Source organism: Cebidichthys violaceus, unplaced genomic scaffold (assembly GCF_023349555.1).
Source record: "Cebidichthys violaceus isolate CVI_PGR_0920_01 unplaced genomic scaffold, fCebVio1.0.p SCAF_20, whole genome shotgun sequence".
NCBI lineage: Eukaryota > Metazoa > Chordata > Actinopteri > Perciformes > Stichaeidae > Cebidichthys > Cebidichthys violaceus.
Window position 1 is genome coordinate 997200 of NW_027176373.1, and position 71695 is coordinate 1068894.

Below are 71695 nucleotides of genomic sequence, written 5' to 3' on the forward strand. Positions count from 1 at the left end.
GAAATGAATTGAAAACAATAGGTACGGTATGTACAGTATTCCCTTGGTGTTTGTTCTTTAATCAAAATGTTAGTTTCCAAAAATACGTAATATAAGAAATATAGAATCTTATAGAAATAAGAAGTTTTATAAATTTTTCTACAGTGATAGCTAGAGAGAGAGAGAGGCTCTGAAATATTAGTCGCCTAACTGAGCTGTGTATCGTAGTGCTGAAGGACCAGACAGATTTGTAATTGCGACTTCTTCTTCGAGTCCCATCCTTCTGTTTGGTTTTAGAAAACAGAACAAGAGGAGTCGTTCATGGGGCAGTTGGCTAGTAGCAGGTGAACAGAACTAACCGGGTTCGGGAGCTGATGTCGGTGCCTGTCGGTTCCCATAGCCAAACTGTCTGCAAGCTAAGCTAACTTGGATCCAGCTAACTGATCAGAACGATGGGTCTTCCCAAATGTTTAATATTCGTCAATCTCTAATGGTAGAGAACCACTGCTATGTACTTGTTGAATGACATGGGGACTAAAAATCCATAGGCTGTACAGAGCTATAATGTGCTTCAGACATTTGCACACCACAGAAGTTACCGGCTCTTGTTCTAGTCAACCGTTGCTGTGGGAAAACTCCAGCCGAGAGGCTTAGACGATGCTTGAACAACATGCCAAAAATGTGTTTTGTTTACTAGCTCTCTTGAGTAATGGAAAAATATGGTTCAACATATTCATCTGTACTTCCATATCATAGCATCTGACATTAATGTCATATCATGACCTATTGATTGAGCGAACTGCATCATATCCATCATTTCAGTGACACGCCAATATCTGATCTTTCAAAATAAAGGTTAACACAAGCCCAGTATAAAATATAGAACGACTTATTTTTTTTTACTACAGCCTGCAGATCTCAGCTGGCTGCATTCTGGGTGTGAACAGTCTGTTTCCTCTCCTCTGCTTTATGGGACCGGCGGGTCGATGGGCACCTCGGCCATTACTCAACAGACAACGGAAAGCACAGCACCACTTAACGGCTCTTCATCTTTACACACTTGCTGCACTCAACTAGGGTTAGAAAAGTAAAAGAGGGAGAAAGAAGGACGCACATGAGCATTTACTCATGTGAAAGACACACAGCGGACACATCCGCTGTGTTATTGAAAACTGATCCGGCCAATGGATGAGAGAGGTTATGTGTCATCTCCACTTAGAAAGAAAATCTGTTACAACGTTAGAGGGTCCACCAGAAAATTCAATGCCACTTGACATCCATTCATGTCCTTTGTTGAAGGGATGACAGCTGCCTATGTAACCCATGTGTATGCTTCTTTATTGTCCGTCACTTATTGGTTATCAGTATTATTACATTACTAATTTATTTACCAGCAACTGAAGATTTGGTTAAACAATTAACAATTAAAAAATAATCTAAAGATGAATTGACTTGTAGCCATGTTTAATAATGGATACATTATCTACCTGAATATTCTGTATATGGACAACCTTGGAATAGACTTCACTTCGAAAAACCATTTCAGAGACGTTTCCACCCACCAAAAGAAAAATGTTGAAAGAAAAAAAATACTCTAAATTTTGGACGTATAATATAAAGACCTTGAGATCTAGCGGGAACAAAGATGCAAATCATTTTCATTGATTTTTATGCCTAGAGTTGACGAATGGATTGACCTGGTGTACAATATTTATGTAATGGGGAGAATGACTTTCAACTTGAGAACCTGAAGGATACATTTTGCTCAGAACTGGACAAAATGGATTTGTGTAAATGTGCATCAGAAACACATTCCAGCGTGCTCCATAATCCCCCACTCTTTATCCATTTCTTTTCCTTTCATGCATGAAAGGTCTTTGTGTTCATATGGTGTCATGTTGTGTTTTCAATAAAGATTTAAAGAATAAAGAACATTTCGAGATACTGATTACTGTAAGAGTGTTAGAAACCCGCTGCAGCGATCGGCCAGCTGCAGCCTTGCTGTGTGAAGTCTTCACACTGTTTTTCCTCTGAGAGCTCCGGTTTCCTCCCACAGTCCAAATTCATGCAGGTGAAGTGGAGAGTTGAGACATTTCTCATAGGCGTGAACACGAGTGTGAATGCCTTTGTCTGTATCCGTTAGCCCTGAGAAGGCTCAGCTGCCCCGTCCTGCTTTAACCATGAACATCAGAGCCACCCTTCAAAAGGTCATGTGTATGCGAATAAATGCCGACCACAGCATAAACACACTATGTTGCATGTTCAAGTGTGGGAAACAAAAGCACACACACTAAACAAACAAAAACACACACTCAAACACACTCAAACACACACACACACACACACACACACACAGAGAGGACACCACAAAGGTCAGTAATTTGCTGACTCTGCAAAGCCGCTTGCTGCAAAAGCAAACTTCTAATCAGAAGCAGAGGCCACTGCAGTGCTCCCTGGAGGCCTCCAGTCTCTACCGGCAGCCCCTCTCACCTTACAAAGACCAGCACTGAAGCACTTCCCGTCTGAGCGCGCACGTCGGCACAACTATGTGGAGCAATGTTTGGATCTCTTGTCTCACCGGAGCCAGAGTTAAGATCTCTAATCACGTTTTTTTTTTCCCCTCCTGTCCGCAACAGCATTGATCGGTGGAGTCTGAGCAGCGGCGGGGGCTCCCTGTGGTGGCCCGCCGTCCAGGGATTGGCTCAGGTGGAAGAGTAATAGAGTATCGATCCCGGCCCGGGCCCTGCAGACACTGAAGTAATGTGAATATTGTGGCTGAGCACAGCCTAATCATTTAGCCAGCTACTGAGAACTCCTCAGCGCCATCCATCAGCCTGTGTGAGGAACCATCAGCCACACAAGCAAACGCACAAGCAGCCACAAGCACAACGCTCATGTTGTGTACAAAGACAACACGGTGACCAGCTCATCAAAATGTTATTTTGAAGATACGATATTGAATACAATGAATATGATGTCGATAAATGTGGTGATTTTGCAAAGATTCTGGTTTGACCATGAAAACATTGCTTTCATCAAATTGCTGAGATCAGTTTCGCCCAAATTATCTATGAAATGATCTGTCCCACTTTATCCATAAGTAAACCTGAAGATGAGAGTAAGTACAGCGGCTCAAAAGGTGAACTAGGAGGTCTGTGCACACTGAAGGATGTTTACAATGGCCTGCTCGGGTAAAAGTTTAGAAGGTTTTCCCATGAAGCTGAACCATCAGAGTCACAAGATCTTCGCAACCGAGGACAATGTCAAAACTGACTGGGCAAAAACATGAGAAATGAGAGTTGTGATAAACTTTTAAATACCTCGACAAATCTGGTCAATAAAACATTACCATAGAGCAGTCCTGAACATATTTACATGTTATAGAAATGCGCTAGGGCAACTTTCCCCCCCTTGTTACCAATTCAAATACCTAAATACAAGGTGTTTACTGAGTAATTATCTAATACCAGTGCTTAGAATCCAAATACCTAACAACGTGGAACTCATGGGATCATTTTTACATTTTATATTAGAAGTAACACGAGGACAGGGATCGCTGCGGTACTAAAAAACAGAGTCAACGGCCCACTGTAAAGTGAATTTAACCGTTAACGAAAATGTTACAATGACAAAAATAACCTGATACATTCAGAAGCATTAAATGGATAGTTCCCATGGCATAAATGGCATAGAATATGTGAACCTTCACCCTCCCGCTGATAACACAACCTCTCTGATCGTCACATTCACATCGCTGGAAAACGTGACCGTTACTGGTGGCGGGTGAATAAGACAAAACAGGAGGGGGGGGGGGGGGGGGGGGGGGAGAGAACTGTCTGGGTTTTATTAAATCAACCGAAAAGAACATTTCAAGAACACTAAAGAACACCAGAGGTCAACTTAACTTCATGAATCAAATTCACATTAATTCAAAATAAAGAGGACCAACCTACAGATTGCTGACAATTGACTTTGTCCATGAGTAAAAGGAAGGAGTCGAGCTGCCGTCTCAGGTTTATTAGCAGCCATCCTGAGACCTCGTAACGTACAGTGATGGACGACAGGTAGTCCATGAAACGAGACCACGGACGTGTGTGCCACGATTTCAGAACCGTCACACCGCTATCCCGTAGTAAACGTTATTAGCAGAAGCTGGAGAGTTGGGATGAAATGGAGAGTTTGGGTGTTTTGACGTTGGGTTGTATGAATTGTCTTGTCCATGGTAAGTGTATTACCTACAGTGGATGGCAGTCAGCCGTTGTTTTGACATCTTAAGAGAACTTTAGATGTCAAAACAAAGTAATTTGTTCTCTATTTTACGTGAGACTGGGAGCTGAAGAAAGAAAAGAAATCACTGCCATGTTTTTTTGCTGGTGGATATTGAAAATTCAGAAGTGGTCTGAGCTGAAAATGTCTCTTAGGGACGCTGAGATCCACGGAAATGATTTATCAGTTTGGATGATTCTGGGTTCTTTTCAGCGTCCACTCACTGCTGCTGACAGGCTTTTAAAGAGGAGAATATTTTCCAGAGTCTTTTGAAGCCGACGCTGAAATTCACGTCTACATTTGGATATTTATAGAGATCTGCATCTAGTCAACACTTAAGCGGAGCTAAAACATAAAACAACTCATAAATATTAAGAGTCCCATCAATCACAGCGTCACTGAAGCCCTTCAGGACAGTCGGTTCCCCACCAGTCCACTTGTTTACAATGTTTACACTCAACAGAACAGGGTTCAACTTTAATTTGTGGAGTGTCACGCACAGCATGTGTCAGGCGTTAGTTTTCTTCACGTCAGCGGCCTCCATTGACTCGTCGCCTGTTGCTGTGTCGCTTGTACAGTGAACACCGCATAAGGATCGCCTACCTATTGGACAATTGTGCAGCGTCAACGTTCAGTGCTAATACAGGAAGTAGAAGAGGAGGTAGTTGTGTTTTCAGCCTCTCAAATATGGAGGTTTCCTGCTTTTCACGGTTTTATATCATTCGTTTAGTCATTAAAATTAATATCTTTGGGTTTTCGGACAGACAAAACAAGACATTTCTAACATTTTACAAACCAAACGATTAATCTAGGAAATAATCGGCAGTTTAACCGACAATGAAAATAATCTTAAATTAGCAGCCTAAAGCAGTACATCTACGTACATGTACTGTTGATTAAAGGTTCCCTGTGTATTTCTAGCAGTACTATAGACCTGTATTTCTTTGAGTATTTGCTCATCTGTTTATATGACATGAGCCTGTTGTTGTCTTCATGTAATCAGTAACAGAAAATGATCAGAGAAAAGGGAGGCTTAATACTCAAATACAATTTCTATATATCCATATTTTCTCTAGAATAACATAACTGTTTGATTGAACCCTTTGATGCGTCTGATCACATCGATGTGATCATGCTAGTAAAATGATCTGAACATATGGAATTTAATAGGGCTTTCATTTTTTAATTCGTCATGAGATTGTCCTGATATTGTCTGAGTGACACTCTGAAGGGGTCTGCTAACCATTTCAACTCTTTGCATACCTTTATCTTCTCACATGCTACTGGATATAAGAAGAAAGCAAGTTTCATTTTGCCGTTTTTTGGAATTCACTACAGATAAGTAGCTTTAGAATTTGATCCAAGTCAACAACAACAACAACAACTTTACCGTGCAGTAAGTGTGTTTCAATAAAACGCTTTCACAACATGCCCGTTCAGGGCTCCTATTCCTAACCTCCTGACATAAGCCACCGTCAGTGAAGACACAAATCCTGTCCTGACGAAAAATGAAAGGGAAGCTCCTCCTGCTTTTTTTTTTCCTCCCCTCGACTTCTTCCCGTTTTCAGTCTGCATGACTGACATCAGCACAGACCAAAACATATAATCTGTGTGACCCAGTTTCCATGGCAATGCACGCTGGCTGTTGCTGCAGCGGCACACAGGCAGAAGGAGGTTACTCCATCCAGAGCCACAGCCTGCTGTGTGAGGGGGGGGGGGGGGTAACACTGGCTCAGTAAATCCTGAGAGCCCTGCCTCTGATATCATCTGCTACTGAAATATACATACAGGGGGGGGGGGCAATCTTTACTAACGCCCCAGACAGACACGATGCTCCTGCTGGGGACTGAAGTAGCATTAAGTAAACTATTCTCATCATAAAAACTATTTCAAAGACCTTTTGTATTACACTGTATGAACAGCAAACACCTATGCTATAAATATAGGCTATTGTACAATAGGAGGAGTTTCACTTAAATTAGTTCCACCTTGACTTCATGCAAATTAACGCAAATTACTTCTTTAATTATTTTATCCCGTTCTGCTTTTGAGTCCAAAAGGATGCTTAAAAACAGCAGGAATGAGGAGGTGGGTTTGTTTTTTATTAGTCCTGGTGATCGGTACATCTGGGTGATGGCGTCCTCATCTTATTCACAGCTCTCTCTCTCTCTCTCTCTCTCTCTCTCTCTCTCTCTCTCTCTCTCTCTCTCTCTCTTTCTCAGAACTTGTGCTTTCAGGGGAGCACAGGTCAAGTTCCAGTGTACTGCTTGCTTACCACCTGATGATTAAAGTGAAGGGGTGTTAGCCCGCGAAGTTAGCGACAACGGCAGTAGTTGGACGTTAAAGTAAGCTGACCTTTAATGGTGGATCAGCTATTCTCATTTTAGGGACAAGCTGCTCCTCCCAAGATTTGCTCAGCTTTATTGGGGGTTTTATGTTCTAATATATATTTCTAGCTATTTAACTGATAGCATTAAATCTGTCAGTCTGTTCTTGTTGTTTCACGGTTAAACAGTTATGAAGTGACATAAAGTATGTTTGTGCTAAAGCAACCATCAGTTGTTGTCCTTCTATAAATACAATGCTTTGCTATTCTTGGACCATTTTCTAGTTATTCTGCTGAGGCACTTTATTCATCAGATATGATGAACATATATGTATAAAGTCTTTGGCAGATCAGGACCTATTAATCAACAATGCATTACATCTGAAATATAGAAATAAATAAGCACCCATTGTAATTTTGTCCCAAACACTTGGGAATCCATCAGATAAACATCACTACGCTTTTGTTGTGTGGTGACCTACCCTCCATACTGAACTACATCATTTGAAGATTTTGGGCTCTGATGATGGTCAGAAAGATCCATCAGCAGCCTCAAACCATGAATCAGATTTTTTTTTTTTTTTTTTTTTTTTGGAGCTGAACAAACCGACTCACCCGAGGCCTCTTCCAAACCACGCGTCCGATCCTGTTGCCCTGGTGAAACAGCGAGTCGTCGATGGCGGGGAAGCGGGGGTCTTCAAAGAGCAGGCCGCTCTGCAAGCACTGCCTCTTCAGGGTGGAGTACTGCTGCCCGTCGAAGGCCTTCACTGAAGTGAACATACTGCAGCCCTGAAATGACAAGGAGGGGCTTATGTATCGCATATTTACACGCGTAGCTCCGCATCATAGCATTACACTTTTATTAAACGATGTATTTCATCACAGGACACTGGTTTCTTCTCAACAAGTAGCTGACTTCCCCTGGCATTTTTTTGGAAACCAATTTCCCTCCCTACACTTGTGCTCTTCAACTCACTCACACACACACACACACACACACACACACACACACACACACACACACACACACACACACACACACACACACACACAGCTGACTGACAGCGGAATCCAGCGGACTTTTAAACCCTTAACGGTGGAAGCTCTGTCGAAATAGGGAGTCGATGTGTGCTGCTGCTGCCTCGAGCACAGCCTGGATTCACTGGGTCAAAATGATTTATCCGTCAATTCACTGAAATCCTCCGGGGCCTAATTATCACTGCTATGCATTAAAAGGAGCCATGTACACATTGATCAGCTCCGTACCAGCAGGGCATTGGGTGGGACTGGTGAGTCGGCGTGAGGATGAGATGGAGCTATTGAAGGGATAATCAATACAGAAACATTGGATAATCCCAAACGTCATCTACCGTTTAACCTATATCTCATTTTATTACTGTAGTGCCTCTGCAGCAATGTCATCTATCAATATCAATGCGATATGTTTTGCAATAGAATTGATGTCCATATGGTAACACCAATATTAATGTTATCAACATTTTTAAATGTTTGGTTCTTTGTCAAAAAAAAGAATATTGGCCCATAAATAGTTCAATTATTGCAATATTGGTATCAGCCTCAAAACTGTAAGTAACAGTCAGGCTGTAGATGAAAATATGAATAAGTGGAACTTTAGAGACTTCTACCTACCGACTAAAGACGTTATTTAGAGTTTTGGGAACTCGAGACAGGTCATTTTAGTCTTAATTTATAAATAATTACAGACCTACATGGCTAATTAATCATTTAATGGATCCAATTGATAATGAATAAAATGCTCATTAGCTGCACCCTTAGAGAGAGAGAGAGAACGGCGCTTTCACACTTCGAGCACCATAATCAACGAGTCCTGGACAGTCGATGTGTTTTTCAGATGAGGAAAAAAATGATTCATGGCTGATTATTTCATGGTCATTAATTTGCGCTACTTCCTCATCTACCCGTGTCGTTTTGTTTCATGATCAATACTTTTGGCCAGCCAGAACTATTGACAATAGACATGAGCTTTAATACAGACAATTCAAAGCCTCTCAGGTCATTGAACGCCTCAACAACAATGTTTCCAGCAAGGTTGGACTCTAATATATTATTTAGTGGCGTGATAGACTCTTAATGTAAAGCAGTGTCAACTTAAAGCACCTCCTCTAATCGCAGTTGTCAGAGGTTAGAAAGTTGAAACTTCAACTTAATTATCACAGGCTTTCTGCATTTACGGCCTAAAATGCTGGACTGTGTATCGGCGAGTACGTGAATCTATACGCACCGATCCAATATTGTGTTCATCGTATCATTTATCACTACGACGACACACGCTTGCTACACGATCCATCCATCCTGCCCGAGTGAAAACTAGCCCTACACGCCTGTGGTTAAACACTCCCTGGTGAAGCTACATTGTGAACAACAAATCCATGTTGATATATCGACAGGAGGAGAGCTTAGTTAACGTTAGCCGTTAGCAGCCGGAGGGCCGCGCGGTGCTGCTTGGTTGAAATAACGGAGCATTAGAGCTCTACTGAGTAAAGATTTGTATTAAGTGGAGGTAAATTATAACGCTGTATGTAACTTGAATAAATATAGCTGTTTGAAATGCTTTTGAATATCGTGTTTAAAGTTCTTTGACAGGGTTCCTCTTAATCACAGTTGGACCGTATTTGAACCCAACGGTGTGCAGATCTGACATTAACATGAACTGACTGTATAACAGGTCGGGTGGGTATCTGGGTTGATTTAAGTCTATTTTAAATTGCTCGGGATGAGGTTTTCCTAATTTGAATGTATAATTTGATGGGGATTCTGGAGGCCACCTTTGTAATTCTTCAGCAGTGGTAGAAGTCACATCTACATGCAGATCAATAGAGGTGTGCTGTCTTCTGGTCATCTAGCTCATTGCTAATTTGTCAATAGATAAATGACAATACATTGAAGAAAGGAAATTTCAGTTTTTATTTTTTTATTTTTGAAATAAGAAATTCAAGGGAACCAAAAATGTAATTATGATTTATGTTATGGGTTGTGTAAAGAAAAATTATATGATTATCTGATTTTTTTTAAACTCTCAAATATCGATATTGGCTTCTAAAATACTTTCTTCTGTGTGATAGTAAACTAAATATATTTTCAACTGTGCAGACAAAATAAGGAACAAAAAGGGAACTTATTTTATGGACCAAACAATGAATCAATTAATAAGTAATCCGCAGGTTAATTGATAATGACATTGGTTGCAGATACCGCAGTCTAGGTCTCTGGAGCTCTGGTCTCAGCAGCTAGTCCCAGAAACAAATGATTCAACATGCAACATTATAAAACGGAAGGAATAACAATATGTGCATGTTACGCATAATATTACTGTATAATCTAAAACTCATCATCCATTCCAGACGGCACACTGCAGCAAAGTAATAAAAGCCGAATCCAGATGAAGCCTCTTAATGCCACATTACTACCAAGCAGCGCTATCACATGAAGTATTCTTTAATTGGGCTGAGTCGACCTGCTCACCTCCCAGCGGTGCTCAATGTCATCTAATATCTCGGGAAAATGAAGTGAGCAGCGAAAGGAGGGACGGCGAATCAAGAGTGCAACAGGAGCAACTTAGAATTGAGAGACGGAACCTTTCAAATAGCATTAACTTGAAAGCATTAAGAAATAACTTTTCCTATTATTCAAGGAGATACGGTTCTGTCTGTGGACTCGTGTTGAATGCAAGCAGGCTGTGAAGTCGGCAGCCGGCTTGGAGCAGCGCTATACAACTGAAACCGTCACTCAATACAGCTAGATTACAATATCCACTTAAATATATAACAATTATACACATTTAACCGCTTTAAAGGATGCATTTACCTCTATGGTCAAATATGGATAAAAGGAGTCTTCCCTGTTAAAAGATCCCTTTAAAACACCCAAACAAAGTAAAATAACACCTGCTCTGTGTTTTATTAAGCATTGACTAAAGCCTTGACTCTACAGTCTTTGACCGTTATTAAAGGGAATATGCAGTAACTTCAATACAGGAGCATTAACAAGCTGGCCGACTCTTGACTGAGTGATAAGTAAATTCCCAGGGGGAATGAGGAGGTCGCAGTTGGAAGCTAAATCTGACAGATGGCCTGGTGTCTTGGCACGTGACCGCGATGGGGGAAAAAAAACATGCTGTCATTTGGCCCCGGTGGACGGCCAACAGCATTACCTGCAGAGAGACGATCCTGAGAAAGCTGCTGCACTGGATGCCTTCACTACGGTGTGCGAGCAGCAGCAACAACAACAAGCGCCACTCTGAATTACAGCTGAACAAACGTTGTATGTATGAACACATTTAACGAGGAATTCTAATGAACCCAATCCTCCGGTGTTCCGGTCGTAGCGGCACCGTCAGAAGCACATAATCAAACATTTGATGTCAACAGCTGCCTTGTTTACACGTCCGACAGGCATGTAGCAACATTAGCATTCATTTGGAGTCGTGTTTAAAGTCCAATATTGGCCAATATTTTTGCCCCCATTTTGGATCTCTTTCGCAGAAAACAGCTGGAAATAAAGAATCTAAAACAATGAGATTAAAAAAACACACATTTTTCTCCATATCGACTGAGCAACTGACAAACGTAACTCTGCTTCAGATCGACACTCCTGTTCCGTTGTCCCGGTTATGATTAATTCATTTAATCAATTATTTTTCAATCTTGGACACGTCATGCATCTCTGCTCTAAATGAAAGTTATCCATGCTTGGATGTTCTGCTCTGCGATGTAAACAAGTCTTTGCCTGTTGTGTCCTTAAAAGAAATCTCACCAGCAACTTCTGCACGCCAGACTTAAGGCCTTACACGCGAATTAACAACACGGAAAGTGGGAAATACTCACCTGCAAATGCTGTCTGTCTAAGGCTTTTATTCTGAAAGGTAAGAAAGGAAGGCGTGGATCTGGTAGGCACTGCCTTCGTGTCAGTACTGGCCGATACCCAAAGCCCAGGTACCAGTATCGGGACTGTAAAAGTCGGATTGGTGCACGTGCAAATCATTCCGGACAATGTGATTGGTCGATGCCTTTAATCGCTCTTCTAGAGCTCAGATAAATGAATCTCAATCTGAATCTGAACATTGTTTTTGGGGCTTTTTTTTGCTGTGTAATAATTGCGCTCCGGTTGAAACTATTCACGAAGTAAAAACAACAGGTCGAAAAAATATATTGACGTGCAAAATGAATCGCGTGAAAGAAACACCCCTTGGCGTGTAAAGGCCTTTATGTGACACTATAATGTGTTTAGCGCCAACTTTCAAACACAATTCAAAGCACACGTTTCTACACGGAGTCAACCTCTCTGAGCTCAAGGTGTCACACGACATTCAACGGCTGATGATGAATTAAAGCATCGCAAAAAGTGAAAGCACGAAACGTTGCACGGTAATACAAGTGGACGCAGATGCTTTGGTGTGGGAAGAAAAATACTGTTGGACTGCAAAACAGACGTTTGTGAGGACGCGATCCGTGATGATGTAAGACTTCAAGCTCACCTACAAGTGGGGGAAGCAAAAGAGATGGAAAAGGAATAAAGTGGAGATACATTACAAACTGCCCACGCTACAGGAAGCACGGGACTGCAGCAAACCCACAGGAGGCTGGAAGGAATCGGTTATTCTGAAAGTGGCTGAAAGTGGCCAGTTTGTTTACGACGTTTCGGAGATAATGGGCAATAAAGACGGACGAGAGACGCAGTGGCTGGGGAAGGGTTGATGTTGGCAAGGCGGCGCGCGCGTCATTCGTCACACCAAGTTATCGGCAAAATTTAAGCGAACTGACAAAGAGTGAGCGCGTCGCACGTCATAAGTGTCAACGGCGGACGATGTTAGCGCTGCAAAGCATGCTGGAACATGAGAAATGATATGATGCAGGGGGAAGAAAACTTCTGCTGAGGATGAAATAATGATGACATGTTAACTAATTCATGACTGACAGACGATGCAGACCCCCCCCCCCCCCAAAAAAAAACAACAACAACAACCGAGTCATGATTCAAAAATGACAGCTCCTGCAGTGGAGAGAGGTGAAAAGCTGGAGGGAAAAGCCGTCCAATCGATGATCAATACTCCGAGGTGCAGTAGAGGGAAACAAAGTGCCCCTTCCAGCAGATGGGAGCACCGTGGACATATAATACAGTGCGTAATGCGGTGCGTATTAATGAGCAGCTACACTTCAGCTCCAACGTGTTGATCCAGCATAACAAATAATTCATAATGCTTTATACCCTCTACTCATGTCCAGCTGTGCAGAGCTTGTGTTTCAGTCATCCGGTGAAGCTATACAGGCCGAAGCCGTCTTGATTAAACCGCTCCCAGTCCCAGAAACCGTCCGTGATCTTTTGCCGGTTATTGAGCAACACACTCGAGAAAAAAAAACAAAAAACGGATGAATGTGAGCGTCCGTCCAGACCGCAGGCTGCCCCTTGCTTCATTCTGCCATGCTAGCCTTATTGAGCAGGAGAAACTGCCTGGTCAGCAGATGTCAACGTTCATCTCATTGTACTGCTGTAGCGTGGTGCTTGTGCGGCGCACTGGCAAAATGTACCACAAGAGTTTTGGGGAGTGGCACAACGAGAGAATGTCTCACAACACGACTGTCGAACCGATGCATGGCTAACGAGCACACTTCTCTCTCTGTGTGTGTGACAGATGCTTCCCGATGGTGATGTGACATTATGTGTGTGTGTGTGTGTGTGTGTGTGTGTGTGTGTGTGTGTGTGTGTGTGTGTGTGTGTGTGTGCGTACGTGCAACAGGCAGTGGCATGGAGTTCACAAACTAGACTTAAAGAGGTCAAATTTGACAGCCTCAAGACACAGCAAGCACCTGTGTGGAAATGCTAATTCTAAAGATTGTTAATTGATATTGTTCCATTTGATTATAAACTTCTTTTTTTTTTTAAACCTGCAATAAATTGTTTTTTGGGGGAGGGCACCGGACCAAACTGTAACACAGCTGACAGACCGTCACCTTTTAAAGTTGACATGTCAAAGTTGTTGGCAACCAGTTGCCCATTTACGCTTAAAGTAAGTGAAAGATTGTGACGTTACGAGGACATTTTACTGGGATCGCTCAGCAAATATTGTACCAAAAACAAAAACAAAAAAGATTTGTAAAGAAATAATAATAAATACTATTCATGCAACTTTCAACAGGATCATCAAAGACAGACTTAATGATGATGTCCTCACTGTTGCATGTTTCTAACAATCTCTTCCCCCTCTTATTAGTCACTCCACACCATTTTTAACAAGCCACAAATTATGAAATTATGAGACATTGTTTTTTTTTTTTGGGGGGGGGGGGGGCACTATTAGTGGCAACCTCTTTTAACATCATAAAAACATTTTACAAGATGGACAGCAAACAGCAAAAAAGTGGAAAACTCGCACCTCAAATAGATGTTTTTCATTTGTTGCATCAGTGATTTTGGATCGTGTTGTTGAAGTCAGAAGCAGAACCAGACGACGGTGCGCGTGACGGCGCTGCTAGTGCGTTGGAGTTTGTTTACTCACAGGCATCTGTGCTGACTAACAATGGCAACATGTTTTTGTTTCAGCATCCAAAAGCTGACTTTTAAAAAGTCATTGTTGAGCCCTGCAAATCACAAATTTGCCTCAAGGGGTTTTACAATGTGTACAGCATACGGATAAGGACAAAACTTCAGATTGTTACTTGTTTGCTACCAGGGAGATCTATTTTTGTGACACTGCCTACCTTGCATTACATTAATCCGAGTACATTAAGACCGGCCTGACACCACGCACCGGTCTACAATGTCTTTGTCAACCCGATGCCCGGTCCGGGTTTAGCTGAACATACCTGATTGCAGCTAATCAGGGGTGGTGAAGACAGGGGAACGTGGTGGAAAAAAAGCAGATGGTGGGCTTTCCGGGACCACGGACAGCATGGATCTAACAAACTGAACAGCACCGCGGACAGCTCCTGTGTTACAACCCAGAGAGGGAACCAGAGTGTTCAGCCCGAGGCAAGACACCCTTCCTTTTGACCAATCAATTGGACAGAAGGAAAAAAAAAAAAGAAGAAGTCAAATCTACTTATATCCAGGGAGGCAGTGTTACCAGAGGATAATGGTGTGTCTGCCTACACTTAAACCATCCTCTCCACACTCCTGCCTGGCGTCACGAGGGAGAGCCTGTTACTTTAACTGTTTTATTCTGGGTAGGATGTTGCCATGTTGTTGCTAGTGGCTCCAGGCTATACTGAGTTTCTCTGGGGTGACCATTTCAATACTGATGTACAGCGAGCACGCACAGGGCAACGTTAACTCACGCTAAGACGTGCAAACAGCAAAGACAAACCAATCCGGCGGATAGATCTGCACATACAGTGGCACGTCGGCTGCAGGACCGCAGAATTAAAAGAATGACGCAAACATCAGCGACAAAGTACATTAGAGGCTATGATTATGATGCCATTAATGATAAGGGACAAGAGACACCGGAGCTACTCTTTGAGTCTCCCCGGGGGGAAAAAAAAGAAAAAAAGAATCATCACAGGGATCTGTTGTGTTTCCCCGATTAGATGTAATGATCAGAACCGCTGACAAAAACTGTGCAGCGCATCGTTAATGTGCACCGCAGGCAGCGGCAGATTCTGGCAGCGCACTGGTCAGAGATCAGGGAGGACTGCGTTGGGGTGTTGGTGGTGGGGGAGTGACTGATTGAGTCTGCTACTGCTGACAGACTGATTACAGTCAGAGAGGAGAACAGTGAGCAGTAATGCACCAGTATAGAGAGAGAGAGAGGGAGAGAGGGAGAGTCAGTAGTTGGAGAAAAGAGAGAGAGAGAGAGAGAGAGGTAGGGAGGGGTGCGCCAGACCATCCTTCATCCATCCATCCATCCTCCTCCTCCTCCTCCTCATCAGGGAGGAGGGCTATCCCAGCTTCCCTGTCCTCCCAGCATCGTGATCTCCTCTCTGCAGTATCTTCGGTACAGGCTTGGCCGCGACACGCGACACTACGAGTCACTTTTCTCTGCTCTACAAGTCCACTCGGTGTCCCGTCGCCACGTGATCTCCCGTGTACCTTTGAATGGCGTTAGCGTCCAGTTAGCCGCCATGAGCTCACGTAGGTTTGTTTACGTGAGGGAGAACAGATTTCTTATTAAAAAGATATACAAGTTATAAACTACTGTATTTTCAGGAATCCTATAAAACATGAGGTTGCGCTCAATATTGGAGTCCTGATTACAGTAATGTATTGATTTCTCTCTCTCTCTCTCATGAACATTAATGCCACGTAGGCACATTTTAGGGTGAGACAATGTCTGAACTTCAGAATCTTACTAAAGTGCAGTAAGGTTGAGGCACCTCCAGATCAGGTCAACCCTTAATTGATAAGAATTGATTTTAAAGACCTATATGGGTAAATTATCATTGTTATTTTAGTATTAACTTGGACTGTATATTATTCCACACTGTATTCAGATGAAGTAGGAATAAAATCAGTTGCTGTTGAACGTTGCCTGACAATTTTTAATGATTTTAACTCGTGTTAGAAAAACAAGACCTTCTGGGAGTCTTAAGACTCCACCGTTTGAACCATGATACCTGGCAAGCAGCCTAAACCAGGGCTTACACAGGGGCATGCACTATAAATGTGCACCAGTCCTCTCTAGCTCATGCAGAACAATACACTTCTTGAAATTATTAATGTTATTACTCCTCATGCAGGGGGGGGGGGACAAGGCTCCACAGCATCAGACAGAGACAGGAACGGTGTCCAAAATAAAGTCCCTGTTTGATTTCAGAATGTCTCGTGATACATGTTTAGACATTTGGGTTTCTGTTGCCAAACTATGAGCTTGAGGATACCGCTGCTCCTGAACGCTCCACTGGTGTTATTGGCAGATATGCCTCCTGTATAGATTAATGGCAACTTTGGATCTATCTTTTGCTGTGCGTTGACACAGTATAGTAAAAAACAAACAAACAAAAAAACACCTTTTGCAATATCCAATGAACATACAAAAGCTCAGCAGAATACAAACACAAACAAGCACAGCGGGAACAGCAGCCTTGACATCCAATATGCCGCTATTATTATTGCGCAGAATGTATAGCCTATTTCACACCGGTAAAATACAGTTGTTTGATGAATATTTCCCTCTCATCCCTCACTACATGTTATCGGCTCAGCAAGCCCCGCACAGAGAGGCCACATAAGGCCACATGACGGTAAGTATGAGGATCTCGGATCTCCTGAGATTTGACAAGTCGCTTCGTGCGGCTCGCCGACCGTCGCCGCCGCCGCCGCCGCCTCTCTCCATCTATCAGCAGCCCCCCTGCATGCCCGGGGATGCAGCATGAAGCGGTTTCACGGCGCGGTTACCTGATCTGAGGCCTCTCCCGTGGCAACGTGATTCTCTCTCGGGTCCTCCTCCGGGGGTCCAGCCGGTCCGGCTCTCACTCTCCTGGGGCTGCAGGGATTCCTCACCACGCTCCCTCTCTCTCTCTCTCTCTCTCGCGCTCTCTCTCTCTCGCGCTTTCTCTCTCTCTCTCTCTCTCTCTCTCTCTCTCCCCCCCCCCCCCGGCGGAGCTCCTCTCTCTCTCCTCTCCTCTCCTCTCCTCACCCGAGCAGCGTCAAGCTGCCATGGAGGAAGACGGCACTGAAACCGGAAGTGCTTTTCTCCTGATTTCAAAATTCAGAAAAAAAATGCAATTGTATTTCTACCAAAATACAATACAATACGAGGACACCAAGACGCAGATATAACCATTGCAGTTCAAAAGTCACTCATTGTTAAAAAAAAACCCAGACATTTGTTCCAATGTTTCCAAAAACAAGAAGAATACATTGTATCAAAATGCTGGATATGTAAATGAGCAGGAAACATAGCTGTCAATAAGGTTTTATCCTATCAATTAAAAAAAGCTAACGTTACATTGGACTTCATAATTCAAAAAGCGCATGCTTCTGATTTGGTGTTAATGTGGTGAACTCCCCTGGTGCAGGTGAATAACAGTATCATGTAACCACTAGTGTTGGTGAATGCAACCCCAGGCCTGGCTCCTCCCCCAACCAATTCCCTAAATTAGGGCCAGATTATATAAAGCCTCGGATGGCCTACGTTCACTCTGGGCCTCTGTGGTGATCGGGGTTACAGGTGTTCAGTTAAAGGGATCACTTCACATGCACAAGTCATCCTCATTACACTGCATACTTAGTTGACTCATTCTGTTATAGCTTTGATTTGAGGCATAGTGTGTGTTTTCTGAGTGAGCACATGTGTGTATGCCTCAATATCAGAGGTGGTGAGCAGAGTCAGGTCTTCAAAGTGTATCATTTTAGTTTGCAGCATGGTGAGCCCAGTTAATCCCTTTATTTCCCTTTGTGTTTTTTTTTTATTTTGAAGGTGTGAACAGGAAGTATAATATTTATTTTGCCAGTACATGACAGTGGTGCACGGGAGGGAAGCAGACGGGGGGGGGGGGGGGGGGGGGGGGTGCTGCAGACTGAGCATGCGCCCAGCTAACAGGCCCGCTGTAATCCCTTTTGTCAGAAAAAACAAGAGGATGCAATATGCTGTAATTAAGAAAACACTATCCACCTAATTACAGCCCTCCAGTTTCAACGCTGCCCATATGTAACACCTAAGAAGATCAAACTGAGCTTTAATTGATACGTATGTTTGAGAAATAACAATAAAGGCAGGATTGTTTTGGATACAGGATATAAACACTGGTTATATACTGCATTCAGATATTGATATGATTCAATATATTGCCTTGTCAACCTTTTAATGTACTATTAGTTATTGCCTGCACATTTATTCAAAACGCATGTAGCAACAATTTATCCTGTCAGCAGAAAAATGGTTTGAATTCTGTTTCACATTGTGATAAAGTCCATGCTGTAAAATGTAAACGTTGATTTGACTTATCTGTACTGAGAATACAGCAGTACAGTCATTTTTGACTTCTCACCTGAATTCCAGGTTTATTGACATGTCTCAATATTTGCGTATTAAAAAAACATTTTTTTTTTTACAAGGTAAAGGTATTAGTATTTAAATATATCTGTCCATCCACCAGTAGTGGAAGAAGTACCAGATCATTTACTGAATAAAAATAGCGATACATCACTGTAAAAATAATAGCTGCAAACGTCCAACATTTCACTTAGATAAAGCAATACATTATAAATATTAAATACATTATGGTACTGCTAACTAACTATCTAATTACTAATGCAGTTGGTTGGGGTGGAGCTCAGTTTAAAGTATATAAATTGGCACAAAATAGAAATACTCAACAAGTTCATCAGATTTGTACTTAAGTATGGTACTTGAGGAGCACCACTGATCAACAACACACAGAAGGTATAAATAAGTATAAATAAGAGTAATTGGTTGAAACAAATTATGTCTAAAAGTCAGTATTATTTAGAAGTCTCTGGAAAAAATATATGATTCAAATGCTGATTCAAATGCTTTGACAGCGACACCTGCAGGACAGACAATGAAGTGGTGTTTTGGAGGAAACAAATTTGAAGGGAAAAAAAAGAAGCTTTTATTAAAGCTTTTTCAGTCCAACTTTCTACTGGGTCTACTGGAGCCATGGATGACCCCTGAGCTGTACCAGGGTGGGACGGTTGTCGGGGTCGACCTCCAAACATCTCCGTAAGAAATCCTGACAACCTGGAGAGAAAGAAGGAGAAGAAAGGTGAGGGCGACGGCTCCAGTGATCCATCGGAATGTGAAATAAAATGAACAGATTTATGTCGGCCGACACTGTTTGTTTATGTTTTTCTTACTTTCGGAGAGCTCGTTGTTGATTTTCAACTTGTCTGCATAGAACTTGAAGCTAGTGAATCTTACACCTCTGTGGACGGTGTTAAACAGGACGACTCCTATCTGAAACACCGTCATGGATCCAGCTCTGTACATTCCATGATTGCGCCACTCTGGGGGGATGGTAGTACCTAGAATATACAGACATAATAAAAAGACAGTGAGGATGAGGAGCTTGGTTTCAATGTATAAGTCACAGATGGGTAAGTTAGTGAAGAGCAGGAGTAAAGCCGGACATCTTACCGTAGAAGATGTGATAAGTGTCTTCTCTCTCGCCAAAGCAGCTCATACCAAAGTCAAGGAGACGAACACGCGGGACGTCCGCGCTGCTCTGGATCAAAATGTTCTCCGACTTAATGTCCCGGTGGAAAATATGTTTTTCTTCCAGGTAAATTGCTGCATCGACCAGCTGTTTCATTATGATCTGTCAGACAGAAAGAGAGAGATGAGGGATCAGAGAGGAGGATGTTCTGGCGTGTTTTCACGGCCGTGACTCTGAGCTGACTGCAGCTGCTCACCTTGGCCTCCTTCTCGTCTAAGGACCCTCCGTTAACTTTGACGTGGTCGGAAAGGTCTCTGGAAGGCATCGGTCTCTCCAGCACCAGGATCAGCTCCTTGTCCAGATTGTACCAGTCCAGCAGGGATACTGGTGCTGACGTCCCGTTTGATTCGGCCGTCAGTTTTAACAGGATAACGACTTCCGCGGAGAGCTCTTTCCCATCATCGTCCTGAAACGTCACAACAGAGATGGGAGAGAAACATGATTCATCCGTACTACATTCAGAAACAGAGCGCGTGTGTTGAATACAGCAGACTTTAACAGCAGCAGGTGTTGCTCACTCACCACGTGTTTGCAGAAAATGTTCTTCTTGGAGATGTGTTTGACGGCAACCTACGAGATACAAACAAGACTTTGGTTAGCACTTCCTGACCTGTGTGTGTGTGTGTGTGTGTGTGTGTGTGTGTGTGTGTGTGTGTGTGTGTGTGTGTGTGTGTGTGTAACACTTACAGGTAGATAATCTGCATCGCGGTAACCAGCAAATACAGATCCACAACCTCCTTCGCCGAGTTTGTACAGCTGGAAGTATTTGGCTTCAAATTCTAAACAGAGAAACAGATTCTTGACTTTAATACATTTGTGAGTAACTGCAACTATATGTTGCCTAGACTCTAATATGAATCCCTCCTCCGTTTGTTGTACATAATTTAAATTGTAATTTTACACTGAACATAATAAAGACAAACTACTGACCTGTTTTGTCCTGTACCGACAAACCCTGTTTGGGGTCTTGTACAGTCTCTGTAGGTTCAGAGGCCTCGTTCAGGTCCACTTTAGGTTCAGAAGCCTCGTTCAGGTCCACTTTAGGTTCAGAAGCCTCGTTCAGGTCCACTTTAGGTTCAGAGGCCTCGTTCAGGTCCACTTTAGGTTCAGAAGCCTCGCTCAGGTCCACTTTAGGTTCAGAGGCCTCGCTCAGGTCCACTTTAGGTTCATAAGCCTCGTTCAGGTCCAGCCTGATCTTCTTCCTGCTTGGTCCATCACCATCAGTGACGGCCTTCCTTTTACGGCCTCTCTTGCTCACATCCTCCACAGATGTGTTGCAGTTTTCTACAGATGAGGAATGAAAACAGAGGAACACCAGTTTGTTGACAATCAAAACACTGACAAAAAGTCCTTCAAAGTAAATTTAAAAAGAGTCTTTTCTGCTCTGCTGCCTCTTAGTTAGAGGAACAGTTCATCACTTATAGCAGATCATCCCAGAAGAAACGCTGTATAGGAGAATTACCCCCACAACTATGCTATGCTATCTCAATATCGGCCAACATCATTGTTTTTTTTTAAACTTGCTCGTGTTTTTTTTTTAACTTGCTCGGATTACAATATCGGCATAAAGTATGTTGTCAGGCGAATATGTTGGTCTCAAGTTTTGACATATCAGCACCAAAAATGAAATTCCTCTGTTGCAACTGGGTGAATGCAAAAATCTCAGAGACAGATATTTAAAAAGGGGAACTATCTGCATAAATAGATATTAATAGAGGGAGGAGAACATGTGTTTTTATTTGAAATTGAACAAGTCCTATGGATCATTAACAGCAGATTTCTACCTAGATTTCTCACTTACCTCGACTTCTTTTAAAAGCCGGAGAACCGTGGCTCTTTGTCTTCTTTGAGGAATCTTTATCCATTGGGATGGTGAAGAAGTTTCTTATAAGAAAAATTCAGTGTGTACTGATCGAAGACTTGGAGCTATCTGAGTGAATTCACAGAACTGTGTTCATAAGCTGTGGTGAACAGAACATGGAACATGATGACATGTGTTCCATATGCAAATGAGTGTTTAGATTCAATTGTTTATGTCCAGTATATTTGTAATAGATGGAGGTTATCCACTGAAGATATTCATATAATGCATAAAATACTGTAAGCACACAATACTAGATATTGACTCTTTCATCAGGCTGACTTTTCTACAAACTATTAAAATGTCTTCAGGTTGTTTTTATGAACTGTTCATCTTGATCTTAAACGTCAGGAAGAGTTAAACAAATGAGATCTAATGTGTTAACTAGAGAGGTGTAGAGGTGCTGGACAGATCCAGGCTAGCTGCTTCCTCTGAATATAAGCTAACCAGCTAGCTTCACATTCAACAAATCAATTATGAGAGTGGCATCGATGTTGTTATTCAACTGCTAAATCTATGCAAGAACGACACATATTGTAAAATAAATGTTCATTTTCACAGGTAATCAAAAACTGCTTGACCATGTGTTTGTATTGTTATAAAGCATTATGATATTCATGAGTGTTTATAACTATGTATGTTCCATTGTTTATTAATTAACGCCGACAATTATATCATCGCGTGTTGACGCACTTTTTTTAATTTTTTATTATTAAACGGACATTTTTAACACAAGAACCGAAATAATATTATAAGAAATAATAAAATTGATGGAGGTGCTCTTTTAGAAAAAAAAACATATTGAAGGATAAAACATTAACGATTTAATTTATATGCAAAATGAATTGTGTGGAAATGTTCAGCTGAGCTAGGATGAATGACAAGCCTGATGTTTTTTTTTTTTATAATAAGGTGCTGTTTATTTCATATTCACATCTCATGGTACACTCTGCTAAAGCTGAGTAGTATTTACCACGTGTAACACTGACCTCAGCTTCTCCCCCAGGCTTCCTGCAGAAAAGAGAGCTGTCACAAACATGAGCTGAGCTCCGAGCTCGACTCCCAACACCACCTTTGTCCCTGGGTACGTTCGGTAGAGGTAAATGGATTCTGGATTATAGCAATATGCTATTTTTTTTTTTTTTTTTTTTTTTTTTTTTTAAACCCAAGGACAGAGGCCTGGCGGGGTTTTGAGTTGGCAGTCTGCTTCAGTCCTGCAAACTGTGAAGTGCTTATCTGGCTCTTTATACACACACTGAATGTCCGGATTAAGTGTTTGATCACTTTAGCTGTGACCGCAGAGGGCCACGACAGCACAAACCCGCTGGCTCGGTAAGAGGCCGGCGTTTTGTTCGAGGTTCAGGTGGTCTTGGTGTTTTGACGTGGAATGAAAACTGGACCGCAGACATTTCGAGATCCCAAAAGTTCCTCAGCTTCTCCTGTCGGCGTGCCGTTTAGACTTGCCCGAGTGTTGTAGTAGCTGCCCTGATGACACACCGTGGCATCAAAAACAGACTATTAACAAACTAACAGCCCCACCTGGACAGAAAGGAAACTCCCTCAAACTAAAAACAGTTAGAACCACTTGGTGCAGACTCCCACTGCAATTCATTTTTTTGTCTTTGTACAACTTTAAGGCAGGAAGTATCGTTTCTGTTAAACAGGTCTCAGTCTTAAATTCATGCCTCCCTGCACAAGAATGGATTTTATTTTTAAATAGAGGACGGGGAGCCTGGAAATATCCTAGTGTCCATCAGGCCTGATCCACTGAAACCAAAGTCAACGCGAGTCATCCCGCTGCGCTGTGCTACGCCATGTAGATGAAGGTGTTTAAATCGGTCTCGTCCCGCTTTATGTACTTGTGATCGATCAGCCACTCGATCTGCTCCTTGATCATCTTCTTCTGCGGTAAAAACATGTTCTTTAGGATCTCCACCAGCTCCGTCTGCAGCTGGGCGTTGTTGATGCGCTTCCTCATCTTCATGATCTGGATTATGGCCTCCTGGAGAGCGGAAACACAACGGTGTGATGAACAGGAAAAACACTGTGTCACAAAGTGCACCGTGAGACGGACGGGTTGTATTGTAGATAATACAAACACGGGGGTCTGTTGAAACTCCACGGTGGGGAGATGGAAGGTGAAACCATGTATTCTCAGCAGGCGGTGTTACATAATGAGAGAGACCTGCAGTGTCTTCACCCGCATGCTGCAAGCTTCATGTCTGTACCTGTGTTCTTAGTATCCTGAGCTGGACGATGCCCTCGTTCTCCTCCTCTCTCATTCGCTCTGTGGTGAGCTGCAGCCGGCCAATCAGGTTAATCTTCCCCCTTTTCTGAACCTTTGAGTTTTTTCTGTAGAGTTTAAATAAAAACACAAAGAAATCAACGTAGAATACAGGTTTACAGATGCAGACAACAAACGAACCGCCAACTTTGCTGTACTGACTTTTCTATTCGATGCAAATGAAATTCATAAACATGTTTAGCACACAGTTTAAAAAAAAGGTAATAATAGGAATTCCACGGGAAAAAAAATGTTTTTGCACGAAAAGATTTACATATGAGGACTTTGGTGGCAGGGGGGGGGGGGGGTCCCAGAACCGCTAACTTTTACTTACATGAGAGAAAACTCCTGGTTGACGTAAAATAGTGTTCCTTCTGCAAAGTCTTTGGGTGAAGACACCACCGGGTCGTACGACAACACCTGCCGCTTGAGTTTAGGAAACGCCACCAGAGACTGGGAGAGTGAGAGAAAGAGTGACGGTTCAGAGGGAAGCGGAAAAATCAAATAATCTGATCAATGAAACGGATTGAAATCAAGCTACGTCGAATACAAAAATACAACAGCACTGACAATCATGATGGAACCAAATGAGCAGATTTATCGCCATCGTTTATTTCTCTTACGACACGCTATCCGTTTACCCAGAGAGTGCGCCGCAGCTCGGCGTCCGGCAGCTCAGTGGCTAGCTTGAGGTTTTCAAAGCTGATCCTCTCTCTGGGCCTCTGGTTCCAGGCAAACAGCACAGCCAGTTGGAAGGTGGTGACCTCCAGGTCGTACTGGCCCACCTCATTCTTAAAGGTTATCTGGAGTAACGACATTGTGTTTAGTCCCATTCCCAGCTTCTTTCACGAAGAAACAAGCAAAACGGAACTGTTGTGTTCGCCGAAAACTAGATATTTGTATCCCTCAAGGCCCAAAAACAGGCTGCATGAAATAAATAGTTGCACTGCTGTTGTACTCACGATGCCGTTGGACATGAGGTGATGCCAGTGCAGCTTCCTGCCGCTGTGGTTCTTCTTGTAGAAGTCTTCGACCTCCGGTATCAAATCTTCCAGCTCGGTAGGTAGAGAGACGAAAACCTTCTCGCTGCTCCTCGACCACGCTCCGGCATTCAGGATCTTTATGTTGACCGAGTCGGCTGCGAGGGGAACACACAGAGACATCGTGGTTGCGTGACAGTTTTCACGTCTTTAACTTGGGCAAAAAAATACAGTGTTGAGCCAAAGAGGTGGACATAGTTTGTCATTATTTCAGGGATTCTGACTAAATATGAAGCTATAGCCAAGATATGATTAGAACTGAACTTTGCATAAAGGCAGGAAACGGTGAGTCTGGTAATCAACACATTCTATCTTTGTTTGTTTAATCTTTACAAAAACCAAAGTGTAAAAAAAAAAAGAGTCACATTTCACGACTCAAGGCTGCACCTTAAACCAAAAAAAGAGAAAAAAACAAACCTTTCCATCTCCTATTTTCCTGGAATGGAGCACTTAAGGTAGATCAGCATATTTGATGAAGGTTATGCATTTGCATTATCGCTGCACTTTTTGGGGTTGCACCCACATGGTTGAACGCACTTATTATAGATCGCTTTGGATAAAAGCGTCGGCTAAATAAAAAATGTCATCTAATGTAAATGTGCCGGATTATTTCTTGGCAGGGCACAGAGACGCCGCTGCACTCCAGTCTTTGTGCTCGACTGTCTCCCGCACCATGTCTACTAAAAGGGACAGTTTGGATGTTTTGAAGTGGGGTTGAATGAGGTATGTATACATAGTCAGTGTATTACCAACACGCGAAAACAATTACTATCAGTTACAGAGTATCTGGAATGTTTTCTGTACCTGGCAGTCAGTCAAACCGTCCTGATGTGGAACCGACGCCGCTGTATCGCTCTCGTCAAAGCCACAGTAAACTGGCATTGATATTTGTAGGAGGCTAAAGCTACTGTAGGTAAAACGGTGACTGGGCATAAGTCCCTCACACAACCCCGCGTCAAAACATCCGAGCTATCCCTTTACGTGCGAGTGAGACGCTCTTCCACCGCTTACCTGGTAAAGCAAGCCTGTTGTGTTTGTGCATTTCTTTGAAAGATTGGTTGAGGTCCTCCGACACCTTGATGTCTTGAAACATCCTGGCCAGCTTGTTGACATAGTCAGCTGGCATTCCTACTTCCTGTTAGGACACATGACACCACAGAGAGACCGTTTTTTTTTTTTTTACAAGGTGATTTAAAAAAGAAATACTTCAGGTTTTTGGCTACACTTAATGTTCCTGATGTAAAATTAAAAAATAAATGTCAGACTAGTAGGTCTACTCTCACTCATTACACACACACACACACACACACACACACACACACACACACACACACACACACACACACACAGGGATCTCACCCTGAGCCACTCCACCATGTTCTCCTCTATCTCGCTGTCTGCTGAAATGTCCAGGATGAGCCGACGGGTCAGGTGGGCTTTGTGGTAGCGCATGAACACGTCTTTGTTCTGCACATACTTCAGCACCAACAGCTGCAAAGAAAAGAGCACACGGATGTTCACCTCAGATTCAAAGTTTAGTTCGCTGCACATACACGAGCTAAAAACGCGGCCCGAGATCTACCGACTCTACGCTCGTCCGGTTGCATTGGTAACCAAGGGGCTCATAGCAACATGAAGGTTTCCTGAAACGTACCACTTCCTTGAGCTTCGCCTCGATCTCTTCAGATGTGAGCTTTTTGCTCAGCGGGGTCTTCCTCAAGAGCATGTCACAGTAGTTGGCCAGCAGCTCTGGACACTTGGACTCTGGTTGAGTTTTCAGACCAACCCTGTAAAACAGAGGAAAACTAGTGCGGTCAGACGTCAGCGCCTTCAGCAAAAACTGAACGTCATAGAAGGAGCGTCTCTTACCCTTTCTGCTTCAGAGGAAGTTCTAACTTAAATATAGTGGCGTCATTCACAACAGCTTTATATGCCTGCAAAAGAAGATTGGAGGACAGGACTGGGATCAGTTTAAACATCTTCAGACCGGCGTACGCTACAATGACACCATGCTGGCAAAAAGTTCAGCTCACTTTGTCTCGAGCCGTGAGGAAGCGCGGGTCGTCCTGAAAGGCCTCTTTCACCAGCCGACTGAAGCGGTTAAACAACGTGAGCAGCTGCTCCACATACTTCTCAGAGTCCTGCAACGAAGAACAGAAGGTGACACCGGTCAATGGGATGATCCTGTGTGTGTGTGTAAACAAGCATATAAGTGCATTATGCGTGAGAGAAGATAGTAAAAGTTACATCTACTCGTGAGCAAAAGGCTCGTTCCATGTTCATATCAACTGCGTCCTCCTCGCCCGAGCTGTACCGTTAGCTCGCCTAACGGTGCCAGAGGAGCTAGCGGTATCGAGTGTGTATGCACGCTTCCTTCTGCGCGGCGATATGGTTGGCGGGTGTAGTCCGGCGGAGAGAAAATAGTTCCTACATGAAACTTCTCACAACAACGTCTGCGTATGTTCTCGAGTAACAGGGTCATGATTTCTGAAAAGGAGAGATGCTGCCGAGTTTGTTTGTGGTGCTGCTAAAAGCGGCAAAAACAAACAGAGTGACATCTAATTCCATCATATGCCTTCGAGAGGACGCCGACATCTCCAACACTCGGCAGCTCACGCCAAAACAGTCTAGGCTGATGAATAGAACTACAGCTAAGAGGAAAAACAGATTTTGGATTTTTAGAGATATGTGTATTTGACACTCACAGAGGTGATCGTCTCTGCTGTGGCCACCATGTCAGCCAGGCCGGCGCTCATGATGTGCTCCTCCAGGTCCTTCAGCATGGGCTCGATGCCGCTGGGCACTTTGTCCATAAGAGAGAACATCAGGTGCAGCTCTGTGACGGGAGGGGGGAAAGCGGCGTTATCGCTTTGGAGAAGCGACAGCGGCGGTTGATCCGACGTATTAAATGCTGAGCTTATAATTGTGCGTTATGAAAGCAGCAGGTGATGAGCTACTTTAAAATCCATTACTGTGGAACCCCTTTTGTCCATTCGTCAAATCGAATTACATAAGCAGCGTAATGTTAAGATCGTTTATTATAGTAATTTACATTTGAATCGTGAAAATGTCTGGAACGAAAAATGTTAAAGCTTATTTTAAGAAGTTAAAGTGGATTTTAGGCACCTGTCACCTGTAAATTATAGACTGTATCTTATTGAAGTACTTGACTTCAGACAACATTTCACTTTGGTTTGTTTTGTTAAATGAAAAAAAAAAAGTTTCATAAAATATAAATTAAAAAAACCTGTTTATATTTCTCAAAGTAAGAAATCAAAAAAGATTCATATCTGTACTGAAATGTATTTTGCTTAATGTTAGAAGCATTTTCTTTCCAGCTCTGTAAACATTAACTTGAACAAAATATATACTGTACATATATATATATATAACAATAATTAAACAATAGTCAAAGTGACTTAAAAGCTACTCAGCAGCAACAAAATAACAAAATAAATAATCTAGTCTGATCTTCAGGACTACAACAATTTGTATTAGTATATATTTTGGCAAATTGGCAGCGTTAAAAGTCACCGGATTATTTTTGATACCGTATAAAACATAAAAAACGTGAGATTTCTAAGGCAGGTTCTTGGGGTAAAAAAAAAAAGAATGATTTCTGAGCGGCTTCATGTTTCTGAGAGATTAACAAGGCTGGTCTCTGACAGTCCTCAGTGTGCGACAACAACAACAACACGATGCTGGGTAAGAAGGTTTGGTCAGGGCTATTTCCTGGTGCAAACCTGAGCTGGCTGTGCCTTTGGTGGGAGCGGTCCGTCCGTACTCACTCTCTGTCTCATTTCGTTTGATCATGCCTGGACATTCGGCTAAGATGGTCTCCTTGAATGACGTAACCAGTGCATTGACGCAACACTCCATCAACTGGGAACACAAACAGAGGTGGGGGGAAGAGGGGGGGGGGGGGGGGGGGGGGGGGGGGGGGCAATGCAGCAGAAATACAACAGAGATGTGTCCAGTTCAGTAATGAAATGTAGAATTTGGGGAAAGATGCTTGATTGGTTTTGTTTCGGACATTTCAAAAACAAATTTGACAAAATAAATACAAGTTGTTATCCAAGTATCAAAACTAGTTAAATGACAGCTTTAAAAAACTATATTAAAACAAAAACTGCTATAAAAATTAGTATCGCATTAATATGAGTTGCACTTTGGATAAGAGGGAGAACAACATTACGTATAAGATTGTAATTTACTAATAGAACTGTAGAACACTCACTGCCTGAACAGAGTTACAGTCGCGTCTCGTCTCCAGGTATCGCAGCGCACGCTTCTCCTCTTCCCTCAGCTTCGAATCCGCCTGGTGATGAAACACAGAGCACACACATTCATTCATTACAATATAATATAGTATCCATTTACACCCAACAAGATCTCAAACCTGATAATAAACAAATAGATAATCTATTTCTGATGAAGCGTTCCAATTCTGTGTGCATGAAACCCCAGTGAAAAGGTGCTATACTAAGATAAATAAGGTAATTCAAAAAATGATTTCCATTGCCTGTAAGTGCAAATATGAGCACATTGGCAACCATAATAGACATTATTTGACGTTCAATAATGTATCTTCAAACTCAACCTCTGTCCTCTCTGTGCGCTTTATTTTGTTTTTGTCATTTTTTGTTTTCGGAAATGGTTCGATAAGAAGAACATGTCGCCGCAGCAAGGACAGCGACGGATACAATGGCCTCGCTGCTTTTTGAGATGTTGATATTGATATTGCAGTGTTATACAAAAGCATCAGTAGCTAAATTAAATGAATGGTGATAGCGTTAGGCTGTATGAACACATTTAGAATTATATTAGCCTGTGTTCGAGTCAAACAGAATAATGAAATATATAATCTATTAGTAAAAAGCTTGAATAACAGCAGACTGAGGTCTGGACCACTTTGTACCTTAGAGAAAATTCAAAATACAAGAAAAGTGTTGAATGTAGCAAGTTCTCCTAAATCACTCGTACAAGCCACTTAATAATGAATATATTTGTACGAGTTGTTAAAGAAAGACATTTCCTAAATCCATATAAAAAAAATATATTCTATAATTGGGTTCCTTCAAAGGTCTTACTGTGGAAAAATCCTCCAGAAAAAAAACCAACCTCAGGTCATCGATCTACACCGACTTACTAAAGTATCAAAGCTCTGTGGTCCTGCTGCGCTTTAACGGACACAACGCCTCCGTTCTGTTTGAGTAAGAGCGATACTGTGGAGAAGATCACGCTGCCTCGTCTTCACCGTCTTCTCTTTTGATTCATCCAACTGGCGTTTTGCCACAATCATCAAAACAGGGGGAAAAAGGAGCCTCAATAGAAAGCCTCAAGTTTCAGCTTCGCGCTGTAAAACGCGACTGTAGAACGGCCGGTGGTATCTTTACCACGGTGAGAACTGAAAGCGCTTTTCTTTCAGCAGGAGCAGAGAGCAAGCCGGCAGCGGCAAATAGAAACTCCTGAGCGGTCGGGAAGCGGAGCGATTACAAAACAGTGCAGAACTTCACGTCATCAACGGACCGACAGTAGATAAATATTATAAAAAAAATGTATCCATCTCTCAACTTCATGGCTTTGTTTTCTCTCGATAGACTGGCGAGAAGAACATGCTTCAGTTAAAGTCCACGAGTGATGAGAAATATTGGCTCCATCTCACACACACACACACACACACACACACACACACACACACACACACACACACACACACACACACACACACACACACACACTCTGTCTTGGATCGCAGCATCCGGTTCTCCTCAGAGCCATGGACACTCACATATTTCATGTAGTTTTGGACCCCATTTTGCTGGAGGTAGGCGGGCGCCTGTGTTCTGTAGAACCTCTCGGTAGAATCCATATACGCCTTCTCAAAGTTGTCCCTGTAGATCTGCAGCTTGTCGTCCGGGTTGGAGCACAAGTTCACTGCTCAGAGACAAAACACACACACACAAAAAGATATGGAGAGGTCAACGTGTGTCTGCACCCTTCAGACGTAGATCGAGATAGAACCACGCAGTCACATTCCTGTAGTATTTAGCAGTTATAACTGTAAGGAACCATTTTGCAGATAAACTTGGGAGTCCATGATCATATCATACATGATGAGTTTCATATTTTGAAAGTATCTTAAATGCCATTTGGATTCATCGACGCTGCAGTATAGCGAGTTGGGAAACATAAGCTACTCTAATAAAACTGTTTATTGCACAAAATAAAACCCAGTGTGTTCCTGTGTGTCTCACCGTAGGACTCTCTCACTCCGATGACCAGCTGGGAGTCAAAGGCCTCTCCCAGCCGCTCAGCGTGGACCAGCTTCATGGCGCTGTCCTGTAGCCTGTTTTTGATGTTGGAGAATATGGACTCGTTCCACGTGTCCAGCATCAGCTGAAGAGACGGAGAGACACACGCAGTCAGAACACGACGACCTGCACAACATGCTCATTTAGTTTCGCCCGCTCCTGCTTCTCCTGCTCCTCCTGCTCCTCCTCACTTTGCGGACGATGCTGTCCTCCACGTTGGACTTCTTGTTGCTTCCTTGCTTGCCCATCAGAGTGATCTCCAGCTGACAGAAAGGCTTGGGCAAGATGTCGCACTGTGTGAAGAACTTCCTCCACTCCACGATGTAGGCCTTCAGCAACGCCGTGTCGTCCTGGTGACTCAACACCCGCTTAGAAACGGTGAAGAAACACAAGACAGGGCCGAATGAAAGACATTAAGCAAGAAGCGCAGTCTATGACGGCGAGAATTAGAAAGAAACACTTGTAAAATCAGCATCGGCTACGTGTTCGCTTTGTAAAAACAGGGACACATTTCCCCTTATGGTCTTACTGCTTGTGCTTGTTTGATGAAATCTAGGATGTCCTCTTTGAGGGCCTGGTGGATCTTAGCCGGACCTTTGTCATCCCACAGGCACACGGCATGGACGTCTCTGTGGACCAATGAGGAAGGACCTTTCTTAAAACACATTCACCATCAAACGCCCGAGCCGAAAAAGCAGACGCCATTACAGCAAACTCACGAGAACAAGTCGAACCACTGCTGTTTGGTGACGGACTCCTGCCGTAGCAGCTTCAGCACTATGGGACGCATCAGCTCCCATTTGTCCTCAAATTGAAGGGAGCCTTTGTTCTGGAAAAACAGACAGGAGGGAAGTGAACAACCCGAGTCAAACGGCTCATGAGCTTTTTTTTTATGACAAGATAAGGCGACGACACAAAACACAAAATATTAGGGTGAGTAACAATTTAACTTTACAAATCGTGGGTGGAGGCGAAAGGAGCCAGGAAAACCTTGGCCTCTTCCTTTAAGTCCAACACTATTAGGTGTGCTGTAGACTAAGGATGAGATAAGAGTCCACTGTGTTGTCACTGCAGTGTGCAAACAGTGAGTAGACAGTAGGAACAGAACTAGGCGTTGTAACAGTGTTAGATCTTCAGAGTATGATAACTATCTAGCTGCTGTTTGTACCTTTAACTCGCTGTTCATCACTTTAATGTTGCAGCTGATTGCAATTACTTCACTTATTATAATTCATCGGAATTTATTGTATCGTTCATCTGAAGCTGCACAATAAATGACGTTATCAAATACATCCAGTCGAGTAAAAAGTACAATATTTCCCTTTGATTTGTAGCGGATTAGAAGTATTAAGTTCCAGAAAAAGAAAACGCTCGAGTTAAGTACAAGTACCTCACAAGCCGACTACAGCGCTACTTATTTTCTCAATGCGTGCTTTAACAATATTCCAGCAGGTTTTCAATGTAAAATAAATTGGTAAGTAAAATACGTATTTTATAAAATCCTTTGTCATAATTCTAGTGGAGTGAAGAGCCTTACGCGTTCTTTTGTCAAGACACGGTCAGTTAATTAGAATTAAAAACCGGTTGAAACGTCACTTACTGCACTGAAATGTTTGATTTGATTTAATAAAAATAAGGTGTTCAGACCCAATCATATAGCTGGAATAGTCCCGATAAGACTGAGGGTTTTAACTGCTTAACATCCATTTAACCTTGATGTTTTAATGTGGTTGTTGTACTTTTAATGTTTATTTTCTTGATTTGCTTGCTGTGGGCTTTGTTCTACACCCTTATACTTGTTGTAAAGTGTATTTGGATTAGTACAGTGCAAGGTAGACCAGAATAGAGATAGTAACTGATGCACTGGGTGATCGCCTGTCTGCACACACTGTACACACACATACTTATTATCAAATTGCAAAAGTCTTCTGTTTTGACTGCAATGTCATTTTTGATTTAATTTAAAAAAAAGACACGAGGATCCTGTAAAGCTAAACTTAGTTAGCAAGATAGCAGCTGGGGATTAGCGTTCACACAAGCAACCTGCTACCACAGTTGCTGTTGTCAGCCTTTAGCATGTCTTTTAAATAGGGTGGTCTGCTGCTGATTCCTGTGTCACTGAAGTGACAGATGATATATGAGATTTGTAGCTAGCGTGTGACACAGATACTATGAATATATATCAGGGCAGGTTAAAGCTAACGATACGTCTCCCGTTCGTTATCGGTCCCTCCGGGTTCACCGTGTCTTGCTTATTTCCTTCATATTTAGTTAGCTGTGGTGTAGCTATAATATTTAGCTTAAATCAGTGATAAGTAGCTAATGTTAGCCAGATGTAACTTAACTGCTTCACGAGCTCACGTCAACACTGACAGGGCAGGTGCTGCGTAGTGTGCGTCAAGTTTGGAGCTAAACGCAAACATCGCAGCACGCGATTGACACGCACTTTGAGCGTGCGTTAAATACAAAATAATTGAATTGAACTGGGTCCTACCTTTAGCAAATTAGACGTCGCCATGTTCCCCTCAACTTATCCTCTCGTAAAATCTCGCGAGAACTTCCAGGAAGCGTTGAGATTAACCTTCTCACATCGCCGACTCTTTCTAAATATAGCTAACTAACAGAGGCGTTCTCCAGTTCAAAACATTGTGCTGATTTTATTCTTTAACGTATGTTCCCTCTACTTATTCATCAGTTATTATTTAATTGTTATAACTATCACTTAAGCAAAAGCAGCAGTGAAGAAATAGGTCCTGTATTCAAAATACTACTGAGGTAAACATGTATAAACATCAAAACATACTTAAGTAAAAGTACTCATAATGCAAAATAGCCTCTTTCAGAAAACTAATATTAGATTATTAGATAATAATCATTGATGCATTAATATGTAAGCATCACTAATTTTGTGGCTGATGCAGGACTAATTTGAAATACTTTACAACAAAACATTGTTTTATTATTGTCGTTTAAAAGTGATATTTGTTATCGATAATCTGAATCTGTAAAAAATAATCAGTAGGCTTATAGCTGTCAGAGCAAAGTACTGGAGTAGATAGTATTTCCCTCTGAGATGTAGTGGAATATTATTATAAAATAGACATACTCAAGCACAGCACGAGTACCTCAATATGATCAATATGGTAGAAGCATTTAACAGTACTTAATTCTGATACTTTAATGACATTTCTCTAATTAAACTTCTCTATACTTAAGTAACATTTTGAATTCAGGACCTGTACTTATTGTTGGACTATGGTATTTGTACATTCATTTAAGTAAAGGAGTTGAATACTTCTTCCACTGTCACATCCAGTGCAACTGTTGCTTTACCTCATCATTTTCTTTCTACTTTTTAATGACCTTTACTCCACTCTCAGCGCAACTTGTAGGTGCATGCATGGTGTGTGTAGCTGGAGGCAAGAAAACAGTGTTTGCACAGATTCAAGGACAGTTATTGTTTCTTACAATCAGAATGTTTGTTATCATTCTTTCTCTGTCTGGCCATCTTGGTCAAATGCTTTCTCACACAACAAGATTGTAACTGTGACATGAGGAAGGAACAAGGACAGATTTGGTAAAACAGTTCATAGGAAAAAGTAAAAGTACTTATTGTGCAGAATGGTTCCTTTCAGGAGTTATTACGCTATAAACCCTTTATCTTTACCTATATTCTCTTTAAGTTCATTTGTGTTGCCTGTATTTACTGTTTTAATGTAAAGCACTTTGAGCTGCAATATTAGTATTATTGTTTTTATTTGTATTGTTGTTATTTTTAATATTATTGTTTGGCTATTATTGGCTGAGCTAGCGGAGGTATAGCAACGTGTAACTTCTCTGTCAAATTTTGCATGCAATGCAATATTATATGTATATGTATATATATATATATATATATATATATATTAAATATAAACATATAAATATTGTCATATCATATATATATATATATATATATATATATATATATATATATATATATATATACATACATATAATATATATGTTGATTCTCATCAGCACCAGACCAAGTTTGACTTCGCAGTGCTGACGTCATTTAGTTTTTTATTTGGACCAATCAGAGCGCAGAAGGCGGGGCTAGACAGCACCACGCTAGGTTGACTTACCTACTTAGGTTGAGGGACAAACGTGGATGGTCGTTTGGTGCGGCTGTGAGAAGCATGAACATTCTTATCAGCTGGAGAGTTTACCCACACTTGTCATGACTGAAGAGGAGACAGAAAACGTATGTACACTTACGGTATTTATACTGGATCAGAATAGAACTTGTACTCGTGTTACGGTTATATTTCGCTATTTCTTGTTTCCGGAATGCGCCATGAAAGACTCTGTCAACGCCAAAATCCATTGATAAGTTGATAGTTTAATATTGCTGTTAATTAAACACAATTAACGCCATATTACAAATTATAAGGGGCTATATTCAAATTCGGCTTGCATCAAATGTCATAAGTATGGCTTATCTTAGTTAAATATTCCTAAGATGTGCTTACATGTTCACTATTGGAGCCACCGCTTGTTTTGTAAACCAATCCTGCAAGTTAGATGACGTGCAGTGCTGTAGCCTACGCAGGTTGTCCGATTCATGTTTTGCACTCATGTTTTGTCCCATTTTAACGTGGACCATGAATTTAGTGGGAATCATATTATGGTCCATGAGGCTCATAATATGATTCCCACTAAATTCATCAGTCACATGAGCCACGTCGCATTCCTGTGGAGATTTGATACCATGTCCTCCTCAGATGACATTAATCTGATGAAGGACAGTAAACCTTAAAGACACAAATCCCCCCCCTAAGATTGTAATTTCTCATATTTTTCTTTACTCCCAGGTTTAGCTCTCAAAGATATGGAAGCGCATGATGAGGAGAGACTGTGTGGGAAGTGGAGGTTTGCCTGCGGTTTGTACAGTTACAACTTGAGGGACGTCTTCACATGGTGAGTACTTATCCGTCTTATAAATAAGTTAATGCATGATTTGCACATTTAAACAATCCATTTCAGAAAACTTAACTAGTACATTAATGTGTATAATAAACTGGGGAAGTTTCATGGCGATGTATCTATTACCAAAATGTTTTTGCCCTTTTTAACCTGTAGTGTCTCCCCTCATCACCCCGTATACTCTTTATAACACTGACCTCTAGTGGTTCAACTTGTCATCTCGTTGCAGTGATGTAGAAGTGTACTCCAGGATGTGTCGGTACACTGTGACATCACTGATGGGTGTGGTTACACGTGCGGTAAATGCACACTTCTGACCACACCCAGGTGAGCTCTGCAATGTAAATGTACTTGTAAAGCTTCTCTTTTCCCTCGGAGAGCCTCTGACAAAGACAAAGAGTCAACAGGTGGGGCTGTTGCGTTGCATTTTGCGATGTAGTTGTAGTTGACAGGCGGTGCTCTCCCTGACCCTCCAGGCGTCTGCTGAAGACCATCCTCATGGGGCAGGTCTTGTCCCTGCTGATCTGTGGCACGGCGGTGAGCTGTCGGTACCTGGCCGACGCCAGGGTGGAGACGCCCATGCTGCAGAGCTTCTTCAACTACGCCCTGCTGCTGCTCGTCTATACGACCATCCTCAGCACCCGCAAAGGTCAGCATGTCTGGACTTGCAATCGTTTCACTTTTTTATCTTTTTAAAGCTGCAGTGAATAGTTTTCTGACCACGTGGTGGGCCAGCAGCAACAACCTGTGAAAATACACAACTGATGCAGAGCAACGCGGACATTCATTCTGAACTCCTGAGAAAAGTACCTGGCTCTTTAGCTGCTAAATGCTCCGTTATGTTCTCCAGATAGTCACTAACTGTGTCTGTGTGCTTTTTGCTGCCAAGCAGATATTATTACAGTGCGTAGGGGGATTTTAGAGATTGTTTTTGCACAAACCAGCTGACTGCAGCACCTGGAAAATACACAGATTAACCGTGAGAGTGAACCAAAACTAAGAGCGACGCCTTTCACATACAATGCACATTGTTAGTGTAAAAAAAAAATATGAATTATAGCAGCTTTAATTGGAATTTAATATAAAATAAGACAAAAATGGTCGCAAATTATTGCACAAATTCTGCCATTTTGGTGTACAATAATCCCAAAACAAATCTGCAAGACCAGCGTGGAACTGTTTGATGTCACTGTGCTTCTACATTTAGTCTATTTGTATGTAAACCCGTTAAAGGGACACTTTGGGTTCAAAAGTAGCTTTTGGAAAAAATACTTTCACCATTGGTACTCTGAAGTAAACCTTCTCGGTTTCTACAGGTGACAGGAACATCTTGCAAATTCTAAAAACCAAGTGGTGGAAGTATTTGGTGATGGCTCTGGCAGATGTCGAGGCGAACTATGCAGTGGTGAAGGCCTACCAGTTCACCACGCTGACGAGTATACAGGTAAGAGAAAGCGGCCCGACAGACGTAAACAGGGCAGTGACCAGCTGAAGTCTGTTATTTATTGTGTATATATATATATATGGTTGAAATCAATGTTATTATTGATTAAAAAAAATACTTTTAAAAATGTCAAAATGCCCAAAAAAACACTTTACTTTTGACTTACTGTCTTCTATGATAGTAAACTAAGTATTTTTGTGTTTTTGACAGTTGGTTGAACAAAAAAAAGCAAAATGTCAATTAAACATACAAGTGTTGATGATTAATCATTTAAATAATTAGCAGATTAAGCAATTAAAACAACACATAGCCGTAGAGAGTAGAGTGGTAGCCCAAAGGCACTGTAGAAAAAGATATGTAAAATATTTAGAGATAAAGAATTGAAATACTTCGGCATTAGAGAATCATAAACGCCATAAAGTCATAGTACAGAAATCTGTGCATTTTTCCTATGAACTACAAAAATGGGGATTAATCTGTTTTGTTGTTGAGTGATGTTATTGGGAGGAAGGAAAGCTTGAAGCGCTTATTTTTAACGCAGTAGTTGAGTAGACCGCTGGTATTTATTATGAATTTATTGATCGGATAAAGATCCAATTCCAACTTTCATGTTATTTAATTGTGAATGTCTGCTGCTGCCAAAAACACCTCGTACATGAAGTATTTTAATCCATAATGTGACTCTCAAAGCATTTCTTATCTTCCTCTATCAACAAGTCCGTCTATGTAATGCCAGTTAGTTCCTGTGTGTTTCAGCTGCTGGACTGCTTCGTGATCCCCGTGCTGATGGTCCTGTCCTGGTTCTTCCTGAAGACTCGCTACAGGCTGGTCCACGTTGTAGCCGTGGTGGTGTGCTTGTTGGGGGTGGGGGCCATGGTGGGAGCCGACATCCTGGCTGGAAGAGACCAGGGATCCAGTAAGGACACTTTCAAAATAAAGGAAATCAGTAATATCTGTAAAGTAGTGAAACTTAATCACAGTGTCTAGTGAAAATATAGAAAGGTGAATTATCGACTGAAACGTCAAACACAAAGTGACCATGAAGATGTTCCTGATCCACGATCACAGCGCGAATAGGATTCATCATTCATTTAGAATTTATTGTATAAAAACTATTTATTGGGCTTTTCTACGATACCAAAGTGAATCTCTCTCTCTCTCTCTCTCTCTCTCTCTCTCTCTCTCTCTCTCTCTCTCTCTCTCTCTCTCTCTCTCTCCCCCCCCATTAACAACTAAATGGATCGTTTCATCAAGTTTTCAGCCATTGCGTACACACTCAACGAGCTGAGCACCACTACGCACACACATTAATACTAATTAATGGAGATTAATTAGTATTAACCCATGCACATAAATAACCAGGCGCATACACGTCACACGAGTGAACAGAGCGAGCAGAAGAAAAACTTTTAACGTGTCTATCTACAGTATAACTGCCTCTCTGTCTCTGTGCAGCCAGTGATGTGGTGCTGGGAGATGGTTTGGTGCTGCTCAGTGCCGTCCTCTATGCGGTGTCCAATGTGTGCCAAGAGTACACAGTGAAGAACTTGAGCCGGATCGAATTCCTGGGCATGATGGGCCTCTTTGGGACCCTCATCAGCGGCATACAGCTGTGGGTTATTGTTTGAATCCCTCGTATCTTCTGACTTCTCCCTCGATTTTTAACTTGAGACCTCCAGATGAAACCTTCCTTCTGAATGCTTAGAAATTGAGGATAGCCTATTTGTTTGGCGTAATGCGTGCCTTTTTAAATCACTTTCATCATTTTCTCATGCTTCAGGAGAGAATGTATGACCATGCGGGGCACATGACTACATTTCTACAATATAAAAACAGCGTTTCATAGACACTGTCTGCTCATAGAGGTTGCTGCATAATAACTGAGATATAATAACTTAGACGAACACTATTACATTTTGTTATTGTCGATAAAGAAATGAGAACATGACAAAAAGTTTCTAAGAGGAACTTTTTAACTGGTTATGAAACAGTTTAAATGTAATGCTGATGCCTCCTTATGATCTGCATAAGTAAACGAGACCATCAGCGTGAAGATTGTCTATTTCTATATAGTTATTCTTAATGCTTCTCACTGTACTAACTTTAAAGAATCCTATAGGGTTGACTATATGTGTCCGCATGACACTTAAAGTTTTTCTCACCATGCTAACTTTGCGTTACAGAGCCGTCCTGGAAACTCGTGCAGTAGCGGCAATAAAATGGGACTTTAACATCTGTAAGTTAACTTCCTTGTGTGTGTGTGTGTGTGTGTGTGTGTGTGTGTGTGTGTGTGTGTGTGTGTGTGTGTGTGTGTGTGTGTGTGTGTGTGTGTGTGTGTGTGTGTGTGTGTGTGTGTGTGTGTGTGTGTGTGTGTGTGTGTGTGTGTGTGTCTTACTAAAGTCTGTTCGTTGTGTCCTGCAGCCATGCTGTTCGTGGTCTACGCCCTGTGTATGTACGCGCTGTACAGCTTCATGCCTGTGGTGGTGAAGATGACCAGCGCTACCACGGTCAACCTGTCCCTGCTCACCGCCGACCTCTTCAGCCTCTTCTGTGGCATCTTCCTCTTCCACTGCACAGTGAGTGGGACCAGAAGGAGCGGCCGTAACGTTTGATGGGCTTCATAGCCTTTTAGCTGCCTTGAAGCGTGTTTTCGAAGTCCCGCTTTAATGTTGCGTGCCTCTTTTTTTTTTATATCATTCCTGGAGAAGACACGTTTATGCAGCTCCGCTTCAGAATCGGACTTTTCCTTGACCTTCATTTTTTTAGCAGCAGGAAGTGATATAGATTATTTAAAAAGATACTGTAGCAATAAATCCAGCAGTAGCTGTTAGAGTGGGGGGGGAAAAGCAAAATGATAATATTCACATGACCGATGATAAAGTGTGTTTTTAATTGTCATATATGCAGCAATTACACTGGAATGAAATTAGAACTAATACAAATCTAAGTTAACGTTAAACGTGTCCGTCTCGTGTCTCTCGTCCTCAGTTTTCAACGCTGTACATCGTGTCGTTCGTCGTCATCACTGTGGGCTTCATCATGTTCAACGCCGTCCCCACGTACTCTGCTTTGCCGGAGTCCGGCTCCAGCGGGGACGACCCGGCCGAGGCGTTCGCCGACCTCACGGCCGAGAGCTCCTCGGACCGTTTACGGCCTGCAGGCGGAGACGCTCCGAGAACCGAGGCGGCTGTGGCTGCGCTGTGAAAGAAGGTAGCAAAAAGCTGATCGAGTGCAACACTGAGAAGTTTAGATTTTTTTTTTTTTTTTTAAATGTTCCTCTATTATAGTTCACGTTGAAGAGGACTAAGTTTGGCGTTCTCACACAAGTACACGTTTTCTTGTACTTAGACAGAAAGCTCACACATCTCATCGCTCGTGGTAGTGAGAGTTTGCATAGACAAATTTTTCATTCATATTTATGTTTTTTTTGTATTTCATTACAGTCATTTAACAGACGCTTTTATCCAAAGCGACTTACAATTCAGTATCTATTGACATGAGACTAGTGGAGCAGGAGCCGGGGATCGAACCTCCGACCCTCTGATTAGCCCCGGGTCACCCCGCACTAACGGGGCTCAAACATCATGTGATTCTCCACGTGTTCTGGATGTCGACGTGTTCAACACAAACGATGCACTGCTATTTATTGTGCCAAAGATGTGTTACTTCCTTTCTCCTTCTCCGAAATCAACATATTTTATATTTTACAAACTACATCAGCCGCCACTGTGTTACGTCATTGTTTTGAATTTGAAAACAGTCACAAAGTTGTTGTATTGTTGCCTATGGTGCCGTTACAATTTTAGTTTGGTAATTTACCAAATATACTGTAAATCATGTAAAGCATGTTGACATGCAGAAGTTTAGCTTTTTACCATTAAATAGATTTTTATAAGTAACCTGGGTCGTCATCATTTTCCAGTGACTTTACACTTTACATGTGTCTGTGTGGTTGTTCTACGAAAGGAAGTGATTATTAATTTGTGATTTAAAAAAAATAAATAAATAAATAAAACTGTTATGCCTCTGGCTCAACAACTGTGGCCAGAGGCGTTGTGTTGCCTCCGTACATCCGTCCTGTTCTCTTCAACACAATATCTCAGGAACGCAGAGAGGCAATTTCTTCAAATTTGGTGCAAACGTCATCTTGGACTCGAGGATGAACCGATTCCATTTTAGGTCAAAGGTCAGTGAGACCTCACAAAAATATTTTTTGTCCGTAATTCAAGAATTCATATGGTAATTATGAAAATTTCCCACAAATGCCTAATAGAATAAAATGATGATGTGAAGACATTTTTGACAGAAGTGGATGTGAACTGCATCTACTTGATTGCATGAGCTACACAGTACTTTAACCAGGGTGCGCGCGCGCGCGCGCACACACACACACACACACACACACACACACACACACACACACACACACACACACACACACACACACACACACACACACACACACACACACACACACACACACACACACACACACACACACACACACACACACACACACACACACACACACACACACACACACACACACACACACACACACACACACACACACACACACACACACACACACACACACACACACACACACACACACACACACACAGAGAGAGAGAGTGAGAGAGAGAGCTAACAATGTTCAAGGTATACACATTTTTGGTAAAATGCTGACGACAGATTAAACAAAATTGTTAATATTGCCAACTACAAAGAAAAACATTTCTCATCTTAATGTTTTCTTTCCATCTAAGTCGCTTATTGAATGCAATATAAAGTGAAATATTCTGGATACTCATGGCAACAATTCTCAGTGAGTCCACAGTTTTACATCTTGACCTAATTTGAATTAATTTGAAATCAGAGCTGAAACGATTACGTGAATAATCGATTAGTTAATCGACTAAACAGACATTAAAATAAGTCAAACCTGTGATGGACATTTATTGTTGTTTCAGCCATTTTAATGACCAAACAATAATTCATTTCTAGCTGAGTTTGTAATGATCAGGTGGTAACACAGTTGGAGAAAAGTCTCTCTTGTACACTCACATATTTCTCAATCATACAAATGTCTTTATTTGGGATGGGTATCATTAGTATTTTATTTATGTCGGTTCGATTACTTATCGATACTCTTATTGGTTATTTATGATTATTAAGAAAAGAATCAACATTGCTTTATTATTCTTGTATGTAAACAAATAGTCTTTCTTGAGCAGCAATACGAAATGGTCCAAAATCTTTGAAATCCATTTGCAGCTACACAACTGTGTGATTAGCTTTAATTTATTAGACTATTCTTATGATCAAACTCCGTATGGCATCGCTAACGTTACCTGCAGTAGACGAGGACGGACGGCTGCTCGACAAACACTCAAAAACTGCGTTTTCTGCAAATTTATTTTCTGCTTGTTCGTCGAACGTTTTGATAAATTCGCTGATACTAAAGTTCAATATCCAGTCAATTAAAATGCACCTTAAATGTAATTATTACAGCTTGTTGCACTGCCCCCAAGTGGCAAATAAGTTTATTGCTTTTTTCTCTTTTTTTTTTAAACCTGGTGGTGGAGGGACCCGGTACGATTTTAAGGGGCCAAAGAACTCCTGGTGTGGCCCCTGCAGACTGCTTATAGCAATCTGTCCTAGAGCTATCAGGTCTCAGCAACAGCCAGCAGTATTTAAATGAGCTCTTTTTAAGTTTGTCATGTTAAGTCTTTCTAGATAACAGGAGTGTCAGCGAAGTTCCCCTCAAATACAAAACAAAAAGTATAGTTATTCAGGATCCTTACAGGGTAAAGTCCAGTATCTGAAGACAGTGGGAGACACACGATGTACACATTGATCGGTGACTGATGGCGTTGACCATTTGTGTGCTGCGCTGCATTGCTGTGCTGTAGCTTTTAGACTTGAACCTCCTCCAGTCAGTGACTGTCATCATGGACGAAAAGCAGACGACTGTAGCCGAGTGAAGAGGACCAGAACGCTGCATCTCCATCTTTGTTTTGCCTGCTATTATTATTATTATTATTACTATTATTTTCAATCGGTAAGTGGGAAACGTTGTCTTTTATTGAATGTGTTATATTGCTTGTATTGTCTGAACGGGCGCTGTTACGGGCACCGTCTGTTGCTACGGATTACGCACAGTGTCTGCGCTTCGGGTCGCTAATCAGACCGGAGACGATCGAGCATTAATTAGCTGGTTTTACCGGATTATGATTCTCCGAAGGATGGAATGAACACAATAGGGTGCTAGCGTGTGTCTCTTGTATTCATTGCACCGATTGAACAGAAACGCTGCATACCGGGGGCACCGAGCTAAATAAATAAATAAATAAATAAATAAAAAAAAAGGCAGCAGCCTGCGGATCACATGCGCGTTCATTCTTCAGCACCGCGGACAGCTCCGGAGCTGCGGGCCTGAGCTCACCGCTTCTGTCGGCCTCATCCTGGGACATTGAAAGGAAACTACCGTCAGCTCCTCTGTTTTCTGTCTCCAGGTGATCAACCGGCACTGAAGAAACCCGAGCGGTGACTCGAGCGGCCGAGATGAAGCATTTTCTGAGGTAAAGAGACTCCATTATCGCAAGCGATGCAGAGCTACAGTTTCATTTATGTCAAAACCTGAAGGAATTCATGCAAGCCCCCCCCTTCCTCTTCTTCCTCCTATGTTTATCTTCGATCTACTGTAATGACTTGTTTATACCACATTCCCAGTTCTCCCATTTAAGCTCAATCGATTACCGTGTGGCCAGTAAGTGGCTGCTGTGTTGTAAACGGGTTTGAGTGGGTCGTTGGTAGAAGAGGCCTCTTAATTATGGAGCACATGTAAACCAAGTGTCTCTCTTAATAGATCTGTTGCTTTATGTGTATTGCTGTATTTAATTATATATTTTGTGATAAAAGTCGTATATTTAAATAAAGTAAAAACGTAATGACCGTTATTATACATCACACTTCTTGGTACGTAAACATTTAATCGACAGTAAATTCACATTTGTTTGAATTGCATTACTGATATTCTAAGGTGTTTTAGGCAAATCATTTGTATAGCTGTGTATACAATACATACAGAGGCAGTATGCTCTAAAATAAACACAATGAAATATACAAATAAATACACAAATATGACTAAAGGTAGAGTAGAAGATATGTAGAAATGAGCTAAAATCAAATAAAAAGGATACGATTGGAGAATAAAAGCTACAGCGGTGCGACTGAGCGGTCGGTGCATGATGTGAATAATAATCCCTCATTTGATTTAATTAAAGGCTTTGAAATGAGGAAAGTATCAAAACTTGAAAGTTCCAGATATGTGGTGCATAAAAACTGAATTCTGCTTCTCCGTGTTTTAGTTTTCACTGTTGTGACGGATACCCTCTCAACTACTTTTACATTGATTTTCAGTCCTCCACATATTGTAAAATGATGTATTGTATTGTTTAGTCACCACAGACAAACACAATAGATAAAAAGGTGTTTTCTCGCACTAGTGCTTCCAATTCAGATCGCATTTCCCATAAATCCCGTCGTGTCCTGCCCCCCTACTTAAGATAATAAAACGTTTTACTCCTTTTGCTTTGGTCTTAAAGATATATTTAGCTTCAATTACCTTTTAATGAACAACGGTGGAGCCCAGCCGAGGCTGCCAAATGTGTTTTACTGATGTCTTTCACAGTTTGTTTACAGTAATTATAATAATGTGGTAATAGTTTACTGATACAAAAATGATTCACAGTCCACCTTTTACTGGTTTTGGCTGATCAGAGTATTGGGGAGGGTTTAAAAGGATGCTCCAGTGATTTAGTGTTGCACTTTAGTTGGGATAATATCCTGACTTTAAGGTCAAAATAGAATGGAACAACGGCTTCCTTACACTCTCTTGGTAGACGTTCTTTGAAACTCCATGTTTTTCTGTTTGTAGCTCCGGTTTTCTGTTTTAATTTGTAATCTTCAGACCCAAACTAACATTTTCTGAGCTCCTCCAGACCCACAGACGACATTGCAGAGTACCCCCACTTGCGGTATTTGCGAGTACTCAAATGCCCAACTTGTTTTTCCGGTAACTCACTCCCCAAGGGCCAGTTAAGACCGCAAGCATGTGAAGGTTTATCAGAGCTCACTGGGACACACTTAGAATTAATGAGGCCGTCCCATCGTGAACACAAATGCTCTTTGGTCGGGGTAATTGAAAGTCTTGTTGGAGTAGTATAAGCTCTATTTTTTTTTTAACGTCATTTCGCTTTTGTAAAAAAACGTTTAAAATCATCGTATCAAACGGGGGCGACCATCTAGGTCCACTCCAATGTGAACAATCAGCTTCAAACCCCTCTTGTAACTGTTCACCGCTCAAATGTAGAATGTTTCACTGTGAAATATACGTCACAGTACAGAAGCTAGAGACGTTCTACTTAAAGGAACAGTGTGTAGAAGTTAGTGACATCTAGTGGTGAGTGGGAGCAGATCGCAACGAACTAATGATAACAAATTACACCAAAACAATACATTTAATTACAGATAAAAAAAAAAAGCACCAGTAACGTTGGGGAGTAATTTATGAATATTATATTCCATTTCTTCTAATAAACCCTCCTAAATGTTTGACAGTGTTGCTTTAAGTTTCACTTGGACTTTATTATTATATTTATAAAAATTTAAAATAAGCAGCAAAGAGTTTGATTGAGGCGTGTTGCCTCAGTGACTTCTGATAAACCTAAACATGCCGGCAGTTTAAACTGTAAACACTGTGAAAGTTACGTCTCTTACGTTACGACTCTTTATTATTAAGAGTATTTATTATTAAGAGTATTTATTATTAAGAGTATTTACCCCCTTGATTGACTTTTACTGTACGGGAAGAATCGTCGGAGTGCTCCTTTTTTTAAAATGATGTTCAGTGTCACATTTTCTTTATTCCGATCCTCTACCGGTGCTCGCCTCCTTGAAGGTTGAGAAAATGAAAGTGTCAATATGAGCTGTTTAACATGCCGGTCTCATCCACACGACCAGCAGGAGGAATTAATCCTTCAGCGCTGTATATTTACCTTCTTTTTTATGTTGACATGGCAGATGATGTTATGCTGTGATCCGTCAGCATCAGGAGGATTTATCTCTGCCTTTTAAAAGGTTGTAAACTCTATTCCACGAAACCAAACAAAGAAGGAAGTGAGGCCTGCTCTTGTGGCTCACGGAGGGAGGTTTTTGTAGGTGATGCTGATGGATGTTTCTCAGCTTCGTGGACAGTTTTAGCCCTGATAATAGATGGAAATAAAACAATCTGCCTTCCAGGATCATGGTATCAGATGGTAGAAGGTTTTACATGACAATAACCCGACACAAGTCCCTTCCTTTCTTCTTTTCTAAGGTTCACCTCAGAGTGAAGGCGAAGACTAGAAAGCATTTAGTCTCCACAGTTTCCCAAGACACACACCTCCATTTTCGTTCTCAGCATCACCTGTAAAAATAGCACTCTTTGATCTGCTGTGAAGAAGTACAACACAGCTTTCTGACTCTGTTGGCTTCATATCTTCATCCCTACTCCTCTTCTTCCCTCTTATTTAGCCCATTTGACGTGTCTCTATTTAGCGTTTTACTATAAATCCCCAAATTTACTGAGCTACATAGTTGAAAGACCCTATGACATACTTTAATTTGCAAGAAATGATCATTAGTTTGAGAAGAAATAGGGCTGCAACTAGCGATTTGTCATTATCGGTTAATCTGGAGATTATTATAGGTCTGTAAAATATTACAAAACAGGCGAAAATGCTCATCACACCACCCCAGAGCACAAGGTGACATGATTTTCATGTCCAAAACAATAACCAAAAATATTCAATTTACTATCATGTAAGACCAAAAAAAAGCAAATAAATCCACTCATTTGAGAACATGGAAACATTAAGTGTTCGAAAAATGACTTAATGATAACTCAACAGGAAGAACAAATAAGATGCAATGATCATGGTATTATGGGTTAAAACTTTTAAAGGAGCACTCCAGCAATTTATACATAAAATAAATTACATATTACGACTGTAGCAAAGTGCTTTGACAAAAGCCATAAGACCAACAGATATGAAGTGCAATAAAATACGAATGAGATTAAGATAAGGAGCAACTTAACAGATGAAATGAACTACTTAAATACTACTCTTTAGATTTCTTAAAATGATGAGCTGCTTTCTGTTCATGTTGATGATTTAACTGTACAATACACTGCAGTAGTAGATGCCCAGAGAAAATTCATTTTACACGCAGCAGACACATTTTTTTTACGTGGCGGTCTGGGCCTCCAGAGGTATCAAAGACTAATCTGAGTTGAGTAACGCGATAAGAAATGTGTAAACCGTTTCTGCTAAACAGAATTAGTCTTTGTGAAATACTGGACCTTTTAACCTATTAAGGCCCCTCTCGTCTTCTCCTCTGCAGAGTGGTGACCCAGTTCTTCGTCTTCCTCTACTGTAAATGTCTGTGGCGGGGACTCAAGTTTGTCGCCAGGAAGTTTACGGGCCGCTGCGAGCTGCAGCGAATCTGCTACAACAACAAGCATGGAGCTCGCAGGACACTCAAGATCGGTAGGCCCACACGCTGCCCGGCGTTTATTTAGTTAATTCATGCATAAAACAGCTTAACACTGAATGATGACGTCAATATTTAATGTCATATCTAAAAGCACATTTTAGAAGTTTGTTTGCAAAAACAGATAAAAGCCGTTCTTAACAAAAAAATAAACCAACACCAGTTTGATTGATATTCCCAGGATTGGTGTTTTTGCAAATTAAGGCTTCCTGAACCATATTCAAAATATATTTTGGACCAAATAATACTCAATAATCATAATAATCATGATAATAACAATGCTAATGTATGCAGTTGTCTTACACTTTGCAACCATCTTCTTCCAGAGTCGTCCCTGAGATACTCCAAGAATGAGGTACGGCTCCCTAAATCTATGAATATGCTCAATTTATTTTCTAGCTTCAGGCCGTTTACATCAAACCCCCGCTTCCTCCGCCGTCCTTCTGTTCTTTCTGTCCTCTCTAGCTGCTGCAGTCAGCCCTCAGCGTCCATCCTGACAAAGTGGAGAAAACCATTGACGACATCATGGCGCTGAAGAAGATCAACCCTGACACCAACCCACAGTGAGACGCTGCATTGCATCAACACATTTCTGTGACTTTTATCACTTCCGTTGGGGTGTGGTGGTGAATCAGTGTCATCGCATCGACTCCTCAGCTGTTAATAAAGTACCGTGCTTGTGCGTTATTAACAGCTCTGACGGCCCCCTTCTCTTCCCCGCGTGTCCCCCCCCCCCAGGTTAGGCATCTCTCTCCAGGCCACCCTGCTGCAAATTGTGGGCTACAGGAGTCTGGTGGCGGAGGTGGAGAAGCTGCGCAGGGAGCCTTACGACTGTGAGAACCCCGAGCACGAGGACATGCTGATGAAGGTACGCAGCTCTCTGTGGCTGTTTGTATGTATACAAATGATCACAACAACAGGGGTAATCATATTTGTTTGTATTGAACCTCCTGTGGATGACGGATGAGCTGTCCATGGTCTATCCTGCCTCTCACTCAGCGCATGCTGGAATAAGCTACAGCGACTGTTAATCCTTGTTTATCAGCTGTTTATCAAACCAAATCCAATTTAGTTCTATCGCACATTCAAAACAACGCGAGCGGACCACAGCGCTTTACAGCCATAGGCGGATTAAAGCAGGTCAACTGAGCAGAAAGTGTAGAATCTTAAACTGAACTGAAGATATAGATGCTCATGTTTACGGGAACCATTAAAGAACCTCGCAGCAGCGTTCTGCACACAGCTTGACTTCCATGTACAAGGAGTACAGAACTCGAGGCTAGTCGTAATAAAAGCATGGAATACTTTTCCAAAAAAAAAAATGGTTTTACTTTCACCAAGAAATGTAGTTGGGAAATGCTGCCACAGACTTTATCTGTTCGTCGAACTTTCATTTCCATTAAATTAAATGGTTTTTGCAGATGGTTTCAGAAAGGATGACAGCAGGTGGATTCAGGGGGGCCAAAGCACGTTTAGCATCAAGACGTTTTGAGACATCCGGTCTTTAATGTCCTGGAAACAGTCGAATAGAGGCTGTAGAGGCCGAGGGCTGTGGTCTGTTAGAGGGAAGTATATAACTGGTTAGGGTCCGCAAAACAATAGAAGGAGATGGCGTGCGTCCTAATGAGGGGACCCAGTGGGAGAATATACAGAGAAAAGACGACAGAGCCCTGATCTGCATTATCATCTGGCAAGAAAACAAACATCTGTATTTCCCAAAATGTCAAACTACTCCTTGAAGTCAGTATTTAAATGTTCCTATACTCAGAAAGCTCATAAGGTAGAATGTTGTGTGTGTGTGTGTGTGTGTGTGTGTGTGTGTGTTGCAGCTGTGGAAGGAGCTGCGTCCCGACACGCCTCTCACCGGTCGCATCTCTAAACAGTGGTGTGAAATCGGTTTCCAAGGCAGCGACCCCAAGACTGATTTCAGAGGCATGGGCCTGCTGGGTCTGCACAACCTGCTGTGAGCTCACTCTGATCGCAGTCCAAAGACAACACTCTAACCGGGATACAAGACACATTTATTTATTTGGACCTTTACATTACAACAAAAATATGCAGTGAAGCAATAGCTATTTAAGAAATGTGCATGATCATACATAATTCATAATCTAGATATATACAAATTAAGTGTTTCTTTAATTCCCTTCTCTGGAATCTTCTCTTGTTTCTCTGCAGGTATTTCGCAGAACACGATAAAACCACTTCTCTGCAGATGCTCCACGACTCCCTGCAACCAAAGCACAAGTATGGCAGCCAACCCTCTTTCTCAACGTTTACCCAAAGCATAATCAAATTAAAGGAATGCACTCAGTGTTTGGGTAGAAAGGCTCGACTGCAGTGTTTTCCGAAAGAAGTCAATTACTCCAGGGTAGCGCTGTCAAACTGAGCAAATGTGAGTTTTTAGCAGACGCGAAGCTACTTGGTGAGAAACCGACACTGCTAGAATGTACATCTATTTATAGCAGATGGTTCATTGAAACTATGCACAGCTAAAAACCCAACCTTACAACAGAAGAGCTCAACAGCTCAAGATTGAAAGATATATGTATTTATTCATCCATAAAATCATAGCAACGATAGCGCTCACATCCTTCAACGCCGATCGCTGGAATAGCATCCAATAATAGAGCAGATTGGAAGCCGTGACTTCATGTGATGTGACAGAGGTTTCTCAAAGTGACAAATCCACAGATTATTATCACCAACTCAGTGTTATCAGGCTTTTTTTTCGGGGGGTAAATAGTTTTAGGTTTTCAGCTTGTTATGCTCCCCCCATGTGGCCAAAACATCAACAAAAGCAGCCTTACAATCTTTCTACCTGACATGCGGTGCATCCCTTCAAATTTAAGCTGCGCCTCAGTCATCTATAACTCTGCATTCACCACATTCTGCTTGATTATATTCACTCTTACAGCTTTATGTCATTCACTGCGCCGTCTTTTACCGGCCGCCGCCGCCGCTGCCGCCGCTGCTGCTCGTATTGTTTGTCATCGGCATCTCAGCGAGCTGTCTCATTTCACGAATGAAGATCCTTCTTCTTTTTCTCCTTCACCTCCACCTCCACCTCCACCTTTATGCCCATGCCTCCCTCTCTGACTCTCACATGCACTGTTGTAGGAGCACACACAGAAAGCCAAGGTACTTGATTTCACTTTCATTCTTTTTCACTGCATTCGTAGCTTTCTCTTTTGGGCTGATGTTTAAAGCTGCACCGAGCACCATTTACTTATATGTTATTTGTACTCGGTCATCTCATCACACTGACAAATGCTTTGCAAATGTATTCATACAACACAATGGATAATATACTGATGGATGTGCTGTTTGAGGACTCCATCGATAATCTTGACCTTATGTTGCACAGACAAATAAAGACCATCAAATACTGTAATATTCTAAACCCGTTTAAAGAAATGTGTGAGTTTACATTTGTATACGTCTTTAGAACAGTCTCTTCCAGTCTTTCCACAAGCAATGCATCAGTTTGAGCTCATTAAAACGTTACTTCATTGTAATTTAAAGATTCCTCAGAAGGTTCTGCGGTGCGCTCAGCGTTGTTTCACGTGAAGACAGTACGTGACTCAAGTGTTGTGTCCTTCGCAGTGAGATAAACAAGCCTGAATGGGAACAGAAGAACATCGACAAAGCTATCGGGTAAGTGTGTGCAACATGTGCTGTGTGTGACGCCGTGCACGAGTCTGTGTGTGTGTGTGTGTGTGTGTGTGTGTGTGTGTGTGTGTGTGTGTGGAGGCAAAAACTGGGCTACTGATGCTGGAGCTGTGCGCGTTTTGACCTCAATACGGAGCAGTTTTAGCAGCAGAGAGGCTCTGTGATGTGTCCACCTGAGTGTCGTCTATATGTAGGAAGTGTTTTACTGCTGTGTGCCCTCCTGCCTCCAGTCTGCCTCATCTTTTGATAAAAGCACCAATGTCTGACTCTAAAGACACACAAAATGCTTTTTGAGGACACTCCAGCAGAGCAGCAAGCTGTAAACGGCTAGTCCTTTCACCGTGGCAGTGGGCGCTCTGAAGTTTGGGATTGGTCCCACATCCCACACATTTGAACCATGTGTACTTTGTCTTGAAGTGAAGGTAGGGAGGTAAGGGACGACTGAGCTTCAACAAAAAAGAGGCTGCTGGACCAAAAAAAAAAACCCTGTAATTTAACTTTTGATGCAAAATGACACTAAAAACATATAGAATTGGAGCGCCTAAGGTAGCCAAATGGTCTCGTCCATATCTTTTATGTCCACCAGCATTTCCAACTTTTTCGCTGTAATCAGTGAATGTCTCCAGGGTTTATGGGAAGTGATGTCCGATAAAGTCTGTTATAAAACACACCACCCACACTCCCCTATAAAACCCATCTGACAAACAAACTAACGTCTATATTTATTTATCTCCTCCCTCCAGGTACTCATTTGCCATTGTGGGCATCAACATCACAGACCTGGCCTACTCTCTGCTGGTGAGTGGAGCTCTGAAGACCCACCTGTACAACGTGGCCCCGGAGATGCCGAGCCTGCAGCACTTCCAGCAGACCTTCTGTGAGTTCACTTTTCCTGCAAGCTCGGATGTTAATTTAGATTACACCAACTGTTTGTTTGGCTTATTCATCTTTAATAAAAAGCCGAAATTGACTCCGTGCCCATGAACCAAACACACACAGACCTTGAATTGGCCTCTTTTAGTTGCCGTCCTGGTATCTAAGAAGAGGAAAGACAATGTCCTGCTTTAATCCAGGTTCTTACGAAAAGCTAATTTGTCCCAAGGGTGTCCATTTAGGTCCACAAACAGATGTGAAGACAGGCTGGCTTTGTCATTTACAGCCGAATATTGTCTCTCAAACTTACTATTCATATTTCTGAATGTTTTGCAGTTTGAATGATGAAAACTGGTGGGCATAAGTACGCTTTGAAAATACATTTTAGTGAAAATTGCAGTTTTTTTTCTGTTGTTTTTTTTGAGAATAGTTGAGAAAAGCTAGTTGCTAACTTTGTCCGAAGAAAATAGTAAAAACAAAATAGTAGAGTTGTGGGTCTGGAAACCAAAACAACGCTTTTTTGGCTGTGAAGCTCCATAGAACTGATGCTAACTTCAGTTGGGGGATAATTCATTTGATCCATAATTAATATGAAACATATTGAGTCACTCCAAAGAACATAAAGGATGATTTTCTTTTCTTTTCTTCATGGCAGGTTACCTGATGCAGGAATTTCACCGTTTCTGGATCGAGGAGGATCCCAGCGACATCATGGAGTTCAACCGGGTCCGCTCCAAGTTCCACCGGAGGATCCTGCGACAGCTGAAGAACCCGGACATGGCTCTGTGCCCCCACTTCTCCGCCTCCAACCTCCACCTGGTCAACCTCTAAACTCTCTCCCCCCTTCCCTCCCACCGCCCTCACTGAACCCTTCACTCCCCCAACAAGGTCTCTCCTGGATGTCCGGTAGGCCAACCAAAAAAAAAAATAATTTTAAAACCCTTTACCCTCACATAGATGGTTCCTCAAACAGCTGGACACATCTGGGGAGACTCTTCCCTCTCTGCTCAGCCCACCTCGTCCCAGTTAATGTCATGTCGCTTCACTGCCAAAAGCTCACTCAGCTGCTGCGCGCACACACACACACACACACACACACACACACACACACACACACACACACACACACACACACACACCTATACCTACACCTACACCTACACACACACACATGTACACCCACACACTGCCTCTACGCCCTCACTGCAGCGTTACACCACCAGCATCAGAGATGACCATAGCGATTGTAGCTGTGCATGAGGAGGCTGCACCCCACGACTCATCATTATTGCTTTAATTAGTCATGACGATTGTATCACAGCCATTACACCTCAGTTATGGACCCTGTGCTTATTCTCATAACAAACCAAATTTACTTTCTCAGCCAAAAAAAGAAAAGAAAAAGAGATCCCTTGTTAGAGATTGCAACGTTGTGCTCATCAGTTCAGAATATTTTGGCAAATAGCTGGTCGGGCTTTTAGACACACAGTCAAATGTGTGGAATACAAATATTTTGTATTCCAAATGAAGAGCTAAAGATATATAATGTAAGTTTAAATGCAGCAGAAAAGAAATGTTGCTGGCCCTGATTCAATCAAAAGCTATTTAACAATACAGGGCCAGTCCATCTCTTAGCTTTGTATTAGCTAATCGATATATAGATTGTACTGTACTTTCTACGTCAATGTGACATCAACACCGAAGACTTCTCCTTGCCAAAATATCGAATGTGGAGAACTTACAATCACAGCAGCAGTTTGTTTCTCGTGAGCTTAAATGTACGATTTGTAAACCTGTAAACCTGCGATGTTCATGAATAATTTGAAAACTTCTTCTGTTGAGTCACACACATTGACTGAGAGCAATTAGGCAGCACAGTTTCCAGTTTGGATGAAAAAAAAAGAGCTTCTTCAATTCATAACTGTTTTTATTAACATGCAGAAAAAGAATCTAAACATATTTCTTGAACATTTTTGGTTATACAGGTTTACAAAATGTCTTTGCCTTTGCTTTGACCCCATGCAGAGTTTCTGTTCTGAATGTTCCTCACATGCTCGCATTCACGATTGTTTAATTTGAATTCATTGAATGTGACACTTTGTCCACTGTTGTATCAGCCAAAGCAATAATTCACATTCACTTCACTGCACATTTGTTTTAAACTTGTATTGATTTGCACCATTCGTGCCTAAGTATTTGTTTTATTTTCTAACTCGGAGCTGGATTTCTAAACACACCATAACTGCTGCATGTAGTGTTTAATAGAGGTAAATTATTACCATATTTATTTTAAGATATCAGTGTAATTAGTGGAAACAAATGTCCCCGGACAATCGCTGCGTTGCATTTTACAATGTTCTAATTTGGGGGGAAATCTGCTGAATTGCTTTATGGAAGTGCAAACTCGTTTGTTCTTTTCTGTAAAGTCAAAGGCATGTAGGACTGACAGGAAGCAGGAAGGGGTTGATGGAGAATCATAATGTTCTTGAGTGTGAATGTGGTCTTCTTACTTTTTCTCCACCATGATCGTTCGTATCTCACAGTAAAGTATTCGCTCAGCTCAAGATGTATTAATGTTTGAAACACAGAAGCTTTAACAAGCATCTGCAGCAACCAGAGAAATAAAATGTAGAGCTGCTCCATAGAGAATTAATTAGGTGAGTCATTATAATACATTAGAGAGCTGACAGTGAAAATGTTAAAATACTAAAGATGGAGACGTTGATCGGCCAGTCAACGCAGAATTCTTAGGTTCACTGTCAGCTTCCTACTGCGGACTGCACACATATTTTTTTGTTTTTGTTACACCCAGAAAGCTCCTCCTAGATGTTTTAGGAGTGTCCTGATCAACATCAGTAACGGCACAGAGAAGATAACACCAAATATATCACAAAACTAAAATTACTGTAAACAAAAAATGTGAAATAAATTTGCTTATAGGAGTCGATATAAACAACTGTGGCAGCGACCTGTCAATCATAAGGTAGCCATGTCCTAAAGCACACTCTGCTTTATGGTCTGTCTGACTCTAAATGGATCATAATGTACTAAATGAACATCATGCTGCATTGGAGAAGACTTGAAACTAGAGATTGAGACCATAAACTCATGTTTACAATGTTTACTGAGATAATTCAATGGAGAAGTAGGATAATTTTCCCATTGACTTCTATACAACCAGACTTTTTGCAACCAGAGGAGTCGCCTCCTGCTGGCCATTAGAAAGAATGCAAGTTTAAGTCACGTCCGCATTGGCTTCACTTTTTAAAACTGGAGCTTGCCGCCTGACTGGTTGTGACCAAAGAGTGATTTGCTGCTTCGTTTGGACGTCCTGACTCCCAGCTGACCATCCAACTGATTGTCTGTGGAGCGTTAGTTTGATCGTTATCTCAGCTCTGAGTAATATTCTTACTTTTCACTGATTATTAATCATCTGACACGTGTACGTCCTCACAGCCGTGTTTTCTTCACTTGAACATACGACCACTTAATTTAACATTAATGAGCATTCACATCATGTGTGATGCTGACAGCTCCGACAAATGTGCGATATAATTTTACCGCCATGCTTGCACTGTTGATTGTGTTTTAATAGTGTTGAGTGTCCTCGTCCCATTAAAGTGAACGTCAATGCTTTTTTTTTTTTTTGTCAATATCATGCAGCGGTTTACTTCAGTGAATGTCAGTGCTGGTTTCATCTCCTGCTTGCATCTTGTTTTGCTTTGCTATGGTCAGCTTTGCACTAATTGTTGAAACAAAAATGCAGTTTCCTTTATGATAATAAACCAGTAATTTGTGGTATTAGGAGTATACGATACTGTAGATGAAGTTAGCTACATGCTGCTGTATATTCTGCTTTAAAACGGCCTTTATGACCACAATCTGCATGATGGTATTTTCATTGCCACTGACACGGCATTCTGTATTCTTCAGTAAAGCCTAAAGTAAGAATAGATATTGTTATTGTGTGCTTCATTTGTCCGTGTTGTACTTTTTGAGACCACAATAAAGACTAAATGTCAGTTAACATTGCAGTTGACTATTTATTGTACTTGGATCCTTTACTTTGGTAGAAATAGTCCACGTCTGTCCACAGCTAATATCACATTCTGCGCCCTCAAACTGCAGAACATTTTGTGTAGCCAGTTATGGCTGCATGTTCGAGAACCTCTAGTGGTCGCGGTGACTCAGACTTTTTCAAATCACCTTCTTTTGCCTGTTTAATGCTGCCGTTGACTGCCTGCTGACTCCTCACACACTGCTCTTAGGTGAGGTGGGTAGGGGTCTCTAGTGCATCGCCGCCTCTCAGACGCTACTCTGCGGCCAGAGACACACTGGGGGAAACCAGTTGGCTCACTTTAATATTATGGACGGATGTCTTTGGCTAACAGCTAACGGAGCTACAAGAACACACACTGCTGAGTACATGGCGCCACTCAGCTGCTGCTGCTGCTATATGCATACAGACAATTGGGTGAGTTTAATTTTGTTTTGGCAAGATTGTAGGACATGTCTTAAACAATGACTTCGAACCGATTGCATGCATACATTGCTGCTTGTGTTTGAGTTTGAATAAAATGTGTTTGATGATGCCTTATAGCCCATTACAGTGTAGTGGGTTGTGTTTAATTCATTCACACAGTACAGCAGCGGTTGTTGCAGACACAGCTGGCAGAGATCTGCACTTTACAGAGTGCACTTCTCTCTAGTTATCCGGGTCTGCAATTCAACAAGTGAATGTGCAGTAAATCATTATACAGACCACTAAATGAATGCCAACTTTTGGCTTTCTATTGTGCTCTATATTCAAAACTATGACTTTATGCATGAACAGCAGAGGGCAGTAAGCTCACACATCATATGAGACGGACTGACAGGGTTGATATGAACCGAGAGTGAAGGGAGCATGATGTTTCCTGAATGTTTGAATTGGTCATATTTGACAGGAGAAATGTTTCCAAAGGAGGCCGGTGGAATATCATTTGTTTCATCGCTGGATGAGGTATTAAAGTTGTAGGTGATACCAGCACAAGGGGATTGGGTTGAATGTCACGTTTTTAATGATCCCTGTTAAGGCACTTGACGCACTGCCGCAGCAAAATGATACAGTAGATAAGAACAAAGTACAAGAAGAGACAGAGACAAACCATTGTTCCCTTTTTAAGGTTGTTCAAATCATCTCATTCCATTCTGTCTGGTGGATCACGTAGCTGGCAGAAAAGTCACAAAAATCTGAACAAATGTATTATATTAATAGAGAACATAACCTTGAGAAAAGCCTTCAGAAAGCCTCCAGCCCTCATGACCATGTCAGCTGACTCCTCACCATCTCTTTTTGTTCTGTAACGGATGACATGTAGAAACAAACGCTGCTGAACATGTTTGCCGTTTTCTGTTTGCAGAGAAGATTAATGTAGAGGTTGTGGCGCACAATGTGTGTTACATTATCTGTTGAAACAAACAAAACGGGCTGCCGCGAGGATTGTTGACACTGTATTTGATGAAATGAAGATGATGTTGTTTCAGTTAAACTGTCATTTTGGTGCATTGTTGCATCAGCTGATCAGATGCCAATGCTGGAGCCGGAGGAACATTTAAGCAGGAATGGTCATTCCTGCGCCATTACACCTACAATAATGGTAGAAATTGCAATACAATTGTGCAAGAAGTCGGTGGGTTCACTATTGGGATAGAAATATTGTTAATGTCACACAAAATTGTAACATCTTTTTAAATAGTATTTTTCATATTGTGATCTGAATGACATAACGGTATGGAAAGAGCTGGCAGTGAAGTATAATAGTTCTGTTATGGTTTTCATGGAATCTCAACCTCTTTAACGTTTTAACAGATTTATTTATTACAGTACATCTTATGGGTTGCCAGCCTGTTTAAATTTAAATTGAACACAATTTATACAACAAACTAAAGGTGGATGAAATTCTGGGAAAAATAATATCTGAAATGTATTTGTTTATTAGGGCCCAAGCACCGACAGCATCGGGCCGCGAGGACCCTATTGAAACTGTAGGAATTATTATTTTTCTCTCCAATGAATCGCCTTTTTGGGAGCTTTATCATATCCGAAAACTCATCAAAAGTTGGCATGCTCATCATGACTGGTGAAAAATGTTATATTTTATGGGTCCCATGTTCGAAAATGAGAAATTTGCTCGCTAGTGCCCCCTAGAATTTAGCCCCCTCTTCCCGAATGTCCGATTAACTTAAAATTTTACACACACATGCAACAGAATGAGGTTTACAAAAAAGCCTCTTGGACCCCTAAGCTCCGCCTTCCAAAATGTTCCGCCATTTAGAATTTTGTGAAAAAGACATTTTTGGAAAATTCCTCCTGCACGCTGGTTCTGATTGCTACTAAATTTGCTGTGGATCAGTATTGGATATATATCATAAAATGTTATCAAAAGCTTTTTGATATCTCATTTTGTTTAGAAGATATGGACCAATGAACTTAATTGGGCGTGGCTTTGTTTTTCAATACTTCAAAACCATTTAACCTATAATCGAGAATCGCGTCCTGTTACATACCCTAACATTTTCATTCCATTCAACCACTAGGGAGCGATATGGACATTTTTGGCTTTTTGGTCAATTTTCAGAATTTTTAGGCATCTTTAACAAACTCCTCCCACAGAATTCATATATTTCTTTTGGCTTGACTGTTTCAAATTGCCTTGATAGCGCCCCCTACAAATATTCAACAATGCAGCCCCAGTGCTACGTTTGTTCTACATGTATGAAATTCGGTAGGAACATGTATCACATAAAGACTTGGGACCATGCTCTAAAATTAACAGGAAGTTGGCCATTTTGATTTTTGTGTTAATTTTCCCTTGATTTCTAGTTGCTATACTTTAACAAACTCCTCCTAGGGACTTTGTCAGAGCCACTTCACATTTGGTCAGTACAATCTAAAGACCTTTGTGATTAAAAGTTCCTCAAAGCTTTGAAGAACTGACCAAAGATGGTCTGGCGTAGCAGAGGCGTGGAGGCCATTTTACGTGATTCGCCATTAAACAACAAGCTAATGTAACTCCACTGGACTTGCTCAAATCTATCCTAAACTTGCCATGCTGAGGATCTCTACAAGCCAATTTTCACTCACAGTCATAGCGCCACTTACTGGCAACAGGAAGACAGCGTTATGTGACAAACAAAATCCAATTTACATGATGTGGTCTGCACTTGATATAGAGCAACATAATGCATGGTTGTGTGTGTTCTCTAGCACTACATCGTGGATACAGGAACTAATGGAATATGTGCACTACATGGTTTCCAACACCACGCACTCCACGCATTAACAATACTAATCAATTTCACCCAGATATTCACTAAATATAAATACATTTTACCCAGATAATTAATAAATATGAATCAATTTCACCTAGATATTCAGTACACGTAAATCCATTTCAACCAAATATTCAGTAGATGTAAATCAATTTCAACCAAATATACCCAATATATTTGCACGTGTTCCCTTGCACCACATAGTGGATACAGGAACTAGTGGAATATGTGCACGACATGATTTCCAACGCATTCAAAATACGTCAAACTTATGGGCGCACTGTCTGATGGTCGCAGATATTTATGGCTGCATCTGGCGGCATCCCGCTGACAGGGCCCATACATCGCTGCTTGCAGCTTTAATTTATATTACTATTAGTATAAGTAGTAAGTAATGCCAGGTAAATGTAGTCGAGTAAAAAAGTACAATATTTTCCTCTGCGGTGTAATGGAGTAGAAGTATAAAGTAGAATAAAATGGAAATATTCAAGGGAAGTACCTTACATTTGTACTTAAGCACAGTACTTTAGTAAATGTTCTTTGTTTCATTTCACTACTGCTTTCCTCCAATGCGACAGGGAGTAAAACATCTCGAGCATGCCAGAACATATCAGAGAGGATAGGGATGCCAGGTTAAAAGAGTGTTGTTGGCTTCATAGTTAGCCGCTCTGGAGGTTCATGTGCTGCTCTTTATTCTGTGCACTAGCGAACGCAAACTCTGTGTGTTTGCTCTGAAACCTGCTGGAAGACAGCTGCATCTTTAAACACTTGCGAACAGCCTTACATTTATCAAAATGTTTTCCATTTCTGGTAATCAATCCCGCATGTTTCCACACATCATTTTTTAGATGGTTTGGAGTCATAATTATCTGTTTAACAGGAAATTAAATGAAATTAATTAATTCAGAGTGACGGTGCATTTTATCAACGTCCCACATAGGAGTTTAAGGCACGACCTGCTGCTCTCATACACCGAGAATTTTTAATTGGAACAGATGATTAGAGATCAAATTTGATATTTTTCCCCAAGAGCCAGCTCCAATGCTGATTAGGAAGTGACTACGCGTCAACATTGAAACTGCATCTTCAGGACAAACTTGGTACGGCTCTAAGAAAAGCAGAATCAGCAGTAAGTCATTCTTTCTGGAGTATAATGAAAATGTTCAGCCTTGTCAGTAAAGCTTTAAAATCTTTAAAACTCACAAGCGTAGAAATACACAAACACACTTGTCAGAAGGATGTTTTGCCAAAATTCCGAAAGTGTCTGCAGTTTGTTTCCTAACATCAGAGAGCATGTGGAGCCTACAGTGTGTAATGATAATGCAAGTGGAGATACATGCACACATCACATCAAAGCGGTGGATTAGTGCGGATCAGCTGCAGACAAACTCTGTGGTAATGAGAGCTAAAGTCAAAAACTGCAGGGCAACTGTTCGAGCTCGACACATTAACGTCAGCGTAGGCAATCCTCACTTGAGTCAGCACTTTTTAAGCTTTCTGCTCGCAGAAAAGACATTTCACTGATTCAGACAACAACAACAACAACAACAACAATGTGTTTGCAGGGGGAAACACAGAGTAACATTATAAAGCAATAACTATATTTAAACAGCCCCCTGGAGGGCCCTGTGAGTGTGTACAGACATCTCTAACTTTTGTTTCCTCACCTGATTGGACAAATAACCCCTTTATCATTCTCATTAATAACCTTTGCATAATTCCAGTGTTGCTTTGCTCACTTTCAACCTGAGCAGAGGTCTAACTTTTACTTTTACTAAAGTTCTTTACTTATCCAAATTTGATGTACTTGTTCATTATATACAGGTTAATTTGCATATTCAGATTATTAATCCAAAATATAATAAACTAGTAAATTGTCGGATGTGTAGTAATAGATTACCCGTGAGTTCCATGGAAGTGTATATAGTTGACATAAACTCCACCTTTTCCAGCTGCAACATTTAAGTGATGTACACATGAATGCATCACTAATTATAATCCAGTAATGTAATAAACATTATTCTGCATTATGAATACTTTTACTCTTGGCACTTTGAGTATATTTTGATGCTAATACTTTTACTGTTCTTTTATTTAAGTAAAGTTTTGAATGCAGGGCAATTGTAACATTTTGAAATTGTGGTATTAATACTTTTACTTAAGTACAAACAAAAACAAAGTGTTGCTTGCAACTAAGTCACATTAGTTGTGGTAGGTTGCTTATTACGTGATTTTGGATAGCGAGGATGCTACTCACTTGCTTGAGAGTGTTAGCAAGCTCACAGCAGGACCTTTCAGAAAATCATGGAACAAATACTTAAAAAATGAATCATGTATAAATAGGTTGAAAGGACATGATGAACCAAACATACACGATTTAATAAAAAAAGATTATAACTCCAACCGCAAGCAATACATGACTACATTCCCATTAGCCTGCAAACAGACTTTGACGGAGGCAGAACAAAAGACAGCAAAAAAAAAAAGATGTAAAACTTCCAAAAGACTTTCTGAAAATTGCTCTGCAGTATTGGCAGGCGTTCACACAACAATATACCTTCACATGAAATGCTTTTCTGTTTGTTTTAAATAGTTGTGTTTGGATTTCCTAAAGCCCAGAACTGGATACAAGACACATTAATAATAAACAGAAACTTTCAGAAATTTCAGAAATCATATTTCGGGCTCTCTGCTCTCCTTAACGTCATTCATACAAAACTTTTTCCGAGACCAAAGAGAGCTAGAGAGTTGAATACTAAATACATTTCATATGAAGTTTTCCTTTAACACTTCAAGGAATCCAAAATGCTGACTGTAATGGATTTCATATCTCGCATAAGTTTTAAGTCTCTGCAAGCTGATTTTTGGACAGAAACCGGTGGCTGCCTGGAAGGCTGGAGATCATTCTACATACTTTGAAGTTAATGAGCTAAAATATGAAAAGCTCAAGTACTGTTTGTCCTTTAAGGGTTGACACGGTAAAGATGATACCTGCGATAATTTGAAATGTTTCTTGTGGTTAAAACATGAGCTTTTGAATAATTCAAACAGCTGTCAAAAGTGAAGGCGAAGGGGATTCAGCGTGTGATGTTGACATTTCAGTTCAGAGAGCTCAGCCAGCTTGTCTCTTCTCCACAGTGTCTCCACATCTCTCCTGTGACTTTTCATTCAGGAGGCAATCTATCAGATGAAATGCATACTGGGTAAACTCTGACCTACCTCTCCTGTGTGTTGCTCTGTCTGTTCTTCTGTTTGTCAAGGATGGACTTGTTGCTCAGGTGTGGTCGCCAGACTCTTATATACATTAGATCAAAGTGTTCTAAATCCATGGGTTGATGTTCCACAATCTAGTTCGCCATCGTTCATTGTTCTTGTTTTGCAGCCCACAACACAATATCTAGCCGCAGATAGGGGGAGGAGAGTGTCCTGTTAGGGGACCTCAGAAATGTGTCTCTCTTTGCAGATGACGTGGTTTTGTTGGCTCCATCAGACCGTGACCATTAGCACGCACTGGGGCAGTTTGCGTCGGAGTGTGAGGCGGTCTGGGTGAGAGTCAGTACCTCCAAGTCTGAGGCCATGGTTTTCCGGAAAACGTTGGATTGCGCCTTCCTGGTCAGGATTGAGCCACTGCCCCAAGCGAGGGAGTTCTAGTAATGAGTGAGGTTAAAGTGGAACGGGAGATGGACAGGCGGTTGCTTAATGGACAGCGTTGTGGTGAAGAGGGAGCTGAGCCGGAAGGCAAATCTCTCTATTACCAGTCCATCTACCTTCCGAGCCTGAGCTATCGTCATGAGCTTTGGGTAGAGAAAAAAAGAATGGCATCGCGGATACAAGTGGCCAAATTGAGCTTCCTTTGAATGGTGGGTAGATTCAGCCTTAGAGATAGGATGAGAAGCTCAAACATCCGGAGGGAGCACCGACTAGAGCCGCTGCTCCTTCTCGTATAAAAAGAGGCCAGCTGAGGTGGTTCAGCCATCTGATCAGGATGCCATTGGATGCCTCCCTTTAGAGGTTTTCCAGGCATGTCGAACTGTTAAGAAGCCCCGGAGTAGAACCAGAACATGCAAGAGAGATTATATATCTTTTCTGTTCAGGGAATGCCTCAGGATCCCCCAGGAAGAGCTGAATAATGTTGCTGGGGAGAGGGCCTGCTGCCTCCGTGACCTGGCCCAGGATAAGCGGAACCAAGATAATAGATGGATGGAACGGTTGTAAATCAGCACCATAGCCAGCAGCAGCAGGCAGTGGTTTTCAGCAAACATCCTAAGATAAACCAAATGTACTCAATGTCACCTGTCCAGCAACAGTAAACAGAGAAAAGTCTGAGGCTAGCTGGTGAGCGTAGACAAAAAAGAGAGAGTGGATATTGGACTTACTGATAGACAGAAACATGACCATGGCAATCCAAATGAAGGCAATGTTGCTCTGTGTCTGCTAGGTTTGTAAAAAAGCAACTGTTTGCTAACAAATACAACATAGCAACTTGTTGGGTTTCCCCCGAGTGGCCAAATAATTTGATTAATGCAGGTTCAAAATGTATTATGTGGGGAGGGAGAGACTGATGACACCTCATCACTATCTTTGTAGTTTGACTCGTTTTATTCATCATTATCCACAAAAAGCTTGAGACAAAAGCTGCATTTCACCTTTAAAAATCCATCAGCTAAGCTAAAGACAGCCAAATAGCCAGGATGGAATTTTACCATGGGGAGATTGTCAGCACTGCAGTTAAACAGTACTTAAAAACGTCCATGTGAAGGTGCTAGTAGGCAGCATCATTTCCTTCCTTTACCGCTTTACTGCAGCAGCCTGCTGTACATGAAGCCACATCCACATAATGCAAAGTGTTAAATTGTGAAATAGCAAAGTGAAATATGACTCTGCTGTCCAACAGTTTTACACACTGTTTGTCTTGACACTGCTATTTTCTATCAATATTCAACCCGACACATACGCATTCATAAAAATGGTAATCTGCTTGTTTTTAACCGCCTCTTCAGAATGCAGAAAAGTGCCCTGTTTTCCATGAAGTGTCTTGTTTTCCCAAGAAAATCGATTCTCTTGTTTTCCAAGAAGACCAATTTAATGCCAAGAAGCAGGGAAATGCCACCACGGATTTCATATTTGCAGCTCTAATTATGTTAAATTCATCAACGCTGCCTTATTGATTAAGCACAGGCGGCAGCAGTCATTCCAAGCGCTCCAGGGCTCTCATGCAGATATAATGTTATACAGCAGCACGATGCAGCAAATTCATGAATCAAGCTGTGTGTGTATCAAAGAGTCACAAGCACAGCGGACTGATTTATACATCAATATACTAGTCCAAATGGGTTGATCTGCGAGTAAGGAGTTGTGCCATGATTTTACAAATGCAGCAGATACATGAGAGCTGCTAATTCTCTGAGGCATGTTTTCAGATCTGATCCCAGAGTTTAAGACTGGACAATAAACTGAATTTATCAAATTACAGGTATAATGACACCTGCGAATTTAATCGTCATTTTTAAAGGAATTTTGAATCAATAGATGGTCTGAACACCATGCATGTAGGATAGCTCCATCAATCGGCAACATCATCTACACAAAAAATCAGTTGACTTGTGTTGAAACAATTAATTGTGAATCATGTAAAAGCTTCTTGTGGAGTCCTGTAATTGAAACATAGAGCTGGATATTACAGGTGCCTTTTAATACATTGTAAACATTTGATGCCATCTTGGCCATCCAAAAAGAGATTTTAATTGTTAATGGAAGTATTCTGGAAATATATAGGTTAAATTAAAAAAATGAATAAATATTCGAAAAAGGAAAAATTATTTTGGTAGCATTGACCAAATTTACTAACACTGTAACTACGATTTGGGGAGTTTCTACCGTTTGGAGTCATGCAAAGTAGTTGTGATGTCCCATGAAACATCTGTGACAAATACACTAACAGTTTAGAGAATGTTTAGACTGTTTTTGCATTTGTCTCCCTGTCCAGGAGATGTCCACACCTGTCCCACACACACCGGCTCACCTGTTCCTCATTGCCTAATTACTCCCTGTCAGTATTTATACCAGCCCATTTTCCCCAGTGGGTTGCCTGATCATGTTGCTTTGTGTCATCTGGACCCTGAACCCTTAATCCTGAGACCTGGACCTGGACCTGGACCTATACAGGTATCTGTACCTCTTACTTAACCCATTCCTGTCCACCTGTTACATCTGTCTTGACTTGCTAGTCACGATAGGAAGCTTCTATCTTGACTTTTTTAAATAAATCACATGTTCATCCTCCACATCATCATCTAGTCACTTGTGCGCAACATAAACGCAATCTCTCATTCTTTTGGACAAATTGCAAATGTTTTGGCTCATTCATGCAAATGATTTGTGTACAATTATCTGCTGCTTTCTAGAATACGAATAGATAGGAACTGAAAGCTAATTGGTCGTATATTTGAAACATCAGCAGGCAGCAGCAGAGCCTACGCTTCCGCCATTTTGGACAGAAAGCAACTACCACGTTATCGCGGGATGCCGGTGAAACTTCTGCCGTACAAAAGTAAACCAAAATACTTTCTATTCTTTGTCTTATAATGAATGCCCCCTATTGAAATGGCATGTGTTGAACATTGAAAAAATAATATAGTTATGCATAGCGTTGCAAAATGTTTTGCTGCCTTGCTTCCCAGAGGACAAACTGAGAAGTGGACATCCACTTTTGGGATGTATTTCATGTCAATGTATGCACAATGCACTATAGACTGTTGATGTACTGTGTATATAAGCGGTTGTGCTCAGTGCTTTTGCCCTGCGTGTAAGTACATTAAATAGCCTAAAAATAACAATACTATATTAAATTCTGTTTATGTAGTGCTATGGCCGACAGCTGGATGTTTGGGAACAGAGATGTTAATACATCCACCCCGCTACAGACTTTACAGCATACTGTAATTTAGCATACTGGATTTATTATAAGATAATAAAAGGGATGGATAACAGCCAATATATCCATTGTAGAGTGTTGCAGAAATGAGTCCTAACACCTGGGAGTGAGTTGGCTGAAAAAGATCTGTAGTTTCCACAAGTACAAGAGATTATGTTTTGCCGTACAATATTAAACACATCAGTAAATACCTCTCCTGTGAATTTTCATGCCTTAATCGATTTGTCCTTTTACTGTAGTTTCTGCTGAGTTGAACCAATCTCATCTCAACTCCTGGTTGCTGCCTGGGTGGCACCGCTCGCTGTCCGAAAGCACCTTTTTTATAGACCAAAAAAAATTCAGAAGGCATGTGCAGCAAACTGAAAACAGAACTCATCAGTGGCAGTGACTTGCAGTTAATCACTTGGGCCGTAAAGGTCACATGAATTTCAGACGTCCCAATTCAACAATAAAGTCTCTTGGATTCATGGAGCTGCTGGAGGAATAATCCAACATGATGCTGCCTAATAACAAAAGTCATGCTGTGATTCAGCGTGGAGCTGGTATGAAGAATGATTGTGTGAGTGTTGTTGCTGATGCATTGAGAACAACTTCACAGCATCAAGGGCAAACGTGCATGGAGCACAAGCATCGGCAGTGTCAGTATTGATCTGCCCTTAAGGCTGTGTAGTCGTTCTGATGTGCTCCTGCTGTTACAGTGAATATCAGGTGTGGTGGTTTGGCAGGAAAAGGGATCTGTGTTCACAGTGTTCCAGGTCTGCCATAAAAATTCTCTTTGATCCTCGTTGTGTTGCACTTCCTCTCCCCCTCCCCGTTCACAAACACACCACTCGCTCCGATCCTCCGCTCTGCATCTCTCATTCTCGTCAAGCCCTTCCTCACCACCTTCACTTCCGCTCTTTCCTCATTCTGCCACCATCTTATACTTTTACCCACCTCTCCGTCCTCTCCCCCTCTGTCTCTGATTAAACTTGCTGGTGCATTAATAAAGTGCAGCTCCCGCCCTCCTCCAGTGGGATTAGGCAGAGCACTAATTCCATCTCCAGTCGTGGAAGCTTTGAAGTCGACTGCCAGGGAAAACGCCAGCTTCTTCAATTTTCCATTTGCATAATCCCACCACTGCACTCACACATGCTCATCAGAGTGGAGGATGAGCTAATATGCTGGATAGAGCTGCATATTGGCATTATTATAATCCAGTCTTTTCTAGCAGCATCGCTTTTTTTTTTTTTCATCAATGTACCCATCAGGGATCAATGGATCGCTGCCGTTATCGCAGTCAGAATGTCGCCATTGTCAAGACCCTCTTCCTCGTCGCTCTAGGTTAATTTTTCCGTCCTTATCGTAATTAGTAATTAGCATGCGCAAATGCTATTTTAGATCGGTGCCAGTGGCTGATTGTATTTGTGTTGCATTATCTGCCCGAGCAGTAGCCTACATCATAGGTAATTCCCACATCTGTGTTGAGGCGCTGCAGTGATCCAGGAGAACTCAACAGCAACAGCAAAAATAATGTGTAAACACTGGTGCCCAATAAGGGGGAAGCTTTCAGGTGTTATTGTAGAAAGTGGTAACGTCTAAATCGAGTATTAAGGTCATAGAACTTTTCCGGTAATGTCTAAGTCTATTGCGTCAAACACGGTGGACCTTTTTGTATCCAATCATAATCAACCATTGTGTTGCCTAAATTTAATTAAAGTGATTTGACATTCAGGCCGGCCATAGTTTCATATGAACACAATATATTTTTACACTTTTCAAGTGGTGGGGTCCGAGCAGTCTGCTCTAGAGATTCAACTCTGCAGCAAAGTCGGCCACTTGACCCGTTTTGAAACGTATACTTTACCATGATTTGTTGGTTTGAGCATTTGCCCTGTTATCAAAGTTCACATCTACACAACAAATGCGTCTAGGATTACATTTTTACTAGATCACGAAGTTCCACGTAGATTTAGCCTCTTAATTATGTACTCGAGGTGCACCAGATTAATGCATTTAATTTTAAAATGTACAAAATTGTCCTCCAGGGGAGCATGCCCACCCACCACAGTCTCTGAAAATCCTGCTGGAAACGCCATTACGCCACCCAAAGATTGATTCGCCTCTGTTGACTTCAAAACTCATTCCGGGAACTCTGTGTGAAAACAGAGCTGATGTACATGTATGAATAATCATTTTAGGGGACCTGCGCTGTAAGGAGAAGACGGATGTGCAAACAGTCAACGTTCCACTAAAAGAGATCGGCTCTGTGTTTTCCAAATCCATGGGTCAGCAACCATGACAGTAATTTTGGGACAGCAAGCATATCCTATCAGTTTTTTGTACTCGTATAGTGTTAGCTGTGGACCTAATGTGATTGGAAACAGCGGCAAAGATCCTCTATGGAAAAAAACCTAAGATGTTTCACCAAACAGGCTGAAATTATTATTTATTTTTGTTTGTCTGCCATTCAGAAATGTTATCTATCTTTTGAAATCTATGTGTTAAATGAAGGAGTAACATTTAGATCACATCAATGTTTGATATATTTACACAGAAAACATGCATGGTACGTTCCAGTTCTTTCAGTGGATAGTTGTCTCTTTTCTTTGGCTCTTACATGCATCCCCCCTACTGCCTACTGTATTTGTAAGTTGGGGAGGTTTCGGCAGTTGCGTTGCTACGCCAGAGCTCACGTGCAAAAGTAACTACATGCCTGAGCTACAAGTTTTGGAGAACATTGAAGGAGAAGAAAGTGATCGATAAGATTCTCTACTTCAGTAGTGCGAGACATATTTTGAAAGAGCAACATATCCGTCTTGTGTTACTATGATTGGATGAAATCCGCAGCTGAGCTATAAATCAATTCCTATGCTGGAGGTATATGGGCACCAGGAGACACAGCATTAATCCACCTAAATTAAGCAGCAGTGGAAATTATTAATGAGAGCTCTGATAGGATTTTGGGTGCAAGTATTCAGGAGGTAGCTACTCAACATGGAGGGGCGTTATGTTTCAATCGTACATACGGATAGTCCTTGGCATTCGGTCAGATGGGTTTGAGTGCAAAACCCTTGTCTTTTGGGACATGATGGAGTAGCCTTCATGCTCATCAGAAGAAAAAAACCCTGCAGGAGAAGGGCACAAGAAGCTTTAGTGCTAAGGTATCACATAAAAATACTGTAATCCAGCAAGTGGTGCTTTCATCAAAGCAGGAGAGACGCAACAGCTGAGTCAACAATGTCTGTCAGGGAGGGGTTTGAATCTGCAGCAGTCAGACCAGACGTTATTCTGATGGCTGAGCCGTCAACACACTTGTGCAACGTCTGACACCATGCGGAGGACATGATGGTGCAGGGCAAAGGTTAAAGACGTGGTGGATGAGGGTTAGACGAAGGGGTCATCTAATTAGCTAAATCGTTTTAGCAGCGTGGCTCAAGTGATGACCGTGTCGGTGTTTTGGTCAGTCCACCACTTGAGACCAAAATATCTCAACTATTGGATTGACAGGAAAGCTTGTACAGATACTCATGGTCTTCAAAAGATGTATCCTATTGATTTTGGTGACTCTCTGATTTTTCCTTTAGCGCCACCATGAGGTTCAGATTTGAGCAAAATGTTGATAAAACTGTTGGATTTGTACAGGCACTCATTCAGAATGAATGGTAATAACTTTGGTGATCCTCTCCCCTTTCCTCTTGCGTCATCATCAGGTCAAACTTTTAGTTTGTCCAATAGTTTGGTTTATGACCAAATATCTGGAAAATTAGCGTGCTGACTTTAGCTTGTCAACTGTAATGGGACAAGTTCAGACGTAGATTTTCAAGAATTTTCTTCATGCTAACATGCTAATCTAAGATGGTGAACGTGGTAAAACATACCATGCTTAACATCATCAGTGTGTTAGCATTGTCATTGGAAGTTAGCATGTTGACGTTAGCTCAAAGAGTCTTACAGCATGGCTGTGGACCCTTAATCTAGTTTAGTTGTAAGCCGCTTCAATGCCATTTTGCAAGTTTACCATGAAATCAAAGCATTCTTTTTTTTTTTGTTTAAAGATGATACATTCATCAAATCCTTTGAAACATTACAGAATACGTATGAAAGACTATTGTCTGAGGGATCATACTGCAGGCTATAAGGCCTAAAACTGAGGGACATCACAATGAGATATGGGGCTGTGGGACGATGAGGTCTGGAAGCTAACTATAAAAGATTCAAATTCTAAATCTTTTCAGACCCTCCCGAGGCAACATCAGCAGACACTTTTCGACACTGGAAAATGTAATTGATGCACTAGATTTTAATTTGGACCCTGACAAAAGGGCTTTAAATAAAACAGGGAGCAGCTGGCTGGTCGGGACACATTAGCATTCAGGAGACAGAGAATAAGCTTTAATCGAGCACAGCGCCAAGAAAAGGCAGTTAATGGTAGAACTTCAACAAGTGTGTGTGTGTGTGTGTGTCACACAATAGGAAACTAGGATGTTGTCAAAAAGCTAATTAGCATACGGGTGTTTACACAAGAATTTACCTGATAGGCCTATTATTGAAGATTAACTTAAGTTGAATTGCTGATTTATATTAAAAAAAACATACAATCATGAACTACAGTCAATTCATGAATAAAATATTTTCGAAAAATATATATATATACTTATTGGTGTCTTTCAAAGAGTGAGATAAGA

The 71695-nt window shown here is 41.5% G+C and overlaps 5 protein-coding genes across 6 annotated transcripts in view; 2 read left to right on the forward strand and 3 right to left on the reverse strand.

Moving 5' to 3' along the window:
- Window positions 1-17122, reverse strand: part of capn5b (calpain 5b) — a 42653-nt gene extending 25531 nt beyond the window's left edge. The window contains exons 1-2 of the mRNA XM_068715615.1: window positions 16943-17122; window positions 7187-7360 (exon numbers count right to left, since the gene is read on the reverse strand). Coding sequence (XP_068571716.1) covers window positions 7187-7351 — 165 coding nt within the window. The 5' untranslated portion in view covers window positions 7352-7360; window positions 16943-17122. The remainder of the gene's footprint in view (window positions 1-7186; window positions 7361-16942) is intronic.
- Window positions 17123-19158: 2036 nt separating this feature from the next.
- On the reverse strand, window positions 19159-21590 carry LOC137876798 (serine/threonine-protein kinase pim-1-like). The gene is made up of 8 exons (XM_068716599.1): window positions 21527-21590; window positions 20855-21009; window positions 20413-20523; window positions 20248-20295; window positions 19922-20131; window positions 19647-19827; window positions 19367-19534; window positions 19159-19250 (listed from the first exon to the last, which is right to left on the reverse strand). Exons 1-8 carry the CDS (start codon window positions 21588-21590, stop codon window positions 19159-19161), a joined length of 1029 nt encoding a protein of 342 aa, XP_068572700.1.
- A 720-nt stretch (window positions 21591-22310) lies between these two features.
- cul5b (cullin 5b) lies at window positions 22311-33772 on the reverse strand. 2 transcript variants are annotated; one of them, XM_068715617.1, is made up of 19 exons: window positions 33719-33772; window positions 31944-32053; window positions 31754-31853; window positions 31416-31592; window positions 31168-31309; window positions 30702-30847; window positions 29148-29228; window positions 28699-28792; window positions 27616-27746; window positions 26944-27051; window positions 26780-26844; window positions 26565-26697; window positions 26270-26401; window positions 25922-26045; window positions 24833-25008; window positions 24512-24673; window positions 24205-24323; window positions 23815-23938; window positions 22311-23588 (listed from the first exon to the last, which is right to left on the reverse strand). In XM_068715617.1, exons 1-19 carry the CDS (start codon window positions 33740-33742, stop codon window positions 23394-23396), a joined length of 2343 nt encoding a protein of 780 aa, XP_068571718.1. In that variant the 5' UTR covers window positions 33743-33772; the 3' UTR covers window positions 22311-23393. The 2 variants fall into 2 exon arrangements, with proteins under 2 accessions (XP_068571718.1, XP_068571717.1); XM_068715616.1 differs by having other exon boundaries at window positions 28654-28792.
- Window positions 33773-35370: 1598 nt separating this feature from the next.
- LOC137876223 (solute carrier family 35 member F2-like) lies at window positions 35371-41705 on the forward strand. The gene is made up of 9 exons (XM_068715619.1): window positions 35371-35470; window positions 36081-36186; window positions 36669-36841; window positions 37509-37636; window positions 38393-38552; window positions 39092-39248; window positions 39820-39872; window positions 40058-40212; window positions 40625-41705. The coding sequence occupies exons 2-9, from the start codon at window positions 36098-36100 to the stop codon at window positions 40838-40840; spliced, it is 1131 nt and encodes a 376-aa protein (XP_068571720.1). The 5' UTR covers window positions 35371-35470; window positions 36081-36097; the 3' UTR covers window positions 40841-41705.
- Window positions 41706-43556: 1851 nt separating this feature from the next.
- On the forward strand, window positions 43557-56812 carry elmod1 (ELMO/CED-12 domain containing 1). Its single transcript, XM_068715620.1, has 11 exons — window positions 43557-43700; window positions 44155-44220; window positions 48086-48231; window positions 48562-48590; window positions 48701-48798; window positions 48974-49103; window positions 50065-50198; window positions 50414-50482; window positions 51842-51892; window positions 52651-52784; window positions 53436-56812. The coding sequence occupies exons 2-11, from the start codon at window positions 44204-44206 to the stop codon at window positions 53609-53611; spliced, it is 984 nt and encodes a 327-aa protein (XP_068571721.1). The 5' UTR covers window positions 43557-43700; window positions 44155-44203; the 3' UTR covers window positions 53612-56812.
- The last annotated feature ends 14883 nt before the right edge of the window (window positions 56813-71695 follow it).

Bases quoted from the DNA above. Each gene is read 5' to 3' on its own strand.
- LOC137876798 (XM_068716599.1), bottom strand. From the start codon at position 21,590: ATGGATAAAGATTCCTCAAAGAAGACAAAGAGCCACGGTTCTCCGGCT. The intron at 20,524-20,854 runs GTGGACCTGAGC...ATTAAAGTCAAG, and splicing joins GCGAGGCCTCTGAACCTAAA to AATCTGTTTCTCTGTTTAGA. The intron at 20,132-20,247 runs GTGAGTGAGCAA...GTGACGTTTCAG, and splicing joins ACATTTTCTGCAAACACGTG to GACGATGATGGGAAAGAGCT.
- cul5b (XM_068715616.1), bottom strand. From the start codon at position 33,742: ATGGCGACGTCTAATTTGCTAAAG. The intron at 24,324-24,511 runs GTAAACGGATAG...TCACTCTCCCAG, and splicing joins AGCTGCGGCGCACTCTCTGG to TCTCTGGTGGCGTTTCCTAA. The intron at 23,589-23,814 runs GTACAGACATGA...TCCGCTCTCCAG, and splicing joins TCAGGATACTAAGAACACAG to GAGGCCATAATCCAGATCAT.
- LOC137876223 (XM_068715619.1), top strand. From the start codon at position 36,098: ATGGAAGCGCATGATGAGGAGAGACTGTGTGGGAAGTGGAGGTTTGCC. The intron at 37,637-38,392 runs GTAAGAGAAAGC...TGTGTGTTTCAG, and splicing joins CCACGCTGACGAGTATACAG to CTGCTGGACTGCTTCGTGAT. The intron at 39,873-40,057 runs GTAAGTTAACTT...TGTGTCCTGCAG, and splicing joins AAAATGGGACTTTAACATCT to CCATGCTGTTCGTGGTCTAC.
- elmod1 (XM_068715620.1), top strand. The intron at 48,799-48,973 runs GTGAGACGCTGC...CCCCCCCCCCAG, and splicing joins AACCCTGACACCAACCCACA to GTTAGGCATCTCTCTCCAGG. The intron at 50,199-50,413 runs GTGAGCTCACTC...GTTTCTCTGCAG, and splicing joins CTGGGTCTGCACAACCTGCT to GTATTTCGCAGAACACGATA.